General features: G+C 41.4%; 2 protein-coding genes and 1 long non-coding RNA gene across 5 annotated transcripts; 2 read left to right on the plus strand and 1 right to left on the minus strand.

The window, feature by feature from the left end:
- Window positions 1-5,731: 5,731 nt before the first annotated feature.
- On the plus strand, window positions 5,732-14,125 carry AGR2 (anterior gradient 2, protein disulphide isomerase family member). Its single transcript, XM_090046841.1, has 8 exons — window positions 5,732-5,804; window positions 7,440-7,580; window positions 7,923-7,986; window positions 8,205-8,257; window positions 9,335-9,408; window positions 9,819-9,882; window positions 12,537-12,620; window positions 13,613-14,125. The coding sequence occupies exons 2-8, from the start codon at window positions 7,448-7,450 to the stop codon at window positions 13,660-13,662; spliced, it is 522 nt and encodes a 173-aa protein (XP_089902967.1). The 5' UTR covers window positions 5,732-5,804; window positions 7,440-7,447; the 3' UTR covers window positions 13,663-14,125.
- Window positions 14,126-19,953: 5,828 nt separating this feature from the next.
- TSPAN13 (tetraspanin 13) lies at window positions 19,954-44,456 on the minus strand. The gene is made up of 6 exons (XM_090046843.1): window positions 44,230-44,456; window positions 29,503-29,670; window positions 25,435-25,515; window positions 23,482-23,595; window positions 23,006-23,116; window positions 19,954-21,050 (listed from the first exon to the last, which is right to left on the minus strand). Exons 1-6 carry the CDS (start codon window positions 44,290-44,292, stop codon window positions 20,976-20,978), a joined length of 612 nt encoding a protein of 203 aa, XP_089902969.1. The 5' UTR covers window positions 44,293-44,456; the 3' UTR covers window positions 19,954-20,975.
- Window positions 44,406-52,700, plus strand: LOC149864818 (uncharacterized). Of its 3 annotated transcripts, XR_016442291.1 has the most exons (6): window positions 44,406-44,542; window positions 45,767-45,908; window positions 47,106-47,204; window positions 48,402-48,534; window positions 49,785-50,041; window positions 50,539-52,700. It is a non-coding gene; the product is annotated as an uncharacterized LOC149864818 (long non-coding RNA). The 3 variants fall into 3 exon arrangements; XR_016442289.1 differs by having other exon boundaries at window positions 49,785-52,700; XR_016442290.1 differs by lacking the exon at window positions 47,106-47,204 and having other exon boundaries at window positions 49,785-52,700.
- The last annotated feature ends 19,389 nt before the right edge of the window (window positions 52,701-72,089 follow it).

Genomic DNA, 72,089 nt, shown 5'->3' on the forward strand with positions numbered 1-72,089 from the left:
ATTAAATGATATAACAGTTGCACTCAGGGACCCTGGAGGATGTCTGGCAGAGTTGCCCACTGTTCAGTATACCAGAGGATTTGAAGGTAGGTCAGTTCAGCCATATCTTTCAGCACACACCAACACTTCCACCAAGTGAAACAGGGCAATATTAAAAACTGATTCTAGAACTCTGCCTTTATCTAAACATATTCAGAGGATAGTATTTCATGCTCACATTCTCTTCTGTCATTTTATATCAGGTAACATCATATGTAGACAGTGGGAAACAATTTCTTTCAAGCTTATCAAAATCCTTTTTTGTAGTAGTAGTAGTAGTAATGGTAGTAGTAATCAACATGCCTAAATGAACAGAGAATTTTAAATCCTATCTATCCTTTTGCTATACTGTTTGAAAAATGAATGCACTGTATATTTGGCATTCATTTAGGCTGCAGGTAATACAGACTGAGGGAAGGATTCATCAGAGTGAACTGGGTGATGGATCATGATTTAAGACAGGAGGCCAGCTCCTTAGCAAGTATAAATGACACCTGTGGTTAATTAAAGCCAATGAGTGTTCAGGTCACCCTGCACTAAAGCGATGAAAAAAAAATAATTTGTGGGGAGGGAAGGTCTCAGTTTCTCCTACTGAAGCTATTCCACCCTCCATGGAATACTTAAACAAATATTATGACAGAGAAATAACAAGAAAGATATTCATCTAGGAGATGGAACACTAGATTCCTGTCATTGTTACAGATCAATTTTCCATGAATACATCCTAATTAGTGGAAGGTTGTCTTAAATTTGTCTTTCCCACTGCTATGGCAGTGAAAGCAGCAGTGGGGGGAAGGCGCTGGACCCCTGCACTTTGTTCCCCTGCTCCTTGCCCCCCTCCGTCCCCTACCTGCTCCCCCATGCTTGTGCCTGCCCCCCTCCTGCACTCCCTGTCCATCTGCTTGCCCTTACTTTCTGCTTCAGCACCTCCAGGGCAGTCAACAGTAGTATAGCCCCAGCCCCAGGCCCTGCTTCCCACACACCTCACATGGGAGAGGTACTTCCTCCCAAACATCCCCTTCACAGACACAACAGAATGGGTATCTCTTGTTCTTTAGCCATCACTTGGAGCTTCTGCTGCTCACTTTTTTACAGTGACTGCCCTTTCACATGCCAGGGCACATGTTTGGCTTGTAGGGTCATATAGCAAAGTAGAAGTCAGGATGTCATGCTGTAACATGAACATGTACCACCTAATGGGCCCAGTACAATTCAGAGTTGCAAACCACTTACTTTATGGACTACAACTTAGCAACCACACACAGGAGTAGGATGGCCATCGTAGAGGACATTCCCATTTTCTGCTACTCTGTCCTCTATTGATACGAAACCCAGTGCCTTTACATTAAGAGAAAAATAGAGGACATAAAGGCATCAGGTTTTGTATCAACAGAGGACAGAGGACAACCAGACTGTCCTCTGTGTTGGCTACCCTACACAGGAGCTTACCGGACAGAATAAGGGAAACATGTTAGAGACTTGGGAAAACCAAATCAAAGCTCCAACAATGTTAAATAAGACTCCCTGCCCTTACTGCCAACCAGAGTGCCTCAGCATAGTCACAAACCCAACCGCCTTCTCCTCCTCCCCCAGCTGCAAGTGGCTGATGCAGTGTTTATCCCCTAACTTCCTCTTCTTTTTATGCCCCATTCACAGTTCAGTCTCTTGATTGAGAGAGTCTAAATGTGGGGCAGTCTGCCCCCCCTACAGTTCCAGGTGCTGTACCACCCGTCCCACCTGTGAAATGGTCATTGGTCTGGTACCAGCACTCATCAGAGCCCCTCAGTTGTTCTTGGCCATTTCAGCCCAAGCAGTCTTAACTCCTCAAAACTGTTCCAGGCCTAGCCATCTGGTGGCCACTTGTTACCTCAAAACTGCCTCTTTTGTTGCAACTCTACTTACCAGTTCAGCAGCAAGTCTGGTCATCCCCTCAGCGCTCTACTGCAGCATCTCAGCTGCTCCGAGAGGAGTCCAGAGCATGTAGGACCCGCCGCTGTGCCACAAAAGAAAGACTCCTGAGTGGAGGACTCATCTTTCCTTCTCCTTGCTTTACCCATGCTCCTTTACCCCACCATGAAAGGCTGCAGTCATTTTTTGCCTAAGTCATATTTGAAATAGTTCTCTTTTCCTTTTATTTTCAGATATGGATAATAGAATTTTATAAACCCAACTTCAAAATGTAACGTTATGTTAATGAAAACGGCCTAAATTGTCATATAACAAACATGCAAGTGAGGCCTGGGTCCCAGCTCCCCAGAAATGCTGACAGAGGGCTCCTTTGCCCTGTAGGACTGCTGCCTGTCTGGTGGTCTCAGGGAGCTCTGGCCACTCTTCTCTCTGTTCACCAACAGGTGTCAAGAGTTAGGTCCCTAACCTTTCAAGGCTCTAATAGTTTATATACAACTATTTATACAAACTGAGACTGTCACTGGCAACAGGAAAGCAGAAAGTAGCCCCCAACCCCCGCATGTAAGTAATATTCCAGAATATTCCAGAGAGAAGTGGACTCAAGTCTAGACAGACAGCAGAGAGGGTTGTGGCTGCCTGCTGTAACTGCTGGTCATTAGGTAAATGAGACACAAGTATCCTTAGTTTTGTGAATGTAGCCTGAAACTTTATTCCAGCAAAACAATTGGAGACATTTGTCCTTAAATTTGCAAATCATTTGGGAAGGATCAAAGGTGTAATTTTTGGTGACTATAAGTATCCACTAAAAAAAAAAAAAGACTGAATCTACTCGGTATCTCACCTAAATAGACTCTAATGCCAGTTACCAAATCTTATTACTGCTTTGACACTTGAAAAATCATCGACTCTCAAATGTGGCATTCTCTTGTTTTGACCTCAATATATTTATACAGCAGGGTCACCTATATGCTTTGCTACCTTACTTCAAGATGTTAAATAGCAAAATCTGTATCTTTCCAAATGTTGTAGCCTTTCTAAACAATCTCTCTTAAGTACTTCAATATAATCGGGTGTTTTTTCCTACAAAAAAGGCTGTTTAATTTCCCTCCAACTTTTTTTTCCTTAGTTTGGGATTAGTATTCATAACCTAGTAACATATGCAGCCCCTTCCATTTTCTTTTGGAATGTACTCAATATATTCTTTGAAACCTGATGAACTCTTGCTCTGTGGGATACATATATGCAAGATATATCGCAATAAATGGGAGACTCACAACCAGAGTTAAGCAAAGCATATAGGCAGCCCTACTGCATAAATATATTGAGGTCAAAACAAGAGAATGCCACATTTCAGAGTCAATGATTTTCCAACAGTTTATTTTGATATCGGTAAATATTAACTGGAATAGGACATAACTGCTCCTTTAAGAAAATGAGGAAAAGCCTCCTGGCTAGAACTACTCTGTCCCAGATTTTCCTGGAGCAGTTCTTCTAGGACAGGTGACATGGTCACCGAGGTGGAGGAAGTGATCACAAATAAGCAGTCTGGAATGTGTACTAAAGCATATGCTAGTCAGCTGTTTGTACTGTATTGGGATTTCTGGTCATTTTCAGGTTTACATACACATGGAGGACAATTAAAGTAGGATTGTACATGTTAATCATCTAGATGTCTCATGGTACAGGTATACAGAAAAAAAAAGTTGTTCTTATGTTACTGACTGCTGCTGAGTGCAGTTTGGGAAGAGATTCAGTCAACATGCATTAAATCAAGACTTGGAAAGCTCAGAGACTCACTGAAATAAGGTCAAGAGTTCAGAAATGAATGTTTAACTTTAGGTACACTGAAGTATCTGAAGTGATTGGATTTTCAAAAGTGAATACTCAGGAGCTCCCACAGATTTCAAGTGTCTAATTGTGGCTTTAGGAGTCTAATTTTAGGCATTTCCAAAAACATGGCTTTTGAGTGAATGCAGTTTGAACATATGCTGCAAAAACTGTAAGATATAGCTCTGTGTCTTACAACAGCCATACAGGAGCAAAATAAAATGCTTATATGTAATATATTTCTCTCTCATTTTGATTACTTACCAATCTATGCATAAAGGTCTTAATAAACACTTTGATATGGATTTACAAATTGTTGACCTTTTAAATGCTTAGCTTGCTTTCTTATCCTATACCTAATAAGCAGTTAATAAATAAAATGTAATTTCTCATTGTAGTACATTCCTAAAAATGTAGTAATTACACATCAACTGAGATCATGATCTTGTCTCTGCTGATTCTTTTCCCTAAATACATTTTGCCAAATGTTGGGAAAGCTAAAAAATAAATATTGATGTATTGAAGCACAAGGTGATATTTGCTTTTGAATAAACTTAGCATGAAGATATTTGGAAATCCCTTTTCAGTAATGACTATCTGAAAATATAGTCAATTTGAGAGACAGAAAAAGAAGTGATGAATTTTCTTTCCCTAGCTACATAAGTTAACAGATCCCTCTCACAGGTGACAATTTTTATGTTCATTATAAAAAAAAATCTACATAGCAAAATGTAACAAGGATACATCAAATGACATATATTAAAGTTTTAACATGTAATCAGGATGACAATGTTTCCTAAGTCTCAAAACAGGACAACTTGAAAAGTGGTGGTGGGGGTGTTACCCTAGTGCTTCCTTTTCAGCAGTTCGCTGGCATTCTGCAGTACTCTGCCCCACTCCATCCTGTAAGTCTCCACTATGTTTAGCTGTATCTGAGCTATAGTCTTAGGTGAGTGGCTGGAGAGCAGTGTGTTGTGGGATGTTGAAGGATTAGCAGTTGCCCTATCACAGTTCCAGCTAGAGAGCACTGCCACTGCTGCATTCGAGCTAAAAATGGGACAAAAGCATTCATTCCACCAAACCAATTGGATCCCCAGGACACATATTTAAAATGGGACTGTCTGGGGGGAAAACAGGATGTATGGTCACCCTATATATCATGCCCATGCCAGGATCACAATAAATCATCTTCCAAAAGATATCTTCCGTACTCTGGAAATTGTTCAGTATAAATACTGCAGCAAAGGAGATGGTTCTATTATTTTTCTGACTGCTATACTGTACTATACGTATATCAGAAATATAAAACAATGTATTTTTATGCTGTGCCTAAAACAAGTATTTATAGATTTACTTTACTACACAGAACATTAAGAGGACTCAATTTTAGATACTTTTTAAATAGGTTTTTAAAGTTTCTAAATAACCTGATGACCTCAAAGGCCTGTATGATGTTTCATTAAAAATGTTCCTATTTGTTTTAGATTGTTAAAAAAACCATATCATTGCTCTGCATTAGACTACCCTGTGCAGAGTAAATGATTGTTTAATCACTACACTGATGGAAACCTGGAGTTCTGAATCATCATTTTAGTTTCTCAAAGAAATGAAAGAGCTGTGATCCAGGCTATAACTTTCAGCCAATCACATAAAGACAAATCAGCCTTCAGGCAAATCAGGAGTCTTGATTTAAGCTTACCTGGACTTGGCTCTTTGCCCAGTTGTAAAAATCTCTGTTAAAAACACTGCAAAATTCATATTAGCGTGGTTCCATTTTTGCACATTGTCATTGCTATGAAAAGCTAAATATCAAATAGCCTGCTGATTAAAACTAATTGATCCTGAAAATGTTTTTTTTTTTAAAAAACAAAGGGGAAGTTTAGCTCCCTGGGGCTACTATTCAAATACAGAGCGGGTGGGTGGAGTTGAGGTGTGCCAAGGTACATAAGTAGGCATTATGAGCCCTAGAGGTTCACACTGAAACTTGGAACACTTTCACAGTTCTTCAGACAGGTGGGAGAGCAAGCAAGGTAAGGCTGTGAGCACTGGCTGAGAAATGCACCTGTTAGGATCCTGTGAACTTTACGTTCAAGTTACTTATTACTGTGGCAGGTAACAAACAGAAAGAAAGGAATGGAGCGACTTATAGTTGAGCTCGCCATGGGGGAATAGATGGAATCATGCTGTCTCTTCATGTTAAAAGAATTAGAATGATTTTTTTTTAATAGCTTAGAATGACTTTGCACAGATGCTGCTTTAGGTGTAGTGCTTCTTGGCCTTTACTTTCAGTTCTGCATCATCCTGAGATTTGTTTGTTCTTGCTTTTCCTGGTTGGCCGGCACCCCCTTGTTCTTTTTAAAGGAGACCTTCATCCGTACTGATCTGAATAAACTATCTTTACAATCTCCAGTGGGCTTCTAAGCAAGACTCATTCAAACCTCGTCCTTTCAGAGAACAATTTTTTATTATGTAAAGGTCAGTGTATGACCAAAACCTGGTATTGCTTTTTGCATGGCTCTGAAGCTGTGATTGCATAGATAGTCAGGGTCTACTGAGCATTACAACAGCAAAGAATGCTGTACCATTTACTCAAGCTGAGGAAAGCAAGCCCTCCCAGGGCTTCCCACAAAACCAGGCAGAATGGCATCACATTTCCACTCTTCTAACCTGCGTTTTAAAAGATGCTTGCTATTGCTTATGCACCCACGTTGATGTTCCTATGCTTTAGAATGTCTGCTTACCTTAAGCTTTTCTGTGTACCTTTCAGCTCAGTACCCTAGCATCCAGTGACAAGTGAATGAGAAAGTTGGATCATGCTAAGTGAATTCACTGGTAGAATCATTTCATTTAGAAAACTGAGAAACATGTCATCTAACATGACCTGCTTCATTCTCACTTGTACAGTTGGGCAGAGGAAGAGATTTCAGCAGCAAAGCATCCCTGGAAGTGATACATTGGATTTCTAAACCAATCCTCAGTATTCTAAATGAAACCATTATTTCTTGAAAACTGTATTATTGTGTGGCTTTAAGGGAAAGATACAGTTAGAGAACAATATTAGAATTCAAGACATACTTTGAAGGCGTAACTCCCTGTAACTACATTGTTTCATTCGCAAAACTGAGGAAATGACCTCCTCAACCTAACTTCCCTGAACAAAACACTTGGGAAGTGCTTAATTATTGCACTGATGGATTTTATAGAAAGGTCTCAGAAACACTTACTAATATTTGCAAAAGCCTTTATATTCTTACATGATGGGTATTATAGATAATGCTGAATTTTCATTGTTTCTTTGAGCTAAGTCAGTATGTGTAGTACCGTCAAGAAATACAGGAGAGAGATATAGCATCGAAGTGGGTCTCTAGGCTGACTTCATCTAGATGACATAAGCATATTTAAAACTGGCAACAAGTAACTTAAAACAAAATTATACCAATCCCATAGATATTAAAAAATATTTGCTAAACCAGTCTGACTATTCATTACATTTTTAGGAACACAATCTACCTATAGCAGTTCATTCCAGCAGTGACCCAGCCCTGATATATTTTTATGACTTAAATGTAGACTGAGAGGTTATATGTAGCACCACCTTCCTAAACAATTATCCAGTTAGGAGTGTGAAAAATGCCAGCATTATAAATGTCAATTATCTTTTTCAGCACTAGTCATGGAGAAGAATTATATTTCAATATCCCTGCTGCTTGTTGCTGTTGCCTATACCCTCGCTAAAGATCTTGGGGCTAAGGACAAAAAGGACACAAATGAGTATAAACCAAAACTGCCTCAAACTCTCTCCAGAGGTAACTTGTTGTTCATTCTCACTGCCCTACTTCCATAAGAATCTTTCACCCTTTGATCTCCTAATATTTATTCCTCTTGCATTATTAATAGTTCCTTGACACTTTGCTCTTTTCCTTTCAGCTACCTATATTTTAAAAAAAACAAACAGTCTCTTGCCAATTGAAATACACTTTCCTGATATTTTTTCTACAAGTCATTTTCCCTTCCTTGCATTTTAATTCCCTTTTGGCAACACATTCTCAAAGTAGTTCTCAGTAGCTTTTACATTTACAGTTGACTTGAAATAGTCTTCTCATCGCCAACAACTTTGACAGTGACTCCTCTTTGTCATTTGCCTTTAGGTTGGGGTGATCAGCTGATCTGGACTCAGACCTATGAAGAAGCCTTGTTTAGAGCAAAGTCTGGGTAAATCAACTTTACCTAATCTTTTGATAGGTTTCAATGGCGCCATCTAGTGTAATATTTATGTTTACATGAATAATAGCAAGAAAAGAGAAGTTGCCAGAACTTAGAAATGTGTCTATTTGTTAACTGATTTTACAGTCCAAGATGTTTTTCCACATAAGTACTGACTTTAAGATTGGTAATAGTAAAAACCTAAAATAAGACTTTTTCTGTTTCAGTAACAAACCCATAATGATTATCCACCATTTAGAGGACTGCCCACACAGTCAAGGTAAGTTTTGAGTAGAAACATCTTGCTTTACACCTTTATATAACTAAAAATACCACCCATTTTTCTTCTAAAAACACCTCATTGAAATACTAACCTAAGCAAGCAGCCTGTGTTGCTTTCAGAATTGCAGACATTTTAATCCTGTACAGTACAGGTTCAAATCATGATACATTAGTTTTCAATTTTGTGAGAATGATGCAAATTTAATCTAAGGCTGCGAATAAAGGTGTTCAGAAAGTGTTATTTCTAGAGATGGACTGAGCAAGATGCATGCAATTCTCACTCCTGATCAAAGTTACCATTTACAATGGGATGCAGATGGGTCAGTGTAGAAACTTCAAGTTCTTATGAGATTTCTGCCATATTGGGGACATCTATTTTCTCAAGATTTCCAGCCATATTCATACCAGAGCCCTGATGCAATGTCATCTATATGATTAGTTCCTATTGCTCATGAAAAGCCCTACAGATTTCCCTGGGGATCCCTGTGCACCTAACAGACCATCCAAACAACTCAGTTTTGAGAATAGCCCTCAACTTGTAAAGCTGGAAACCAAATCAGAACTAACTTCAGAGTGTTTGGCTTAGAGGAGATTCATATGCATGGTTAGAAGGAGTTTAGACTACAAGAATTCAGTTTTGTGCCACTTGCCTTTGTTATGTAAGGTCTGTTCCAGCTACTGTTCACCTACACGCTAAAAGAAAGGAACCTACAGCCTTTTCAGCTGGTCACTACAATCTTTTTCTAACTTGAACTCAGGGTTTGAATTACAAAGGAGCTCATGGGGGCTGAGCCTTGTCATAAGAGATGAGAGCTCCCTTGTAAGATTTGAAAATCATAACTTGGGGGGGGTCTCTGATTTTATTGGGCTATCATGATGGGCAGCCTAATTTTTTTTGCAGACCCCTGCAAGAGTCAAAGTGTAATTTGAACCCTGCATTGGACTTGTATATTATAGCATGGAGAATCCACCAGTCACTCCAGATCTGATTCTGTATTGTTTCTTGACAAAGATAAATGGTTAATTTCCTTCCTGGCTTTTGTTTTTTTAACAATCATTCACATTTATGTTCTAGCACTGAAGAAAGTATTTGCTGCACACAAAGAAATACAGAAATTAGCTGAAAAGTTTGTTCTTATTAATCTTGTTGTAAGTATTCAGCTACACTTCATTAAAGCTCTCTTTTATAATACTGTCTGGAAGCAATAAACTTCCATCTTTATAGTGTCTTGGATAAGGTTAATGTTTAGCATCACTTGCCAAGGGAAAATTACTATGCTGCAATAGGGCTAGTTTTAGCAATAAATCTTTACCTATTATAATAATATATAATGATTATAAAATATTTATACCAATAAAACAATTAATTATGAGATGCCTTGCAGTTATAGCATCATTCTCTCATTAATGTATTCCTCACATATTAAAACATAATCTTTAAAATGAATTTTAATTTTATAACCTCCAAATTATGAACTGGAAATTAAACGTTCTGTTTATATTACCTATACAGCATAGCTAACAACACTCTTGATTTAAAACCTTATCACTTATTCCAGTATGAAACAACAGACAAGCATCTTTCACCCGATGGCCAGTACGTCCCTCGAATTATGTTTATTGGTGAGTACTTGACACTCTCAAAGAGGCTCAAGAATAATGCTATCTATTGTAAAGCTGCAGAGACTAGGCCCTGTAATGTGACAAAAACATAAAACCCTCAGCATTATTAATGGGAATTAATTCAGCAGGAGAATGGAATTTTTATATTTGATTTGCTGGGATGGATAAGAAAAACCAAAAAGAGTGACATGTTGGGTATTATCTTGGAAAAGGCTCAGATACTAATAAAGAAAAATGTATGACTTATAAAAAACAGAATAATGCATTCCATAACAGAGGTCAGTAAGCAAATGAGGACTGCAGATCAACTTAAGCTTGGAGATGCCTAGGAATTTTTATAAATATAGAAGAGGAACCTAGTCAAGATGCAATAGAATTCCTTTTGGCAAATGCACTACACATTGCTTATGCACTTTATTCAAGTAATGGTCATTTCAAGTTTTGGTTTTTACTAGTGTTCAGGATAAAACAGGACCTATGACATCAGTGTACCATCACCTTTCAGTCTCACCTGTGATAGGTAAAGTCCTAGGCTTGTAATCACCTGAAGTCAGGCCATTGGTCCAGAAGTTCATTCTATAGGTCTCATTAAGTCTGTATGGATATAGTTAGGGTCTGTAAAGATATACTTAGGACCTGTCAACTCCATCAAGATGTATAGATTATTGACTCCATTTTTTTTTTTTTAGTATTTCTGAAGACTTCACAATAAGACAGGTTCTCTTTGAAACAGAATTTTGTGAATATCATAAAAATAGCATGGTCAAATGCACATAAAGGGCCAGATTTTCAAAACCAAGTACCCTGAATTACATACTTACTGAAAGACAGACAAAACTCTTGGGGTAAAGGCAATATCTTTTATTAGACCAATTAGAAGATATCACCTCTACCTCAAGAGTTCTGTCTGTTAATGGTTTTTAGACCAATACGACTACAGTCTATATTCCTACCTACTGAAAGTACACTAAACCCCAACACAACAGGATGTTTAGATGTTTGGCTAGTCATGTGCATGAACCAAAGAGCTGTATGTTGAGTGCATTCAGCACTTGTGCATTTTTATGAAAACCTAGCTCATGATGTATGCATCTAAAAATGTTAAAGTTTCATTATAGCCATATAGTTTGCTTGTTTTTTAATTCACTTCCCCACAAAAAGTAATCCCTGAGATTGAGAAGGAAAGGTATGCTTTTGTAATGCACCATTTTAGGCCATAAATAGTTCCATAATGTGAAGAAGATTGCTTGAAATAGTTCCAATGAGGGACTACATTCTCCCTTCACAGAATGAACACAACACTTGGTCCCAGAATAAAAACAGCAAGGGATGTACTAGAAGCCTCATGCATCCATGCTGGCTTAATGGCTTTCAACCCATGCCTGCTTCATAATAGCATGACTTCAGCAAGTCTATACTGTTAGGGATTTCTCTGTTCCCTTCAGTCTGTAGGAAAGTAGCCTCTTGGGGAAGATTCCCTGATGCAAATGTAGTTCCACTGTGGAGTTAAAGCAGGTTTCAACTACATTAGATGCATTCTTTCTGAGGCTGATATAGGATGCTGGAAGTGGCTTTCCAAGCCAGGCCTACCGCATACCTCTGGTAGAACCCTGACTTCTAAAAGGGCTTTACAAGATTTGGAGGGCAAAGGAAGATAACTTACAGTAGCAGATCTAGGATTTGTTAAGGGGGGTGTGACAGCAGACTGCCCAGCAGGAATAGCAGGCAGGGACTTTTTTTTTAAGTTGCCCAATGAGGTAAGAATCTTCCTTCCTTCGTTTTTGTTCCTCCTTCCTTCTCCTCCAAACTCATCTGCAGGTCCCATCCTCTCCTCTCTCCTTTTCTCCCTTCCCACACCTTTTCATTGCTGCTGTCCCCACTCTGGAGCACTGTTGGGAGGCTCCAGAGCCATTCCTGCCCCTCTCCAGTGGGCTGCATGGGAAGCTGGGCTCAGCCAGGGACAGCAGTGGTGAATTGGTTCCCTTTCCGCAAGCCTACTCTGGGCTGGCAAGAAACACCCAGGGAACCAGGCAGGAAGGTGAAATCTGTTAGCTGCCACCCATACCACTATCTCCAGCTGAGCCTGGCTCTCCCAGCACAGCCACAGATAGCAGCATAGGCAGGCAGGAAAGGTAGAGGATGAGGGTTATGAGGGGTGGAAAGGTGCTGCTGAGCACAGAGGAGAAGTTCTGGGGGAATAGTTATTTTCTTTGGGGACTTTAAAAATAGTCCTGGCTGCTGCTGCTCCTCTGGGGTCAACTGGGGTGGAGGGGAGTGCATCTGTGCCCCTAATAACTAACCTATAGATTGATGGGACTATTCCTACTATTCCTTTCCATTGATACAAATAAGGGGACAAAAGACAACTTGCCTCTTTAAAAACATAAAGATTTGTAACCATACAAGGTAAAATAGTCATCAGGGTAAATCAAGGGTGAACTGTGGTGAGAAGTGGGCAGATGCATCACTCAGGACTGAATTTTGCCCATACAACGTTTATAAAATCCTATAAACTCCTATTGACTGTGAGTGAAAGCAGGACGCTATTCAGGATTGACCGCTCCATGTATGCACAGAGCAAGTCAAGAGAGAGTCTACTTTGTCATCATCAGCTGCTGTTTGAAAATGCATTTCTTTCTCCTTTACTTCTCCAGATCCTTCCCTGACAGTAAGAGCAGACATTACTGGAAGATATTCAAACCGTCTCTATGCATATGAGCCTTCAGATATTGCATTGTGTAAGTATTATTTCCTAATGGAACCTTAACAAATATATTTCCAGTATACACATTTCTTTTCATAGAATAATGACAAGTGCTAGACAAGATATGTTGATAGCTACTGGTTGACATGAGACACTATTTAGCCAAAGATCAGGGGGAAAAAAAGAGGTTCCAACTCACATCACATTGTGCCTTACTGTGGAAATAATCACAGGAATATTAGCAGACCTACTAGTCCCATAAGAATGGCAAATTCACCCCCATAAAAACAGTGTATAAATACACTAAGACAGGGGTAGATCTCTAACAGTATTTAGCACTGGTTCACTCTGCACCAGAATACTAAAGGCTCATTAAAGCTGAATGGAACTTGAAGTTCATAAATGCCTCTGTCACTTTTGAAAAATGAGACTTTGGGCATTTCAATACCTAAATCCTTCTTGGAAGTCTGGACTCTACAAAAAGATTAGAATGGTTGTTATACTAAAATCTTTGCTTACTGAAGAACAGTGCTATCCTGTAGCCTTAAACTTCTCTCTTCTAACAAATGAGAGCATACTTTATAGGAACTTGCATAACCAGCAACATTTCATTTTGCAGGATAAACAAAATGTTGATGCCATAAGGTCCTTATTGTACCATGAGTAATGAGTCCTGCTGAAGTTAGTCAGAGCTGCTTGTGTAGCAAATGCTAATGTTTGTTTTCTCCTTTATCATGCAAAGGGAACTAAGAATTATTCAGTGGACTTATTATATGGAATAGATTATATAGAATTACTCCTGCTATGGTATTTTCCAAAAAAAAAAAACAGTTTCTGCAGAAGCTCAGGTGAAACAGCTGTATACAAAAATTTTGGAAAAATTAGATGGCACAATATGATTAAGTAGATGACACAGTAAGAATCAGCACAATGAAGGACTTGGAAAGGTTATCATTTTGCTATTAAAGATTACTTTTCTTTCAAGCAGAGTAAGTAACATAATAGTTTTGTGTGTTTCATTTGTAGTATATGCAAATATGCAGAAAGCTCTGAAACTGCTGAAGACTGAACTTTAAGAGAAAGAAATTGAAGAGCCAAGATGTCTGATTTCTTTCTCTCCTCTGCTCACTGGCATCGGTGAAGAAATTAGCTAGGTGGATCTTTAGAAGTACACAGCGCTGGTTTATATGCAAAACAGTATGGTTGTATGTTAATACTTTTGTACTGGGCAGCATTTTAAGGCCTGATTACTTTTTTAAAAAAGCATACAGGCATATAGTGTATGTTCCAACTGTAAAAAAATATGATTTTTAAGAAAATAAATCCATTTTCAGGTGTTTACAAAACATTGTCATATTTTGTGGGTTTTCCTCAAAAATTTACCTGTTCAGTCACCCAGTGATATTAAGTGCAAGGTTGTTCTAGCAGGCTTTAAAAATGAGAGATTATAAATGTCACATCTAAGCTCATCCCAGGGAAAAAGAGAGTCATTTTACATTATGGCTTGAAAAGGAGGGCAGCTTTGTCAAACCTGCAATTTTAATAGTCAGTTAACATTTTTATTCCTTAGTCTGCTGAGTATTTTTCCTGCTTTCAACGGTTTTATTTTTCTTTTAAAAAAATGCAGTAAGAAATATAAAGAATTTCAGCAACCTCTAACAATAAAACTTCTCCCAACTTGTGGAGTTTTACATTCGCAATACTTATTGATGTATTGTTGTATAAATTACCATCTTAGCTAATACAGCTCTAGAAATTACTGTCCAAATTTGGATAGTAATTTCATTTAGATAGTACTTTTCATTACTGCTAAAATGAAAAGTAACACAATAGGAATGGCACCCATGTGTTAAATGGGCCCCACTTTCCTTCCTTAGAGACAAGTCTCCAGCATGTACAGCCACAGAGTACAGGTATACCACATAACTTCTGGTTATACTGTAATTCAAAACTGCCATTTCAGCCTCATAGAATGGGAGTATTTACCTGTGAGTTATATGCTTCATTTTCCCATAGAAAATCCAGAACACTATGTGTAAAGGACCTTGTTATAGAATGGGCAAAGACCATCTGTCTCTGATGTAGGTGGGTTAACTTATATAAAGATGATAATGTGGCTGAATCCTTGTTTTAAAAGGAATACTTACACTCACAAATTCTGAAAGCAACCAGAGCAGCGGGGGTTTTCTTGGCATATAACCAAGAATTTAAAAGCAGTCAAAATCTTTGAGACCAGAGAAGAATCTGATTATTTTACACAGAGTTCAGTTTAAATCAGATGCAGTCTAGAACGGATCTATAGTTCATATGTATGATATTGGAACTTAAAACACATATGACAAAACTGCTCGCCTGGCCACATAATAAACATCCTTGAGAAGGAATATGGATAGCACAGGTTCCCAGTTGTAGATAGTCTGGAAGGAAGGGCCCAGAATGACCTTGACAGACAGGAGAAATGGTTCTCAATCAGTGAAGTGGGATTCACCAAGGACAAGTTCAAGTCCTGCACTTTGGACAAAATAACTGCATGCACAAACACGGATTAGGGGATGACTGGCTAAACTGCTGTACTGCAGGGGCTGCACCATGCTCTTCCCAGTGGGGCAGCCATGCTAGGTTTGGGGCAGGCAGTGGCAGCACTGGGAGGGGGCTATGGATGGGGGGGCAGCTGCAGCCACCCCAAGATTTGCCGTAGCTCACTTGACCCCCATCCTAGCATGGCCCCCCCATGCCGGGAAGAGCCTTGCGTTGCCTCAGCCCCAGCCCCAGCCCAGTGGCAAGCCCCCAGATCTGCATGGGGCGTGTGCAACAGCGAGAGCCATCACCCCCTCTGCACACCCTCTAGACAAGCCGCAGCTCCGTCCCACAAACCTGCCTCACCCCAGCTGTGCAGGGCCTAGCAGGGTGAGCACAGGTGTCCCTGGGGCTTCAGCCTGGCAGTGCAGCCAAGCCTGGCCCTGCTCCAGCCCCCCTTGGGCAGTGCAGTGCCAGTGCCAGTGCTGGAAGATAGCTAGGGCCAGTGCAGGGCTGGGGTGGGGGTGGCTTCATTCAAAAAGTGTTCAGTGCAGGGCAGCAAAAATAAACAGGGGCCTGAGAAACAAAATTTATGAGGAAAGGCTGAAAGAACGGATTATTTATATTACAGGAAACTAGTAGGGCATTTAATAAGAGTCTTCAAATACTTGAAGTGTGATATAAATAGGATGGAGATGGACTTCGTTAGTTGGTTGTAAGGGACAGGACTAGAAACAACAGTGTGAAGTTCCAGCAGAAGAAATTTAGGATGGAAATTAGCGGTGCATCCATATAAGCACATATGTGTAGTATGCAGCATTGCAGACCCATCTGCAGCACCACAGACCACATGCGCCACACATGCATGGCATTCACTGTGCTATTAAATTTGCAATACAGAGGGGGTTTTGACACCAGGAGGAGCTGGTGTCAAAAAAAACCTGCACCTGAAAAAAGCGGGGTGGCTCATGTGGCTGCAGCATGCACCACCTGAAACTGGAGCCTGACTAACCAGAGCCACACTCCAGCTTCTGGCCAGGCTCTGCAGGCATGTCAAATGTGGAAGGCAGGGAAGTACATGTATTCCAGCCCTTAACCCATCCTGCTGAAATCCTGGGAATGGGGATAGCAGAAACACCATTGGCAACACAGCCACATGGCAGGCAGGTTAATCTCACCAATAAGTAAAACCTTTGGAATTAAAAAAGGAGCCCAAACTCAAAAAACATGCAGTCAAAATTGCTTCAGCAGCAGAGAGGTAAATAATAATGGGCAAGAAACTTTCCCCTGGGGACTTTCTGATTAAAGATAACCTACCAATTGCAATGTGACAACTTCATGCTGCAGGATTGCTTTCTTTCTTCATGGGGAGGGAGAAACTGCTGAAAAAGGCTCTCCAGGGTAAAAAGAAATATCTACTGTGCTCCTTGAAGACAAATATTTGAGAAAACCATTCAAAAACCAGGATAGCATGTTCATAAGAACAGCTTTTTGGCTTAAGCACAGATGTATTTGCCATAGAAAGCTCCAACACTAAGATTACTTTCTGAATCATTGTGAAAAAGGCTTGTTTAAGATATGCATTAGAATGTCAGTCTGCAGGAGACAGATAGCTGGTACAGTGATACTGCTGGTTAATTTATATGTATTCATTGAATAGTTAATGTGTATTTTAACTGCTGTTACTGGTTTAAGTTACACAACCTAGAAAAGAACATGTAAGCTTACCATCTGCAGCCAGCTACAGTACCCTAGTCAGTGTCTTGGGTATCTTAGGTGCAATTTGCTTATTCATTCCTAATCTATATGTGCTCTTCTCCATGTAAAACTTGAAGGTTTCAAGGGTCTTTCTAAAATGGATCAACACAGGTCTGAAGAAGCCATCAAAAAAAAAAATAAGCCTCACACAACTGCTCCTGCTAGATACATGAAAACTAGATGGCAAGGATGTTCCTGTGATGCCCGCTACTGCCACTCTCAGGTATGCTACAAACAAGCCTCGAGAGCAGCAGTGATGGGAAGCCCTGGTGCATCCTCACTGCCACCCTTTCAGATTTTGAGGAGGGAAGGGTACAGGGCAGGGTGACATTTTGGCAGCGACCCTGATAGCAGTGCAGAGCTAGTGGAGGATGTACCCTAAAACACAAGTTTCCAAGAAAGGGCTCAAAATGTAGATGGTCAATTGCATACCCTTGGTTCCCTAGAGAGATATCTGTTGAGTCCACATGGCTTTGTGTAGGTTCTGTACTTTTTCCCTGAAAAGGAAGTAAACCCAGGCTGAGATGTTTAACTTAGGCACCTAAAATGTCAAATGTCACACAAGTAGCAAGTTGAAAGTTGAAATACTTGCATAGCTTAAAGGGCACAGGAGTTCTAGGAATTCCACTAAGCTGCAAGAGCATGTTGAGATAGCTCCATCTAAAACACTTTACACAACTAAAAAAATGCAACCTAGCAACATTGGTGCATTAACAATACATTGTAAACTGAAAAGTATGTTATTTAGGGGCTTATAAAATTGGTCTATTGGTTTTTTAAAGGATTTATCTAACAATATTTTACATTAACTTTTCCTTCACATGCTAAGTTTTGGATCAGATGTCATACATTCATTTTAATATGTTAGGTTAGACTGGAACAGATTTTATAATTCATGCATAGGAAGTTTAAAAAAAAAAAATTAAAAATTGGTAGGGGAGGAAGTTATATTGTGGGGTCTTGTAACCAGTTAGTTTTAATGAGATAAAGTGTATAGCTGCCTCGTGGAAGAGAAAGGAATCTATTTCAATGATTCTTTATTGTGAGTAGTAAGGAAATAGCTTGACATACATCAGATGCTGCTTGACATCACGAAGTAGATTATCACCTACAAAAACTTACACATTTCTGAATGGTTAACCTCCAAAATACCACCCTGTGCCCTTCTTCCTGACTTCAGAGTAATATAGCTAACTACCTCTCTTTTTTATTGAAGTTAAGCAAACCAAATGCAATGATTTGTTTAGAAATCCATTCTCTTCAGATCTCTAGACCTGAGCATACAAAGATTGTGACCACATTTGCCCAGAAAATAAAAACAAATCTCCAAAAAGTTATTTTCAAGCTTAGGATGGAATGTTGATAAATCTGAAGTAATACTTGCACATATTTCTACAAGTATATAACATTATATACGGTCATAAAAAAAATACATAAAATAGAAAGACTCAAGTGTGTTTTATAGTGCTAAAACATCCTCTGTTTTGCAATACTCACGCTTTCAAAACATTAAAAAAAAAAACACTCCATATACACCAGATACTGTAGTCATACTTCTTTAGGCCCTCAAGTCTCAGCAATAGCAGTTCACATTTCTAAACCATCTAAGGCTGCCAGTTTCTCCTATGAGCAGTACTGCTAACCTGAAGCATTCAGAAAGCATGGATTCAGACAGTGCTCCAAAATCATGAAATTTTATAAAGAGTTTTTGCCTGTTTTAAATTCCCTCCTCGTTTCCTGGCTTTTCAGTGTGCACTCAGGACCAATATCTTATGATTCAAAAAAGGCCATGAATAGTTATAGCATTATCTCAGCAGGGATCTTGGTTTTCTCTGACAAAAAGATAAAAATAAAGTAACCCCAAATCCATATTTTTTCATGATCAAAATGAAACACCACTAATATACAGATATCTTGATCATGAAAAAGTGTGGATTTTTTACATCCAAAAATTGTGGGGGGTTTTAATCAAAGAAAACCAGGATCCCTGTATTTCAGCAATACTCTATCAATTCCCAAAGGCAGTAGTGCTTCCCTTTTAATAAAGAAGTGTTCCACAAGAAGCCTGCCTGGTGACTACAGACATATGGTGTTTATACACATGCTCCGGAGGTGGGGGAAGGGGAGCTTTAATTAGCGTAGCTCCGAGAGCTGTGCTAATTAAAAGCACCTGGAGCATCACATGCATCAGCATCCCTGCAAAAGTGGTGGCAGGTCACTTTAAACTAAAGCTCGAACAAGCTTTAGCTTAAAGCACCCCACTGCCATTTTTCAGCGTGGGGGTGCCAATACACATATCACTGGAGGCTGCTGGAGCACATTAATTTCTACGCTCCAGACAACTACTAACTTAGTCTGCTCCAAGGTACTGGAATTACTGTGCATCGGAGCACGCTCTGCACGTGTATAGGAGCCCATAAATACAAGTTTCCTATTAACTAGTTGATAGATACAAGTCCAGCAGATGGCGCTGAAGAATATGGGCTAGATTTTTAAAGCTTATGCTGTTCTGCTAATAACTTGGCTGAGGCACTGCTAGTGGATTTACCCCCCTCTCACCTAGTATCCAAATGCAAATCTCCACTCAAAAGGTCCTGGAACAAAACTCAGCTTCAGAAAAACTGAGCATATAGGGAAATACATGCAGTTTTCTCTGCCTTGAATGGGAGATGGCTGGACTCGCATACCAATGGAAACTCTTCAAATCTCACCACAAAACTACATCCTTTATTTGCTCCTGCTCCTACTCCCTCATTAGCTGCCTCACTCTTCACAGATGCTTTCACAGATAGTGATCTTCCACATCTCCTCAGTTTTCACCGTCTTCTTGTGCTTCCGTTTGTTGGAGCTCTTCCTGGTCTTATAAGCAACCACTATTTCATTTACGTTCTTCATTATATGTAATCCAGAGGGAAAAAAGTGCACGGTAGAAAGCATGATGCATTCCTGGGAAGTAAGCCTTCTAACCATCTGTGTCTGTGGTATACTATGTTTCTATTCCATCTCTATCTCCATGAGCAGGTTGGATCAGGGACAGAGTCTCTCCCTGTTTTACAGTGCACAGAAAAAATGACAATACACAATCCTTTAAACTTTTTTTTTTATTTATTTTTAAACATACTACTGAAAACACCACAATATTTTTACAGTATATCAATCACATTTCAAATCAATACTTTGTCATATACTGCTGGGTGAAGGTAAATAGGCAAGTCTGAGGATGAATGTTAGTATCACACTTCTAAGTTATTTTTATGCTAATTTTAAAAATAGTTTTATAAGAAAATCTTGGGCACTTGTAACACTGATGAGATGAAATATCATTATTGATTCTGGTGCTTTTTTGGTGCCAGAGCTCATTCATTTACTGAAAAAAAGTAGAAAATTTACACATTTAAAATTAACCTCCATAGGCTAAATTTTCTTGATTTTCCTCATTTATTACACTCGTTTGCTGACATGTAGATGAAAAAAATGTATTTTCCTTCTCTTTAAAAGCAATGCTAAAGCTGTGAAAAAACAGTTAAAAGGAGTCAGTTAACATGTTTGTTTATATCCATTATCTAAGGAAAGGAAATAAGTTGATCAACCTTTTAAATTATTTCAGATGTTCTCTATATTCATTCCAACCCAAAACAGCAATGTGGGAGGCAGTTCTTACACACAAAAATAAGCTTACTATAATTTATCCTACTTTCCAACAGGATCACATAGTTCCAGGCATTGAACACACAAATGCATCACTTTAATGAGAAAGCATATGGATTTTTGTAAATCAATATTAATTTTTTTTAACACTAAGGTAAGGCAATACACCCAAGTGCTATAAAATGCACTGAATGCAGTGAACTTCATCAACTGCTATGATCTAGTAGAGCTAATTAACCAGCTCAGAAGAGAGTTCCACTTCTGCTTGGCTACAAAATAGACAAAACTATTTCAAGAAAGAGAATCCTAGAAAGTGGGGATGGGAAACCAAAAAAAGACACGCACAAATATCTCCATGCAGAAGGTTCTTTTTCAGGGGTTTCGAACACCCTTAATGTGGAAGAAGGCCAATTGATGGAGAATCCATATTTTAAACAGGAAAAAATAATAGTCCTTGGGAAAGTTTTCAAAGAAATGCACTAGGGTTTGCACGAGGATCCTTTTGGTTCCTATATCTGTAGGTCAGCCAGACTCCCAAAATCTGTGGGGGGGAAGGGGAGAAAGAGAGAGACATTTAGCATATTTTCACTATCTGGTTTAAACTAATTAGAATATTTTACTGAGAGTTAAAATAAAAACTTCCAGGACACAAGTTCAGGATACTTTTGCATTAGTACTGTATGTACCTGAATACAAGATGTTATTCCCCACAACTGGCATGGGGAAAAGATCCCTTCAACTCATAACTGTTACAAGGAAACCTCATTAAATACATTACCTATCACTAAACTGGTACCAAAAGCAGCATGTGCTCAGGAGGACATGGTACTGCAAAACCAGGCCAACACTCAGAGACCAGGTCATGTTCTGTGAAAATAGGCAGTTACACCCCCAGAGGGAACTGGGACTAGGCCTAGAGGTACTGTAATTCTAGGCCTACACTAACCCTGACACGCTCCCCTTAGTGCCAAAAATGAGAAATTAGTGCACCTCATCTGAAGAAAACGTATTAGTAATAGCCAGTAAGCATAGTCCCTCTCACTGCCGACTCTTTTTCAAGTCATGGTGAGCCACAACCCTGCATATATTTTTACTTCCTTTTCACTCTCACAGCTGAGCTCTGCCTTTCTTTCCCATTTCCAATGATTCTTATTTCCTCACCAACCTTAAATGCCCAGCAAACATCATGAAATGAGGCCCTAAACAGTTCATCCCGAATCCCTCTGTTGCCTCCTCAGTCTGGAGCATATGATTAACATGGCCCCATCCTCCATGAGGTAAAGTCAGACCAGGTTGCCTTGCACCTCATCTGTGTATAATTTTTTTAGAGCATCCCAGGACTCACGAAAAGAACACCTGGTTCCAGTTATGAGTGGGGCCTAATTAATACATGGATCCTTTGTGGGGGAGGGGGAGGTATATCTGGAATATGCACACATATTGGGCAGTGCTCAGCTATAGGGTCACCGTGGTTTGAAATGCTGTTGAGTCTGGTGGGGCCCAGCCCAATGAACTATGTGGTAAATCATGAGCCTTTGGCTTTGAACTAATATCATGCATAGTTCATACTATATATAAGTAAGTCTCAAAATGCTACTCAAAGGCGTATTGATAGAGTACCTATGATAAAGCTTGGAATAGTTTCAAAAAACGGTCACATACATTAATTCTCAATGAACAAAGTGTATGGGTACTGTATGCAAATTGCTACAGCCATGTTCAATTTCAAAGCTAGCATTTTCAAATTTGCACCGCACTTCCATGTGCTCAGGGAGAGCAGGATCTGACAGTAAGAAGAAAAAGGAAGTTGGGGGGGAAGCAAAGAGCAAAACAGCTACCTGACCCCATATTTATTTTCCCTATTATAGCAGTGGAAAAGGGACTAGATCAAGGCAAACCTCCAATAATTCTATACCTGAAAAATTATTACAAAATGTATACATTTTCCATATATAAAATCTAATTATTGGGTGGTCATCTTGTATTCAAGGTCATCATCTACTCAGGTAAATATGGTATTTTAACTATAAGGGAATCCAAACAAATTTTGTTACTACTAGAGGGAGGAATGCATTGTTTTGAGAGAGAATTATCATCTAGGAAAATGTGCACATACATACACTCTCTCTGCATCTGCTTTTTATTTATATTATTTCAGTCTCCAATGGCAGTTTAGCATCTATATACTTGCAATATACTTGTCTGCATCCTGCTACTTTCTTACTACCATACTAATATCTACAACTATTATTTAACTGTCTGTAGTATTAAGAATTTAATCTGAAAAGCACTGCTGTAAGATGCTACGCTTGCGGAAAAAAATACTTGTGCTGAGTACATACAAACCTGCCTTTTGACACATTTAAGCAGAGCCTAAATGCTAGTCTGAATGTCAAAGGATCTTTAACAGTTGCATGCAATTCCTAGAACCTAGAGAATATGGACTTGATACAGCAGCAAACATACCACGTTGTAAGCTACCCTGTAGTCACTTACCTCAGTGAAACTGAAGAAGAGACCTATACCTCCAACGAATCTCAGTACCATTCCTGAATATTCTTCTATAATTGGTGCACATGGCAAACACTGATGACTTACAGAACAATCCTGTAACAAAAAAATGGAACTTTCAGATTGTGTGTCATTTCCTGATGGGTACAGCTAGCTAGATGCTAAGAGCTCCTAGTTTTTAGATTGCTTAATTTAACTCAAGGCCAAGAGCTTTAAAAAGCTCTTGATGATATTAATTATCATCCAAGTCTTCATGTGGTGCTTTCTAATGTTAAATCTCTAAACACTGAAAGCAGGTAGAGTATTATAAAAGTGAACCAATAAAACTTCAAACATTAAAATATAAAAGACTTTTTTCAAGCTTCAAGTTATTCCTGGAAATATGGTACAGCAAGTGCATGCTTCTCTGAAAAAGAAAGAACAAAGATAAGTTACAATGTTTAACTCAGTAATCAACTTACAGAAAGGCAGGTGTCATTTGGATTGAAGGTCCGGAATCCACAACAATTTAGATTCCTCTCAATATCTTTTCTTGCACCCTCTGTATTGTTCCATCCAACCTCTAGAAGCTGACTCTAGAAGATACAGGTCAACTTTATTTAAATGAATGCAACCCTTTTTTATCATTCATATTTCATGGAAGACCAGAGCCTTAGCCACGGTTCTACACATGTACTCCCTACCTTGACACAGTCAGAAATAAACAACATACAAGTGGTTGAGATAGGCAATACATAAGAATTCATGTAGCAGATTTACAGTAGCAATATATCATCCCCCACTTTTACAGGTTCCCAGTTAGGCAAAAGTTAGGGCAGGGTAGCAGCTTAGAGACTAACTAGCTCAGGAAAGCATCAGTTGCATCACTGATTGACTGACCGTGTGTCCCCATTACCTGGTATTGCACAGATTTAGTTGGAACCTGCATTTCACTAGGTCCAAAAAACATAGGTGGTTAATTATCTAGTTACCTGTATTTCATCATTCCTTTATGCCATAGGGTGGGGACCTGCCACTCCTTTAGTAAAGTAATAATGCCAACATGAAGGGGAACTAGCTGAAAATACCCCAGAATTCACTGTCACTAACGTGATAAATACAGTGGGCAAATTTGTTGGGGTGGGTTAAGCAGAGTTTTGGGAAACACTTTTGGCAGGGTGCAAAATTATAAAGACAACTGGCATTGAGAGGCAGGCTGCAATCCTACTGATCACAACTGGTTGCAGGGTAGATCACAGCAGGCTACTGCAGCAGAAGGCAGGATCATGACTTCTGGCAGCTGAAAGGAGCTGGGACAGTATTTTGTTATCTGCATTCTATTGTATAAAACACTTGGTATCTTTTCTGGCACCGATAGTGTTGCTCCAGCCAACTTCTTGAAGCTGCCTCTAGAATGAACAAGGAGCATCTGCTCAGCTGTTTGCTGAAGGTTTTACCTTGAAGCTCCACTCTGCTGGAGTTCATCAGTGGTCCTGCAAAGCTTATCTGTAAAGCAGCTCCCTTTGAGGTAAACACCACAGTGCACTGCTGGAGTTCCTCAGCAAATGCTCCCAGTTAAGTCTCAAACCCTCCTGGGCAGGGAACAGGGTTATGGTCCTAACTTGCTCGGTATCCAGATTCTGCTGTATCACACTTCATCTTTTGATCTCAAAAGCATTTATAAATGCCATTATCCCCACCAGGGCACTTACAGACAGGGAAACTGAAGGGCACAGAAGGAAGTGTCTTGTCCAAGGTTACTCAATAGGACAGTGGCAGAGCCAGGAGTTGAACCTAGGTCTCTCGAGTCTCAATTCACTGCCCTAACCACTCCAATATGCAACCTCCCTTGGCTACCTTAATTAAAACAAGGTTTTATTCATTAATAGGCTGCCACTTGCCTTATTCATTATACAATATGAAAATGCTTTTGTTTACTTTGACTCCATATTTCTAGGTCACCTTTGTAACCAATGCAGTGGTTGACCTTTTACTCATATAATGTGAGCAATTTGGCGTTATCTCCTTGGCTGTAATCTTAAATTTTAGATTACCATATATTTATTCAGCTTGCCTGGCATTGCAGAACTTCACATGATGCAACTGGTGCATCATAGTTCTATGCATAAATCTGTGCAGAAAGACTAGAAGTGGAAGAGTTAGAAGAGACAGCTCAACGGGAATACTGAACCCACACATTTCTACTGGGAACCAAAAAGTTGCTAATGCCCATGAATAGCTTCTTTAACTTAAAGCTTAACTGGTTAAACTGAGAAGATCAGTATTATCTCTTATTGGCATGAGCAAGCAATACACTACATATATTATATTTTCAGTAAGCCATCAAGGCAAAAATTAATCTACAACACAATCTAACTTACTACTTATCTACAACATAACATTTGTGTTCAGCTGAAAATTCAGAGGTTTCTTACCTGCTGTTCTTCGTTCAATGCCAAACAAGCACAGGAGACGGAGAACTGGACAACAAACACTAGCAAGAGAATAATCATATACTGAAAGAAGAGAGTTAAGGAGACATCTTCAGAAGAACTTGGGGCATACAATAAGGGAGTTTAACAAATATATCCTCAGTATGCAATTAACTAAAGGTGCTTAAGAATATAAAAAAAACCTATGACCCTCTAACTGGATGGGTGAATACCTTTAACAACAATGGAAATAAAAGAGCCCAAACAACCGACTCCAGAAGCACCTGAAAGACATAATTTAGGGAAAAGCAACCTAATTACAATGTGTTGCAGTTCTGTTTCTGCCTCACAAAAGCTTATTTTCTTCATAATAAATTCATAAGGGATTAGAACTGGATCTTGGATTCAAGGCACATCAAATTCAGGATTACATCATTCAAACTTTTATTTTGGGATTTGTAGCAGCTATAGAAGCTGATAAAGATTCACTCTTGTAACAATATAGGAGACCTCTTCATAATGAAATTAGTACTTATTTGCCACACATTACCATTCTCCTCAATCTGCGGACTTCAATACTTCTCAGTGCTAAACTGTATTTTTAACAGGTAAAGAAACTCTGGGTTCCAAACAAGACATTTTTGCTTCTTTTACAAAAGATGTTCTTTGTCACTGTATAGCATTTGGTTTAATATCCGTAGAGATGAAATATATCTTCATATCTACAGAGCTGAAACCCTGAAAACAAAGTAATGGGTGATGGTATTCTACAGAAGGGCAGACCACGGAGCTTGTGGCAGGCTGGATTAAGCCCAGGGCACACAATGGTGGTGACTCTGGTTCCTGCCATGTGCCCCATACTAGTGGTTTTCCACCTTTTTTCACACCTGGACCCATTAGCATAACTATCACCCTGCTCTGACCCACTCCCAGTCCCCAACCCACAGAGTGTCCATCTGTCTCTCTCCCCCTCAGCCGCTGCATCCAGCCCCCTCCCTCCCTCTCCTGCCACTTTATGCTGCCCTGCTGCCCCCGCTCCCCCCACCGCTGTGTGCCAGCTCCATGCAGCCTTGCAGCATATTCCTCAGACCTCCCCAAGACACTTTAAAGTCTTCTTGCAACCCGCTTTTTGATCGTGACCCACAGCTTAAGAAACTGCCCCATACTACAGCAGCAGTTCTAGCACTGGCATGGGACACACGGTAGCATATCCAGCATGGTTTATTGGCAGGGCTGGCAGTTGAGGAAGTAGGGCATAACAGTGACAGCAGGTGCTGCAATCAACTTTTGCTCACCCTCCTATCACCAAATGCCATGTCTGCTGGGGCCCAAGTGCCCAAATTCTATAGCACGCCACTCCAACTTGGTCATATTCCTACCTTCCAGTGACCTAGGATGGCTACAGCAGCTCCACCGGTAAGCTGTGGCCCATGGCACATCTGACACCCATCCTGTACCATTAACAGGGTCAAATTTACCATCAAAACAAGAAAGATCTCTTATGTTTGCCTGGTTTGCTTCTGCACAAGGCTATACACACCTGAAAAAGGAGCTACTCTGCAAAACATGGCTAAATAAGCATGGCATGGTATATCCATTTAAAGCTTCTATACAGTTTCATGCTCTTACAATACTTTAAAGGGGCCAAATATAAGAAAATTCAATAAAAAGAAAACATTTTAAATTTTCATGGTTTCTATTATAAGCATATGCAACATAGTAGTGTCAACATCTTACTGACACTGCAGCAGTGTCCAGAAGCTCAAGGACCTGTCAGACAGGGGCAACCCAAAGAGAAACAGAAAGTGCACTGTCTGGCCATTCAGAAATAGATATGCAGCTGCCATATAACAGCGGTAGGCAACCCCTGGCAAGGGTGCCTGAGTGTGGCACAGATAAGCATTTTGCTTGGCATGCATGCCTCGGAGCGGATGGCAGGGAAGGGGCTGGGGCTGCACTGCCACAATAAGGATTGGGCCCTTCATGGTTCTCCTGCCATGCCAACATCTTACAATTTGAGGTTGCAGGTGTTTTTGGCACTCTACCAAAAAACATTGCCAGACCCTGCTTTAGGCATTACAAGCCTCAGCTGCATTTAAAATTGGAGACCCAGGAGTGAAGAATTCTGTACTCCCTTTACCAATACCCTAGTCATCTAGGGTTTGAATTATTTTCCTGTTCACAAAGCAGATAATTGACCAAGCAGTCCTAATGTGCAGATAGCACCCTTTGTTCAAACATTCTTTTTTCCCCTTCTTTGACTCAGTCTTATTACAGGATACGACTTTAACATGCATAAATGCAAGTAAGGGAGGAACTATTAAAATAAGCAGCCTTATACATAATAGGTTTGCTTTTATATGCATCTTCCTGAAAGTAAAAAGAAAACCTATTATTACATTTGAAGATGCAAGCTTTCAACCTCATACACATGCTGTCTAGAGTAGATTACTGCAGTGTAATGAAAGTTGTTGGCTACAGCCATGTTGACTGAAGGACAGGGGGAAGACAAGGTTCTTTGGGTAAATGTGAGATCTTTTATTAAACTAATTGATCAATTTTTCCAGCTATTTATTACAAGCTTTCAGGCACAAATTCCCTTCTTTGGGAACTGGTGTTGTGTGTGCAGTGTAATGACATTTGTCTACTTCTGGAAATTAAGCTACTAGCAAAAAGTTGAAAATCATAGTGTCATCTTCATGAGAAATGGTTTTTTCCCCTCCAAGCATGAAAACAGAACACAGTGATAATAATTTAACCATATGTTAGAAATATTATTAAAAATGTATAATGAATAGAGTGTTGTTAGAACTGCACAGTTTGTATCTCGTACCTGATAAAAAGAAACACCACCAAGGACATCTCTCCCCTCTTGGCTAATTTACTGTCTTTTTCCTATAATAAATCACACATACCTTCAAACTCCCTCTTCTTTCTCATGTAGATTACAGAAGCTGTGATTTAATTGGCTGTGTCCTTGAGAAAGAGAGGGGTTTGAACTTTTGGTAACCTGGAGAGCTTTCTAAGCATGCGTAATTAGCTAATGCACATATGCCTATCCGCCCCACATACTTAAGTAGTTAATTATAATGCACATGCGACGGATGACGTGACGTCATTTCATGTATGTTTGTATGAACCGGAAATGAGTTGTAAGAGTTCCTGTTTCTGCACAAGTGCCCAAGAGAAGGAGATAAAAGCTAGCTAAGAGTTTTCCTCGGGGGCAGAGTGGTCTTTTGTCTCCACTCTGACCCTATTTGCAAATATACCTTTTGTGTTGCTAAATAATGTGTGCCTGAGGAATTATTATTCGTGAGCCTCCAAAGAAACGAACCGTAATTTTTACATCACATAGAGGGCATCACAAGAAACTACTTGCATAGTATTAACAGGAATTTAATGGGGCACTCTTTCAGCAGAGCACTGGGTCCAAGCTCATTTCTAATTTGGGTTGACAATTAATGACTGGATGCAAAAGAAAGCAGAGAAAGAGAGAAATGTAACAACACTAAAAAGGTAACTGAAGTAAGTGGAGCCAACATCATGTGGGTGCAAAAATCCTACTGGCACCTGAGAAATGTATACTTACTCAGACATGTCATCTAACAATTCTGGTAAGCTACATACCCCAGAGTCATTATTTCTTTCAATGATAACAGATTAAATGTTCACCCTATTTTTATCTGTGATTTAACTGGGTAAGGGAACACACACAGAAAAAGGCACCAATGACTTCTTAAACACTGTAATGTGGCTCTTACAGAAGCCACATCTTTCCTCATACAAATAAAAGGGGAACAGCTCATTTAAAAAACAAAACAGGAAAAAAAAACCAACACCTCTGCACAGGATAAATGAGAGCAAAGTGCTTTAAGAAGAGATAAAATGGTGGCTCACAGATTAGGAATGAGATTTTATGTAGATTATAATTTTTGTCAGAAGGGCAGTCTTTCTGTCCAGTTTGGGCAGCGCCTACCACAACTGAGTGCTTGTCCATGAGTAGGTTATGTCAGTGTGCTGGTAAGACAAATGCAGCTTGCCGGCTTATAAGTACCACATCAAAAAGGATACAAAGAAGAGTAACACCTGATGGTGTTTCACCGCACCGATCAATCCAACCAAAGCAATCAGGAAGAGAAAGATCCCCACTGCGATTGCCACTCCAACAACTCGGAAACTAGAAATGAGTCCAAAGCCTATCCCCCATGCTGCAATTCCAATCAGCAACAGGCTAACCAGCTAGTGGGGGAAGGAGAGGGGGGGGAAAAAAAAAGAGAGAAAAAAATAGTACATTAAAAAAGTAGGATTGATTGCTGTGTAGGAAAATGCTGTTAGCACCACTGTTTCCTGCCATTAAGGTAAGACAGTCCTACCCAAAGGTTTATAGAGTGGCAATGATTTCTTAGGGCGACATCCTTTATTGGATTATGCATTTGGGATAGAGTTAGGCAAGCTTTTGAATGCAAGATGTTTTTTGTCAGCTCTCTTGAGACAAGAACATGTTGCATTCAAAAGTGTGTCTAAGTCTATCCCAACTACATACAGTAAGATCCCTATTATCTGGGGTTTAACTAACTGGCACACTCTACTAACCAGAATTTCCAGGCGGCCAGCCAGACGTGGGGGACAGGGAGGGGAAAGCTTGCACGCAGCAGCCACTGCCACCACCCACTACCCTGTGCTGCTGCTGCTCTGCGTGAGGCTGCCACCAGCCCCTGGCCCCTGCTTGGTGTGCGGCCACTGCCACCACACACTACCCTGCGCTGCTGGTGCTCAGCATACAGCCTCCACCACACCACCCCTGCCCTACCCCCCCTGCCAGGTTTCATAGTTTCTAGGGCCGGAAGGGACCTGAGTAGATCTAGGTTATTTCTGATAATCAGAATTTTTACATAACCAGCAATCCCCTTATCCCAGGGATGCCATATAACAGAGATTTTACTGTAATTGGTCAAAAATCCTTGCCTCTCGTGTAATTTCTTGCTACCACCATAGCTACTATATCACTCCTATGCTATCATAACTGAGATATAAAGAGAGATAGCGTCCATCAGCTGCGCTCCTCTGACTCAATTCAGCCTCCAGAGAGGAGAGTCCCGTGTTCTGTTCTTTTCTCCCCCACCCCCCAAGTCTCCGGCAGATCCTTCTCATATAACTTGCTCTCTCCTTCAATATTCAAAGAAGTTTCTCAAACTTTCTAGCTTGGAGGCAAGCGAAGACTCTTTTTCAGCATGTTCCAAGAACTTCCACCAAATGTTTAGGTAAGTATCCTTTTCTTTCTCCCTTGGAGGATGCTGACTTAATAGAACAAGTTTTCCATTACTAGAACTGCAAACTTTTATGAACCAGTCAGTGATTATAGGAATGTCACTTCTCTTCCAGGCATTTGCAACTGTAATTCTTTCAGCCACTAAAGGATGACTGCTCAATTCCCCGACTCTAATGTACCTTTTATTTTTTAACATAGTTCATCCTAAGTTCAAGAGAACTGAAACATCAGTATAACAAGGTGGTGCATTTATATTTGAAAACAGACTAGTATAAAGGATTAGTTTCGTATTCCACAGAATGAAAGAAAACAAGGAAGTTCTTGTGAGAAATGCAAGGGGTCTTTAACAGAGTCAGGATATTATTTAGTTCCTTTGCTATGTGAATGGGTGTTAAAAAAAAAAAAAGACCATGCAAGAAAATACTCCACTCAACACTACATGTGTTAATCTTCTGCAGCATTCTCTAAATGGTTTATGTTAGGACAATAGTTACACAAAAATATGCCTATTATTAGATTAATGTGTCAAATACTGCAGCCAGCAAAACAGAAAGGGGCCCTGCCCTCACTAAACTTTTCTTTTAAAAAATAGTGCTGACTTCATAATATATTTCAATAATCAAAACAAATTAAAAAGCACATGAATAGTTTCCTTCATCTTTACAAAAAAAAGGTATTCAGAGAAGGAGATTATAAACCCAGTTAGTTTATGGGAAGTATTGTTTTATGTTTTATGAGCAGGAAGCACCAGCCTTTCCTGTTTTCATGCTTTAAAAAAAATAAAAATCCACACACATACACGCAAAGAAAAATGTTTGAGCCATGCAAAAATCCACAACAGGAAAATATCTGTGATGGGGTATAGGAGGAAGGAAGTAGTAGGCAAAATAATTATTAATTGCACATACCTTTCAAAGGATACAAGAAAGTGCCCAAGAATGTCTTATTTGCTTTAAATAAAAGTGTGATAATCCCACAAATACAGTGTCTGAATTTACTGGCCTTGCCCAAAATAACCGAAAGGCTTGTAATCATACATAGACACGTGCATTTAAACTAGTACAAACATTTGATATTACCAATTATAAATACAATTGGAGTACTGCTTTTGTCTTCCATCCAGAAAAAGAAAAGGTACATAATGACACCTTAGCACTCTTTCTTACTTACACCCACAAATCCTTGTTTGCAACATAATTACTCAGAGAACAGCTCTTTTAAAAATGTGCCTAAATATGTAGCTGAGATTTTCAAAAGCACCTATTAGGTGCCTAAATACCTTTAAAGTCCAGTACTCAAAATCTGACTTTTGAGATGCAGAAAATAACAATGTCAATAAGAACGATTGACAGGGGGGGAAAAAAAATGGCATTCACTGCTTTTAGGATGATATAACACACTGGGTATTTTCCTTCCTCTGCAAAAACAATTGTTATTCCCGCATAGGAAATACCAAACATAGGACAAGGGTGAGTGGCTTTCCTCCAAGTCCAAAGAAGCACCCTACTGCTAGCATGTGTACGCAGAGGGGCATGAGGGTAGATAAAGACAAAATATATTAGAAGGGATCTTCCTGTATCTGGACAGTTTCAAAGATGAGAACAAAGCTTGTAATTTGATCTAAAAAAAAAAATGAAAAAAGTTTCAGCAAATAGCAGAATTCATGATGAAGCTAATATGAACCTAAATGATATATGCAAAATGCATACTGCCATGTGAGCCTGGTATTTTGGGATAGAAGGTGTAATGTCTGAATGTTACATTATTAGGTTACAAATTAGCCTCACAAGTCAGCCAATTTAAGTGCAATGTCTACTTGTTCTTATCTATGCCCATTCTTCACACTTCACTGTCTTAAACCACTGCAGAAATCTATTTTACTGTTAAAAGCGCAGGGAACTCTAATATGCACTAGGAACATTTTTCCTTTTCTCATCCCTAATTAACTAGGTATAAGCAGAATAGTCACACAGGTTATAAAAAAGTAATAAATGTAGGTGCCTTGTACTTTTCCTTTTACACATTAAGAATGCTTCCAACATGGATTTATTCTAAGGACTTAGTCAAACAGTTGTGCACCTCAATGCCTTTTTAGAGTACTAAAAGAAATTATGCTTACTTAGCCATACTGCCTGCTCACAAGGGAGGGGAGAAAAAAAAAAAATCAGCCCCAATGCAGTTGATGAGTCTTACGATTTACATCAAGGGGACCAAGATTTCATTAAAGATATCTTACCTCCACAGTAAGATGTGGCTACTGGTTCACAAACTACACTTCAATCATGGAGAAAAGAAGAAGGCCACTGGATTTACAACTTTGAAATGAACTGGACAAAAAAAAATAAAAAATCATGAAGTATAAATAATATCTATTTAGGTCATCACGAGAGGCATAGACAGAAATGCAGCTGCCCCCTCTTCCCGTAACTCAGAATGCTTTGCAGGAAGTGTTCTGAGTTACAAGAATCTCCTGAACCAAACAGAAGTTCACTGTTGGTTGAGGGGGGTGGGAAATCTGCCTGCAGCCAGTTTCACCCAGCAATGGCACCTCCTCCCTGTGAGGCTGCAGTTTTCAGAATTGTGGGGGGGGGGGGGGAGGAGCAGAGGGAACTTGTTCTAGGGGTTCTCCAGCCAGCACTGGAGGGTGGGGTGGGTGAACTGGAGCCCTTTCACTTGGGGGGCTTCAATATATGTCCCACACTCCAGCAACGGCTGAAAAATACCTCAGACTAAATTCCCTCTGCTCCTTTTCCCCACTCCCATTCTGAGAACAGCAACAGGCTGGGAGGCAGCGCAGACAGAAGTTACAGAAGATGCTGTGGTTTGAAATGTCTTCATCTGAACCCTCATTCAGATTTTTCCCTGATTGGCCATTTTTGAACCAGTCTGCAGCTGTGCACTTGTGTTTGGTCATGACTATAGACTGCTTCCTGTGGTCAGATCAGGTGAAAATTGTTGCTTCTGTCTATGCCCAAGGAGCTTCTGTTCTCTTCAACTAGAATGTGTAATTATATGTATATAGTTTAGGTACCAAAAGATGAAATGGGACATAATGCTCCTTGTAACAGTCTACCAAGAACCAAAACAAAACCCCAAGACAACTTCTCATGGCAATCTCAAAAATACCTTGATAAATGGAGAACACTGTACAGAACAAGTGGGTCTAATTCAAGTTTGTTTCCACTTGAGGTAAATGCTAGAACTGTTGACTACTAATGGTAGGACTGTAATAAGTATAATTGGTCTGCTGAAAAAAAAAAAACTTGTTTGGTCAACCCAGAGAGCAGTACTCACACTCAAGCACAACTACACAGAATAAAAGAGCACTAGACCCAATCTGAAAGATACAGAAGTATATCTTCAGAACAGTGCAAAAAACACTACTAACTATATACGGTATAACCAGCATGACAAGCAACATGTTGGGTTAATTTCTCTAGCTCAACCCTGGATTCTCTGCTCCCATTGGATGGCATAAGTGAATGATAATCCAGAAGTAAACAAGGAGGAAAGATTTATCCCCATATAGGGAAACTCCCTGCTGACACATACTGCTACATGATCTGACACCTCTTCCTTCCTGTTACTGCAGAACATATGCTGGGAAGGGGGCATCAGGGGTTGTCTAAAATACTAGGTTTTCCATTCAAAATATAATATGAAAAAGATCTGTGCATGATCAGGGGTCAGGAAAACAGAACTTATGATGACAGGCTGAGAAAGTGCAGAGGGGTGATGTGATGGCCACCTATAAGTTTATCGGGGTGACCACCAGGATCTGGGGAAACGTTTGTTCACCAGAGCACCCCAAGGGATGACGAGGTCAAATGGTTATAAACTATTGCAAGACCGTTTCAGACTGGACATAAGGAAGAATTTCTTTATTGTCCAAGCCCCCAAGGTCTGGAATATCCTGCCATCAGCAAATTGGATGCTTGTCTTGCTGGGATCCTATGACCCCAGCTGACTTCCTGCCCTTCAGGCGGGGGCTGGACTTGATGATTTTCTGAGGTCCCTTCCAGCCCTAATGTCTATGAAATCTATACAAGTCCTTACTACATCTTACACTTTAGTTAGGCTCTTAGCAACAACATATAGCTTAATATCTAAACAAATGACAGAAAAACACTTGGTCTAACCTTCATAGAGCCTTCACCAAACACCTTTATCACACAGACATAATTTTCACACCTCTCTTCCTTCTTTGTTTAAGAAGAGCTTGAACTAATGAGAGAGGCTGTTTGTTTTCTGATGGGGTGATAAATGCTGATAACAGAGCTGATAAATGCTCTATTATCTAGGAGGGGGAGAACCCTTCCTTAATCCTGCTGTGGCCTGGCAACACCACCATCACCTCAGCCTTGTACAAGGGAAGGGAAGACTGCTTTAGTGCCCCCTGGCTTCTAGCCTGAGCCACTTCAGGTATGTGCCTGTATATCTGTGCAGTTACAAAGTGATTTAGCCTAGCCAGGTTAGACTAACCTGCAAAGATTAAATCAATTCATGCTCAGACTTTGTTAATGTGTGCCCCTAGCCTCAGTGAGCAGATGGGGATGGGGCACACACAAGGTGTGTGATTGTGCGAGTGAGAAAGCAATATCAGGTATAAATACACACACAATATTCAGTGCCTTAGCCAATGTAAAGCCCATGCTCTAGTTTGGAAGTCCTTCTGTGTCAACCCTGCCACAGCATTGATTGTTTGCAAATTAAACCCCAGAACAGCGGTTCTCAAACTTTTTAGACTTGAGACACTCCTCGTAAAGTGCCAGCTCCTCTGGTTCACTTGTTTTTTTTACTATGTTGAACTTAGAAAGGTCCCAATAAATTAGAATGGATTCCTATTTGAAATCTCTGGGTTTATCTTGCGAATCATGTTTGCATACCTAACTGTACCAACACTGAATGGGACTCCACAGCAACCTTGAGAGGATCTCAAGGCATCCTAGGGTGTCATGGCACTATGGCAGAGAATCGCTTATAGGACTTCAAAGACTTGCTGCAACCTGAAGATGCAACTACAACTCAGGTACACCCGAGTTGGTTTTAAAAAAGTAGCTGGGTACAGGGAACAGGTTAACTACAGCTGGCACCACTCCTGATTGTAGAGTAATGAACTAACAGAATGCCTTCTGGTACATTCTTTAAACTTTACAAGTGTGTCCAAAGTCAATAATTATTCACACGCAGAGCAGCAATACATTTTCTTACAGGGAAACAGTGAAAAGCTCAACAAGCGTTAACCATATGCAACTAGGTTACCTCATCCTTAGCACAATCAAAGGATGATTCATTGGCTCTTTTGTGATACTTTGCTCTTTAGATCTTCATTTTCTGCCTTGACTTTAAACCAAGTAAAAAAAAAAAAAGATTATTTTAAAGTCTTTTTCCTTAACTTGTCAAGATTTCAGGCTCCAATATCCCCTACCAAAGCATCTGTACGGCTCTAACACTATAGTACCAGAACACCCTCAAAGTCTTTGTTGAATTAATTCTCAGGACACCTCATATGGTCAGTTAGTTTCATCCTTATTCTACTGAAGACAGAGCTACAGATAAAGAAAGCTTCACTGAACTTACACAGGAAGTCTGTAGCACCTCCAAGAACTGAATTCTGAACTCCAAGTCAAGTGCTTTAACTACAAAGCCAACCTTCACCTTTTCTGCAGTGAGAGCGCACAAGTACTTCAGCTATTTTGATTAATTTATTTTGTTTCCGTCAGGATGCCTTAGAGAGGGGGAAAAAAAGGTTAGCCTTTTGTTTTCAACAATACTTCTCACTTGGTTCAGTTCAAAGAGGAGTTAGTTCAGCACTGAACCACACAAAACTACAGAATTGCATTTTAATGTTTAAACCTCATGAAGCATGGCATCATCATTTCTACTTAAAAATTCTGCAGAATGTATCTGTCTGTCATCAGATAGAAATATTTATAGTGCTGCTTCCTAGACAGATACGCAACACAAGATATAAAGCAAAAGAGAATGCACTGAAGATGAAGTACACCAGGGTGCATTTCTGCATAAATACACATAGGACTGATAGTTTAAGAGGGTCTTGAATTCCTAACTCAATTACGCAAACTCTTCTTTGGCTAACTAAAAGCTTACTATATTCCACAGAAATACAGTTGTCTACAAATGCAGAGTGCCCTAGAATACTGTATTTTCTATTCAGCTATGTTTGATTGGAGATAACTCATAAATCCATAGCCCAAAACACTGTTTTGTGTCTTTAGGAAAATAAGTAACACAATGTTTTATAAAGGCAGTGCTCTCTATGGTAGCCAAAACGTAACTGAGCCATCAACCAGATTTGAGTGAATACCTCTGTACTCCGCTTCAGTGCCAGAACACTGAAGCAACTATACTGAAGACAGGCCAAACGCCTTACTGATTTTTAATGGAAAGTAGGGCATTGGTTTAAACAAGGAGTTATCAGAAGGCTGGTTACTGCGCACCCTTGGAATCCTGTGCAACAAGCACCACGTGTGAAAGGAGCCAGGACTGCTGTAGGTCAAAGGGAATGCTACAGAGTCTGCCTCAACTCTGTGCACTGTTTGCCAGTTCAGATCATTTAAATTGCCTTTTCAGTCAAAGACAGCATACAACTCAATTTACTTTTAGACTGTTAAAAATGCCTTATATGTTTAATCCCTATTGTGGATATACAGGTATTAGAAGAGGGTTTGCTTTAGGTCATCAGCAGAAAACCTATGGGGCTGCATTTTCAGAAAGGATTAGTATTTTTGTGTGTCCAGTTTAAGCAACCTTGTGCCAGATTTTTGGAACTGCTGGCCCCCATTCTTAAAAAGGAGAGGGGAGGTAGGAGGCAAGGAAAGGCAGGTTTGAACTACCTTTGTGCCCTGTGTGTTTGGAGCTCCAGAGAAGGCCAGCCTCAGGGCTACTCTATCTAAATTATACTGGTTTTTAGTACTGCTTAGGGACCATCATGATGGCTGAGACTAGCCAGACCACAGTGTGCTCCATGCCCCCTCCTTCTCCTTACAAACCCCACTGCACCTTCTCTAGATGCACTGGCAGCTATACACCAACCAGAAAATTCCTTTATGGTTGGGCATTTCTCAGGGCCTTTTTCCTCACCTGTTATACTGTTAGAGCAACATAAAGAATCTGGTCTGGTGCATCTTAAGTTAGGCACGCAGAGACTGAAACGCATAAAAATAACAGACACTTCTCAAAACATTGGCCTGTACTTCTATGAATTTAACACCAGACTGCTTATAATGGAAGTCAGTGGAAAAGGGGTCATCAGCACCCAGATCAGAGCAAGGAAGAGTTTGTGCCTAAAACGTTACGTTTGTAGCAACCCATTTCTTGCAACAATGAAGATAAGCATTGTATTTGCTGGAAGAGCATTCCTTCAGCCAATTAAGCTATTCTCATGTTCTGGCTTCTGTGCGCAGACATGATAGGATTTGCATGGACTACTGCCAGTTCACACTAAACCTTGAACATTGCCAATTACCTAGATCAATATCTGCTATCTGGGTAAGCCTAAAAAAAAGCAGAGCTATCACAACTGTGGTAACAGACTGAGGGACTGTACAGTTGAGGGCATTTCCAGACATTGCACATAAATCTTAAAATCCTTGAGTTTTCTGAAGTCACTGTCATCCATTGTCAATGTGCTTAAAGACACCAGTAACAAGAGGCATGCAATGGACTGGCATGATTTATGCCAGAAGGCTTATATATTAAATATTTAGTTTAAAGCACCATCATCTATCTATCTATAAAATGAAGTGTATGTCTGTACGTTCACTTAAAACTTGAGAGCAGCTGGTCCTATCTATTCTATATCTTCCAAATCACTGAATACCACCCAAGGAAAATTATAAGCAAGTTACTTTTCACTTGACCCTTTTTGGGGGCTTCCAGTGACTATTTAAGGGAACAATGCTTTTCACACAGACAGTTATATGTGGCTTGCTCCAGAGTTGGTAGTCAAAGAGGGTTGTATATACTGGCATCAATTGGAAAACACCACAAACATTGTTTACAAAGAAGTTCTTCAATTAAGATTATTCATTTGGATGTCATTTGAAATGTCACTCCACATTACATATTTAACATTTTAAAATTTTCAACTAAATTCTTTGAAAATAAACAAATACTGCAATTACAAAAATAATGACCAGGGCAAAGAATGGCTCCTTCCACTAGTTTTCTATAAACTTCAAAAATGGTTTCAATCCATCTTGTAAAGCTACCTTCTAAATTACCAGTCTGGGCTGTGAGACAGTATGTCACATCTATGAGCAAAAAGCTGATCTGTCAAGGCAGCACAACCCAATACACACGTAATGTGCACATTTTCTAATTACACTCCCAAATTCTGAACTCCAGTGGAGACTACCAGCCAACCACAGTAAGCAGTTAGGTTACTTATTAACTGTTTAGGCACATTAAAAGTTGAAAAGTGGTTTCACATGACCCCCCTCCATTCCCCCACCTCTTTACCACCAAATGTAGAGAACAGAGTTCAGTTTCATCTGACAAGCTATATGTTAACCTCATCTTTCCATCAGAACTTATTTAGTCCCCAGCACACAGAGCAAGAAAACTGCTCTAATGACTTCTTGGAGCTATGCACCATCAGGTATCAGAGAGGTCAGGTATGATTGGAAAACAATGATACCCAAGCCATGCCCCTTTCCCAGAAAAAAAAAAAAATCACTGTGTCAAGGAAAGGAGGCAATATAAAAGGGTTTATATAATGCAATTTAAGGATTTTTCTATGCAGTACAACAAAATGTTATTTCATGAACCTGAGAATGCCTATCTCCCTCCAAGAGACTTTATGTAATCTGGAGTATGTTTTACCTTCTGGTTATAGTGAGGTGGGGAAAAGTCCTTTACACAGATGTCAGGTACTTTTAATACAACAATTACACCCGCTACAATTACTATGCCCAATCAGCACAACGGCAGTGTTGTAAAACTATGAAAGCATATGAACTCACTTCATTCTTTGAAAGCAAATACCAATGAATAAAAAGGCATGTTGCAGACCAATGTAAATGCAGAGAGCAAAGCACTAAGGGAAAAAACCAGGGGGGGCGTTATTTTTAATAATATGCTCATATTTGTTATTTTCCATTGTTGACAATAACAAGGTGCAGATACACAATTAAGTCTCTGTTACATAAAATTAACTGAAAAAAATGCTGCTTCATGATTATGATTATTGTAGGTTAAGAAAACTGAATATCTGATAGAAGTGTTTATTTTAGTTTATTGAATGCTGAAATGGTATGAAATTGACGTTTCAAAATGAATCATAGAAAATTAGGGCTGGAAGGGACCTCAGGAGGTCACATCTAGTCCAACCCCATGTTCAAAGCAGGGCCATCCCCGACTAGACCATCCCAGCCAAGGCTTTGTCTAGCCAGGTCTTAAAAACCTGCAAGGATGAAGATTCCACAACCTCTGTACCAACTTGTTCCAGTGTTTTACTCCCCTCCTAGTGAGAAAGTTCTATATCCAACCTAAATCTCCCTTGCTGCAACTTGAAACCATTGCTCCTTGGTCTGTCATCTGTCACCACTGAGAACAGCCTCACTCCAGAGAACATTTAGCCTTGCAGCTCTGGCAGGAACATTTAAGCTGCTGCTCAAGTTATTCAAAATAAGTGGCTGCTGATGGCATGCTGTCATGCTACCATTTAATCCTCAGAGCCTAGCAACCTTTTCAATCTAACTGGGAAATAAACTCTCCCCTTCCCTTTCTGACAACCTGATTAAATACTTCTACTTAATACTCAAGAGCAAGGGTTACTTAAAGGGACTGTGTCCCCTTAAGAAAATCAGGTGAACGATTGATGTTGGCAAACGTTGGTGGAGTTATCATCTAAAACAGGGGTGGACAAAATGCGGCCCGGGGGCCGGATGCGGCCTGCCAAACCATTCTATCCGGCCTGAGGGGCCCCTAAAATATTTAGAAAATGAATATTTATCTGCCCCTGGCTGCCTGTCACGCGGCCCTTGATGGCTTGCCAAAACTCAGTAAGTGGCTCTCCGCCCAAAATAATTGCCCACCCCGATCTAAAAGTTCCTATAGGTGAAATATTAGAGATTTTGACACACGCACACATGCTTTAACTTGATAATACTGTATGGACAGTTATTTTACTCAGTTGTGAGTGTCGTGGCAAAAGCAGAAAGAAAGAATACTTTTAAAACCCAATGATATAACCTTAAGAAAAATTAACAGTCATCTAAAACCAGCCTTTTTTAAGTATAGAAAAACAAACTACTTTACTTCTCTATGAAGATCTTAATCCAGCCGGTAAATACACAGGGGGTGCATCTAAACAAGAAGCTTACTGCATAGTAGCCTAATAACACAGTGCAGTAATGTGCCAGTCAAAAACCAGGCTAATAACCTACTGTGCAGTGTTATTAGGCTACTGTGCAGTAAGCATCACAAAAAATGTTCACTGGTGCTACTGTGCAGTAAATACAGTTACTGCACGTTAATGAATGTGTAAACACACCCAGGCAGTCCTGACGACTTCAAGGTAGCTACTTGTATTCAGTAGATTGTATATGGGTGGACCCGTATCTCCACAGTGAACTATGCCAAGGTTAATGAGATTTTCCATGGTTACAAAAGCCACCCACAGTTGCAGGATTGGGATTTAACTGCTATTAAAGTAGACTTCTAATGCTAAATAGAAAACCATCAAACAAACAAAAAACAAAACCCCAAGAAAGCAGTCGGGTTTTAGAAGAGGGCAAAAAAGTTTTGACTCACCGATTTTCCCTTTTCAGATGGTTTAGGTCAACTGGCTTGTCATGATCAACACACACAATATTGTTTTATTTTTTACCACAATACACCAATCAAGTGAGTATAAATTGCATTACCCTTCCTTGCTGTTTTGAAAGTTAGGATATTTTTAAAACAAGACATTAATTAAAATCTGTTAAGGCTACAGCAAGAACACACAATTCTCTACATTAATTCAAAAGCCATTATATGTCATATAAACAGAAAGAGCATCTCAATTCCAACAATAATGTACCATTAAAAAAGACACTGTCAATTTAACCATGTTAGAAACCAATTTCTTTATCCCTATTACTAATTATACACTAATTAATGGATTATTGGAAATAAAGTGCTTATCTATTTTTAAAATGCAAGTATGCCATTTTTAGAAAAAAAAAATGAAGTAACCAATTTATATCTGAAAACTTTCACCAGTTTAAGTCTTGTGCACTGACTTGCCTTGAGTGCTTTGGTTTTTTGCATTGTCAGAGCGATACCAAAACACATCACCTCTTTCAGGATCAGGCCCAGACATCCTGACATTAAGTATAAAGCTAGCTTTACTGTTTGCCACCTCTCAAAATCTGCAAGCACTATTTACAGTTTAGTTTCTTGTTATTAGAGTTAAATGTATATTGTCTCTACTGTTCTTATTATGAGAAGTTCCTTTTTCCATAAAAATGATTACATTTCCAACAGGAGCCAGATGAGAACAGGGAAGAGCACCAACACTTCACAAGTGCCACCCACAAAACAAACTACTCATGAAAGCTGTCAGAATGAGACCCATGCTCTTGGTACATTGTACAGATGCTTTAAATATCACACAGCTCTCAGAAGTCAGCTTCCCCTGCTTGGGGCTCAGTATGCCCACAGGCTCTATTCACCCTTGGATTTGGCTACTACCTGATTTATTGGGGAAAGCAGTGATAACTTCATAAAAATCACTCACATGCAGTACCAAAAATAAGATGTCACTCAGCGTTGTGCTGGTCCTCTTTTTCCTCTTATGTAAAGAATTATACAGCTAATAACATTGAATCCATGGTGACATCTCTGCATTGCTTACACATCATTCTCTCTCTCTCTCTATCTTCCCTTTAGAAATTCTCTTCACATCCATATCAGATAAAGACTTTTGCCTTTTAAATGAAACTGAGATTCTAGAGACCAAAATGATATTCTACAGACCAAAACGATAGTAGAAGGTGCCAGCATGCCACACCACTCACTGTGTGTACCAGGTGTTTCTGATCCTGGATTTCTAAGCTTACTTATCATTCATTGAAAAACAAATGCCTGTTCACATAAGAAGGATGAATGTTTATCACTAAGGCATGAACTTAATGTAATTGTTCAGAAAGCCTGTAAAAGGGAACAGCTGCCTCTAGTTATACTTCTCCCCACTTCTGTACCAAGGATTGTTTTAGAAGGCTTTAGCATGAAAATACAATTATTTTAACAGTTTACAGTAAGAAAACTTCTAAACAGCTCCAAGCTCAGTATGAGGGAAAGGGAGGGAGTGGGGGAACTGGGTACCACTGGAAGTCTATTTTTTTTAAAATTGAATGCTCTTGTAAGTCAGACATTCAAAGATGTAACTTTTGAATGAAAGAGATGCCAAGTAAAGTCTTGTAGGTCATCTCTACCCTCAACACAGCCAGAAGAACTCTTCGCACCAACTCTGAGCTATCATGCATTTAAAAAAAAAAGTCTTACGAAACTGTCACATGCATTTCTGAAACTCTACAGGAGCTCACTGCTTCCTCATTCTGCTCCCATACACACACACGGCTATAGAGCCTACATACAGATTTCACGCAGAGCCCGTTTTGCCCAGAACCAAGCTCTCAGGCAGACACCACGGGCACAGGAAACCTTTTTAGATTAAGAGGGAGCAGGAAGATTCAGCCTCAACTTTAAGAAAAGGGCACTGAGGATTCTTGCTCTGGGTAGGCTTGACTTCTAGGGTGTGACAAGAGATTGGGGAGGGGGATACAAAAGGAAGGAGGTGGAAGACACTGGGGTGCAGTGATTCACAGCCAGGGTGCCGCAGCACCTGGGGGGGGGGGGGCGCGCCTTGAAATCCTCTCAAGGGTGCCGCGACTTAGCGCTGTGAGGGGCACAACCCTGACTCCCAGGACAAACCCAGAGGTTTCCAACAGGAATGCAGAGAGGTTTCCTAGTTCTTTGTGCTGGAACAAAACTGCCCCGGGATGTTTTCAAGAGGTGAAAAGCAAAGGGAAAGCTGCCTTTCTGCGAGGGCTGCCTCCAGCTTCGGGAAAAAAAAAAAAAAAAGGTTGAGAACCATTGATTTAGGGAGCAGAAACCAATGGGAGGAAATCCAGCGTGTCAGGAGCCCTGGCCCCCGAGGAGCACAATGAGCAACAGCCCGGCAGAGCCCGAGGCGCAGTTTGATCTGGAAGGAGACGGACACGTCTCGGCGCTCGGCAGCCAGAGGAGACAGCAGGGGCCCTTTTCTCATCTACTCCACCAGCAGCCTGGTGCCGTGGGACAGCGCCCGGATCCAGCGCACAGGCGGGCGGGCTGCCCGGCCCGGCCCCACGCCCTGCGCGGCTGGAGCGCGGCCGCCTGCCCCCGCCCGGCCCCGCCACCTGCCGCACAGCGCCATGCCCGCCAGCTGCGGGCTCCCAGCGCTGCGTGCTGGATGCCGCCGGGCGCGGGAACGGGGGAAGGGGAGGACAAAGCCGCCCCCCGCGCCCACGACTCACCGTGTAGAGCAGGTTGAGGGCGCACAGGCAATTCTTGGAGCAGGTGAAGCCCCCGCAGACCATGGCGCCGGCAGCGCGCGGGTCCGGGCAGCCGAGGTGGGGCGGGCCCGCGCGGAGCCGGAGCCGGAGCTGGAGCAGATGGAAGGGCGGTGGACCTGGACCTGGACCTGGACCTGGACCCCGATCCCGATCCCGATCCCGATCCCGCAGCGCGCCGGGGACACACGAGCCTCCCGGATGGAACGATGGAACCACGGAGGGGCCGGGCCAGCAGCAGGCGCGCGCGCTGATTGGCCGCCCTCGGACACCAAAGGTAGGAATATGCAAACGAATGGAACGCTGACATCCTCCGCCTCAGCTGGGATCCGGGAGGGGGAGGGGCGGCGGCGCCCGGCCCGCGCAGGTGAGCAGCGGCGGGAGCCGGAGCCGAGGCCCTGGGGTTGCTCGGGCGCCCTCTGCCCTCCGTCGGCATCCAGGCCGGGACACGGCCTGTGAATCCGGGCGACAAACGCCGAGCTCGCACCAAGCCGGCTACGCGGGCGCGGCTCGACGCCTGAGGCCCCTCGAGAAGTGGGGCTGGAAGGGAGCTCCTCCGCCCCCCCAGGCTGAGGCAGGGGCATCCTTGCTCTAACCCAATGTTCCCCAACCTTTTCCAGCCCGAGGCCTGCCTACATTAATAAAAACTTTCTGCAGTGCACCTGCTAAGGCATTCCCCACCCTCATACCATACTGTAGGTCATTGGCCTGGGACAATTCCACCACACACCTGTTCATTTCTGAGGGCCTGCCTTTGTGCCACAGCACCCTGGTTGGGAAACACTGCCCCAACCTCTTCCTAGAGCGACTGCCGCCCCTGATGCAGCACAAGCCCCAGATGCCCCAACCTGCCCCCAGGGCAGCAGGGACCCCCGGAGATCACCTAGTCCACCCCCTGCCTGAGGCAGGGTCAGCCCTATCCAAACCATCCCATACAAGTATGATCTAACTTGGCATCAGACTGCCAGCAACCCTGATGCAGCACACGCCAGAGACCCTAACCTGCTGCCGGCGAAGCAGGGGACCCAGGCAGCCAAAGTCCTGTTTCTTTGTCCATGTAAGCATAGCCTATGCTTACCTGGCAAGGGAAACACTGTGGCCACGGAGGCGGTCTTTGTAGCCGCACCAGGGAAGACCGCTCACCTGGCACAGGGATAGTACCTGCCAAGGTAATGTGTAGTGAACCTCCCACTTAGCTATGGAGTTGGGAAGGTCTTGGCTTTAAGCCCACTCATGGAAATGAAAGGCTTCTCCCTGGCTTACCCCTGGGGCCTTACGGCTGAGGGCAAGCAAAACTAGGGGGCATCCAAACCCCAAGCCTCCAGGCTTGGGCCTGCAAGTAGGATGCCCACCAAAGGTTTTGGGACCATCTGAAGCCCCAGATGGGGGTGGAGAACGTTTCCTGGTAGTAGGCCCACTTCTGGTTCTGGACCGACTCTTGGATTTGGAATTTGTTTTGGCTAATTTGGCTTGGAATACAGAACATCATTTTTTTTTAAAGTTTGCTCAAAAGGTCTGGGTCGAGGGCTGCAATCCCCGCTACAGAGGAAGACCAAACCCCAACAGGCCGTACCAGTCTGAACCACGGGGTAAAATTCCCTCCTGACCCCAAATATGGCCATCGGTCTGACCCTGAGGGAGAGGTAAGACTTTCTATCCTATAACTAACAAACGCTTGGGTAGGGGGGTCATACCTCCTGCTACAGAGGAAGGCAAAACCCCACAGTCCATACCAATCTGAACCATGTGGTAAAATTCATTCCTGACCCCAAATATGGGGATCAGTCTGATCCTGAGCAGGAGGGCAAGACCCTGTAACCAGGAACCTCCACCTTGAAGTCCCAGCAGGAACACTGACACACCTAGTCAAAATCTCCAGCACCTCTGAGGAAGGCTTAAAATACACACACCCCTGACACATGCAGCAGGAACTCCAAAGGCATTTTATTCTGTGTAGTTTGGCTGGGATTTGTCTGCCTGAGGAAAGCTAAAGCAGGCTAATATGTGCACATGAACAAAAAGCAAACATTTAACAATTCATAGTCTTGTTTTCCAGAAGTCTGAAGCAGGAGTTACTAAATATTTCCACCTGATTCTAGGACATCAAAACCCAAGTGAAGAATCTGTGCCCCATTAGGTTGCTGGCAGTTGTATCCTCTGCTCAGATTATCTTTTCCCATCTCTTTCACATCACCATTACTTTGCACAAGATGCTTAGGGCAGTGGTATCCAACTTTTTCCATCCAGGTCTGTTTGCCAGTCACAGCTGGTATGTGGGGCCAATCTGGCATTCTGTGTTGGCCCAACTGTGCACAGGAACAGCCTGGCCAGGGGCCGATCCAGCCACGCAGGAACAGCCTAGCTAGGCCCCAAACCCTCACTACTTCACTGGGTCCTTCCTGGACATTGCCATGTGGCTGCATCAGGCCCTGACTCAATCCAAATGCACAGGAACAGGGCCCAATCCCTCCAGCTGGAACCAGTCCAGCAATGTGGGGCTTGGAAATTTGGCAGCTGGGGAGCAACAGCAGTGTTAATTGTCACTGCCCCACCACCTCCAAATTTCCATATCAGGCCCACAGACTAAAGGTTAAGCATCCCCTGGGTTAGAGAACATGGTGGCTTCATACAATATATATATTTTTAATGTCCTGCTCCTGCAGCGTGATGTCTTAGTGTACAGCTTTGTCCTCAGATATCTCTGAAGATTAGTGAGGGTTCTCACGAGAGTATAGGGTACAGAAAGGTACTTTTATTATGGAATTGGGATGTAACTAATTCTCACAGCGCTTTCTGGTGTGTAAGCTTGTTGCTTTATGTACTTACTTATTCTCTTTCAGTAAGAAGAGATAATGAAATTAAACCACTCTTAGGAAGCTTCTCTGCAGATGCACCAGATGTACTGATAGCTATATAATGGGCAACATATTCATCCTTTTGTGAGTGGTGGATAATGGTTAACTTTTATTTATTCTCAACATCTGGGGATTTTTTTCTAGGACACAAATAGTCTTCTTTACAATTAAAACTGTTGAAATGATAGTAACTGCACAGGTTGGTCCTTCCTTCCACATTAAAATGGCCTGGGTTTTTTGTGGTTGTTTACACGTACTTCGTGTAGATACACCTCTATAACTGGAAGGAAAACTTAATTATCTAGAAACAGGCAAGTTATTTTTTAAGGGAATTGTACAGCTCCAGCATTAACTAACAGTCCAGGCAAGTTTTTCTTCTGCCTGAGAGTTAAATAGAATGAAACACCTGCTGCTGAGTGTAGCGGTTTAATATTCCGAGGTCCTGTTCTTACAATCATTTACACACAACTTCCTAACACTTGAAATCAATGGAACTGCTAACAGAAATACATTTAAACATGTACATGAATGTTGCAGGATGGGGGCCCAAGAAACTCTCTTATTTTCCTTCTGGACTTCGAAAGAGATAGTAAGGAATCATATACTCTGTAGTCTACCATGCTAACTATTCCGTCATCCCCAAGTATTGGGGAAAACTTGTGAAGATCAGTTCCACATAAACTGAGAAAATTACATCTAGCATCTAATAAATTCATAACAATTACTAGCAACTTGTCAACAAAGCAGTCAGAAAAGGATCTCCAAAAGCATTTTGTTGTATATAGTTTGGCTGGGCTCTGTCTGGCTGAGGAAAGCTACAGCAGGCTAATAATCCCAGCCAGCAGTGAGACAAAGAGTCTGAACAGCAGCCGGTTTTGTCTTTCCTGATCTGTCGCTGTGGTCTATTCTCTTTGCATTTTTTTCCATGCTCTTTGATATTTTGCCACACTTGTGCAATTAAATACAGAGCACGTTTTTCTCCTGCCAAAATGACAATCCCCCATTTTCAAACTGCTGGATAGTTATCCATGGAGCTGCCAATCAGGCATCGCATTAACTTCTAACAAGATTTGTGATACAAATTAAATCTAAAGATTTAACAGCTGCAAAAGTTGTTTTATTATTATAATTGTTGCTAGTATGTTTTTAAACTTAGGGGAAGTGAGACAATTCATAGTGTATAATACTTGTAAGGAGACAAGATAAATGACTAACAAACCTGACTTGATTTTGAATTCATTTAGTCTTCGGTGAACTTATACTTGTGTACTATATTTACAGGTCTACTTCTACTATTTTGGCTCAAAGCAAGACCCAAAGGAAACCAGTCCTGTGTAAAACCACTGATCTAAAACAAATGATGCCAGCTTCACATTAGGTCTGAACTGGGCTACTAAATCTCAGATCCTCAGAGGTAATTAGTTGCCTGACTCCCACTGGGTGGTAGCCACCTATAAACTAATTGATAGCTTTTTCTATGCTTGTCACAGATCAGTCCCACAACAATCTCTCACATGGATTATATAACATTGTATGTAAAAATGTCACTCAAGTATTGCCAGTGTTCAGAAATGATGCTATATTTCATTCTGTATAATTGCTTTCCAAGCATTAGTGTGTAACCTGCCATTCCAAATATAAAATCGGTTTATCCACTGTAGAAAGATAACTAGCAATTGTTAGAATGTTAGCTCATGTTTTGAAATTATTTTCAGCATAGCTTTAGACTGTAGTCGTACAAAAGATTAGGCTTATTATGTAGATTTTGTTGGATAAAAAGCAGAAACTTTAAAGTGTTTTTGTTGGACACATGCAAATGCAGATATATAAAGTTACTGTAGCATTGTTCCCTTTGTCATTATCACTGAATTATTCAAAAACATTGTCCACTGCTCTTAGAAGATCTCTTTCACTGTTAATAATTAAGAAGGTGCCTCAACTTTCATTAATTAATCGCATGAAGGCTTGATTCAGTAATGAGTACCACTCAGAAGTTTTTGAAACATTTTTGGATTGAGCCCTTAAACATATAACAATCATTGAAGCTGCTTTTTCAATATAAATACTTCCCAAGATGGCTGTTCTAATGTCACTTGTACTCACGCCTTCTATGGGTATGCATAGCTCCATTTAAGTAAACAGAGCTGTGGCAGTTCAACCTTGCTAAAGGCTGGATATTCATCCCTTCCAGCTCTATTCATAAGCTACACTACCAAGCTCCTACTGGGACAATCTTGTAACCTGATTTAGACTAGCACAGTTAAATATTTGTCTCCTGGGGTACAAACTATGCAAGAGCTATGCTAGCTACAGCAATATGAATGGGCAAAAAAAATTGTCTCTATATTGTCAGTCAAAATTATGCTAATGACCCATATTCACACATGAATCTAGCTAATACATTGAGACACTTAACGTGAACTAAGTTGTCTTTTGTGAATTAATAGTTGTAAAATGATAAAAAAAAAAACCCCAGTCTTTCCTTAGATTTAGTGGCAGGGGTTCTTCTTTTCAGTTTTTTTAAGTGGTTGGGGGTTTTTTTGTTGTTGTTTTGTTTTGGGGGGAGGGGGGTTGTTGTTGGGGGGGGGGGGTTAGGCTTAGTGTCTATAAATACCTGCGCTAGTTGATGAGCCTGTACCTGACTCTTCTCCTTTGTCTTTCCAGAGGACAAGTTCTGCATTCAGTTACAGTCAGTCCGGTTCTGTTGCCTTAATTTTCAGTGCTGCAATCAAGAGCAGAATCTGGCCTTTTCTTCTTGCACTCTGATATATCCTTTGTTCCCAGGTTGCCTTTGGAGCCTTTCAACAGCATCCCTGGCAGTTGAAGAAGCCATGAACAGAATGAACCAGCTGTACTTCCATAGGAAAGTGCAGCAACATGAACACACAGGCTGGTGCCTTGTAATTCTGCTTTGCCTGTGGGTATCCTTGAGAGCACTGTATTTACTAGGAAGTAGTGTGAAAACTCTGTGGAAAGAGTATAACTGCCAAATTAGCATGACTGGTGGCCAGTACACATTTTATAATTCAAACAGGCTATGAATAAAAAGTTCTTATCATTTATCATTAATTTTTATATATAGACTATCTTAAGGGTTGTAAATTAAGAAGTTTTTTTTTTTTTTTAAATGGACCATATTCGGAGACCCTCAGAACAGGAAAAGGCTGTAAACTCGGATTTAAAATGAGGAAAATGCCCATTGCTTTAAAGCAGCCTATGCTTCCATACTACGTTGTAAAGCTCATGGTACAAGTTTTAAATCTATGTAGCACCAATATTTTACAAATGGTATAAATATAAACTTAAACACACAGTTTATATTTGCATGACTGTTGTGCCTTACATGAAATACATGAAAGCACTTTTAATGTCAAATTTTATATAGAAACTCGCCCTTTTTCCTTTACGCATTTCACAGCATGTTGCATTTCTAGCTCGAGTCTTTACTTAGCATAATACTCGTTTGTATAGGAATCCTACCCGACAACAAGGGAAAAAAATAATAGAGATCAGAAGAAGTTAGCAGATGCTCTCAAGTGGCACCAAAATTATTTTTAAAATTATTTGTTTAAAGATTTGCTGGTTTTCAAGTTGACTTTAAAGCCTAAGGTGTTTTTGTTTTGTTTTGTTGCTGAGGCTGACAAGAAACAAATATAATAAACAAGTCTTAATAAGGTCAATTGTGTTGGAAACAAGTTAAGTCTGGACTGCTTGTTGTCCTGACAACCTTCTGATAAGTATCCTGATGTGCTAATAAATACTGAAGCTAACATTCAAGTTAACTCCATAAAGATTTTCAATTCAGCCAAAAGGTACCTCATATTCTTTCAGTTATTTTTTTTATGTCTCTCTCATTTTGGCTCGTTCTAAGCATGAACAACATGGGTTCTCTATACTCAGAAGCAAAAGTACAAATGAGAGTGGTAAAATCAATGATTTTATAGTCCCACTTCATCCCTGTGGCTATGATGATGCAGCTGCCGGAAGATTTCTCATTTCCATCAGCATTTGTAAAAATGCCCATAAGATTGTTTACTGCAAGTATGACCTAAAAAAAACAAGCTGAATATCTGCCGTCTGTCCGAATTGAGCTGTATGTTCTCCATGTGGTTGGGATTTTTCTCAGTTTTAATTTTGGGTGCCAGTATACGCTGTATATAAGGGGTAGATTCTCAGCTCTTATGCATTAGAATAAATGCACACATTTACCACACCTGTACATGGATGTCACTGATGTTTCTGCCATTTGATGCTATTTAATTATAATTAAAATGTATTACTAAACATAGATAGTCACTTGAACTTGTCAACAATGGTATATTATTCTAACCATTTGCATATAATGAATTTGCCTTCTGGAGCAAAAGAACTGATCTGTGGAGGAAAGTAGTAGCATTCCAAGCCTATTCCCACTCTTGTGGCCACTGATAGCACAAGAAGAAAGAGAAGGAGGGGCAGCTGGACACTGCCCATGGATGGCATTGTTCATTTTGCATTCCAGGGTTTTGGACATTTGTGTACATTATGCTCAGATACCAAAGGAATAAGTGTGTTAGAGGAGCCCAAATAAGGACTGTGTTGTACAGGACACTTAGCACATGTTTTATTTAGATGATAGTATGCATTACTGTGCTGTATTCAAAGTTAGAATGTGTTTGAGCAGTTGCATGCTAATGCTTACTACAATCTCTAAGTGTAACATGAGTCATGGTGCAGGACTGCACCAGAGCCAGTTCAAAACTCCAGTGCAGTGCAGAGCCTGGAACTGACAATTAGCTGACTGTCCAGCACCACACTGGAGTCTATCATCAGTGGCAATTGGCAGTTCTGGCACTGCTCCAGAGCCAATTGTCAGTCCCAACCCTAGTGCTACACTAAAGCCAGTTCAAGACTCCAGTACAGTGTGGAGGTTGGGACCAACAATCACCTGATTTTTCAGTCTTGGCTGTAATGCCACACCAGAGCCAATTATTGATCCCAACCCCAGGACCGCACAGAGCGGTTCAAGACTCCAGTGCAGTACCCAAGTTGGGACTGACAACCAGCAAGCTGTGCTGGCATTATATCCATGGAGCTGTTAGATGATAATTGAACATATGTTACTGAATACAGTCTGGAGATACTCTTCCCCTGATAAGTCCTAACTTTGTTACAGTGTGATCACATTTAGCACAATACAATCATACTCCGCATATATGTTATTGCTTGAACATGCAGATGCTTGCATTTTATTGTAGTTAACATGTATAAGTAAAATGAGTGACAAAAGGCCATAAGAGTGACTGGTGATTCTACGCTAGAAAAGAAAATGTGTTTCTGTTATTAAAGTTAAAACTTTGTTGAAGAGATGGAAAAGAACACACAGAAAACAAGCTCTATTTGTTTGTGATAGAGTGGGGAAAATATGTATAGATTCATATTTCACAGAGTAACTTACTTTTAGATTGGATAGATCAGAAACTTGCTTACCAGAAGGCAAAGTGACATGCTAGCTATATGACCTGAACATTTATCAGATTTGTATAAGGACTCTGGCAAATGATTAAAGATGACTACTAATAAAATAACAGGTGGCTCATCCTTTACTTACAGGAATGTAACATGCTGAAAACATATTAGTGTCCTTTTACAAAACTTTCTTGCTGAAATTGAGGCAGCCAACTGCTCTCGAGTTAAATATGGACGGATAAATTGGTGACGAAAATCTCTCTAGAATTGAGGCTTTCTTCGCATTTGAATGGCTAAAAACAGGAGAGTAAAGGAGTTGTTCGGAACTGAGCCACTGAATTTTGAAAGTTAAATTGGCTTCTTAATCTGACAGAAGTCCTCTCCAGCTGTGCAGGGGAAAGAGTAAAAGTAACAGTTTTCTGCAAAGACAACAGAAGAATTTCTAGTGCCTAATTATGCACACACATGTCCACACACATATATCTCCCCACTTTTCTTGAATTTTCCAGTACTTACTGCTTTTCAGACAAAAGGCAGAGTAGGCAACATTGTCCCAGTTATCTAGAAAGTCTGTTATTTTTGTAGGTAGGTAGAAAGTGAGAAAAACTCTGCCATCACCTGTTGGCTTAATAACACTGTCTTGCATTTCACAAGTATGGCTTGAGGGAAATGAAAAAAAGAAGCCAATATTATTTTTGTAGTATGCAGGGAAGAGTTCTTAGGATTTTGTTAAACTCTTATCTGAATATCAAAATTGCCTTTAGACAGGTTCAAAATCCACCTTGAATAGAGCAGACAGAGGATTAAGATAAGGACAGTCCATTTCACCCAGAATACTACAATGCAGACAAAGGACACTTAAAGGAACAGTGTTAAATACTGTATTTTTAAAAATCTTTTTAAACAAATTTCTTGTCCAAGTCACTGACAGGAGAACAAAATCACAGGATTCTATTTCGTTTAGGCCAGGATTTAGCGTTATGTTGTAATAAACAATTGGGTTTTATGTCTCGCCCTTTATATATAATAGGTGAATCAGGATTCTTCTGTTCCAAGGCAGATAGCTCTCCCAGGTCTCTCTGGAGGGGCCAGCACCTGATTTGAAATCAATATAGTGCAATCCTTTGGATCCTGAGGTTTGGCATTTGACTCCTGGTTCTTACTTTGATTCCTGTCTAATGATTTTTGACCTAACTCCTTGCAGACCCTTAGCGATGGGTTGTTTCTATCTATTGAGCGCAGACTGCTGAAGTCCACATGGAAAGGGAATGAGAAGACCAGTTACGGTCAGTACTGTATACCAATACCTCTCTCTCACATTGCTGTTTTTTTCCAGTGTTGGCTTTCATTCTTTTTAAAAAGTAAATCTCCAGATACTATTCTATGCAAAAAGGGCGTGTGTGTGTGGGGGGGAGGGGGGGGAACCCTTGGAAAATATGTCCAGAGTATAGCCAATGTAGCAATGTCTCTTTTAGGTTCTCTGAAAACCGAGACAATGGTTCTGACAAGTATAACACCCACTCCCCACCCCTTTCATTTTGATTAGCTGTTATGCACATACAAACAAGATCATATCCAGAGAGGATGTATTGGCACAACTGCAAGGTAGGGAAGCCCTGCACTTGTGGCTGTTCTACACTCGGAATGGGATCTACCTAGAGCCCCTAATTTCTTGTACCTCAAGGGCTGAGAGGGTAATCACTGCCCCCTCCACTTGTCCCTTCCTTTCCCTTGTAGCTAAATTCAGAGGTGAGTAGGCGGGAGGGGAGCTCACTGCACATGCTGGGCCCAGCCGAAGTAAAGGGAACCACACCCCCCACAATCCATTCCTAGGTCCACTATTTCATAAATGATATTTTTTATATCATTGCTAATGTTAATTTCATCATTCACTGATGCACATGAGATAGAGGAAGGATAATATTAAGAAAGCTTGCTCAACTTGAACAACAGGACATTTTAGTAACATGAAGAGGTGCATTTGGGAGAAGCCACCACTCTCTCCCACTATGAAAAATGAACAAGGCCTCTGTAAATGGCATTAAACACATTTTGAACATGTACATGGTAGTAGCTTTATTTTGTGCTACTACTTGGTCTTTTTTTCCTCCAGTTCAAACCCATGTTCAGGGAGACAGCTTTTGGAATATTTCCAGCATCAAATAAAAGAAGTTTTGCATTGAAGTTTATTATTTAGCAATGAAGTTTATTTATTATAAACAAGAAAGATTTTTTCATCTCCTTGGCTGCCTCGGACATCGGACACCTCAAGGGACGAAGGCAACTTAATCTGTACATCACAGAGCAACACTCTCACAAAAGGACTTTCAGATTCCCAAGGGAATACACTTCCAGCTTGTACCTCCCCTGTGTAATATGCAGTTTATTTTTTGCCTAGGAGGAGTTTTACAGTCTTTGACTTCTCCTCAGCCTGATGAAGGGTGTGTGTGCCCAAAAGCTTGCAAAGAAATAAAAGATTTTGCTACTATTTAGTTGGTCTATCACCTCTGAACCAAGAGCTTTGAGTATCTGTCTTTTCTCAGACTGACTGTGACGGCGTGGGGCCTAGGAGCGGCCGTGAACTCCCTAGCGCCCCCTACCGTCACGTTAGGGTGGACTAGGCACCCTCGAATCCTTGCCTGCCACAACTTTGCTGTTTAATAGGTGAAATGGGAGGCTGCCTTTGTTCCCTGAGTGAACGGTATGTGTGTTCTTGCCCCTACTCCAAACGGGGTGCCTCTGTGTGCCCCACCCTCAAGGGGTATGCGTGCCTCCAAACCTCCCCTTTAGCACGCCCCAAGCCTCGCAGCTGTTCCGTGGGACGTTGTACAGTCCCCTGCCCCTCAGGTGCTCTCTCCCTGGCACCCTGGGCTCGTCGCCCGCCTGGTGCCCCCTGGGCCTGGCGCGTCCCCACCACTCTAGCTCCTACTATTCACTCCAATGTCCTGCTACTGGTAAATATCGAGTTGGGCTCAGGCGGCCGGAGCCTTACCTGGCCTCCTTGACCCTACTGGGTCTTTATCAATCAAAGCCCGCCCTACTCTGGGGCCTGTGCCGCGCCTCTCGCGCCGGCCGCCCCACTCTGGGGCCTGGGCCGCGTCTCTCGCGGCTGGGGCTACAACCCCCGCTCAGCGAGCACCCTCCTGGCACTCCTTATGCTGTGCCCGCCGTGGCACTGTGCCCCTGCTGGGCACCGGGAACCCCCAAGCTGCTGGGGAGCTCCCGTGAGGCCTCCTCACTCCCCTACAGCCTCACCCAGTCCTCCGGAATAACTGTAACACAACGCAAGCCACCTGGCTTCAACACAAAACACAGAGCCTCCTGCTCACAACACAAACACTGAGCCCCCACCAGGGCCTCCAACCCTACCTTTCGTCAAGGGGCTCTCCTCCCCAGCATCATCGCAGCCAGTCAGCACCACAAGGCTGCCACTACCAATTCAGGCTGCTCAGCTCAGCCACAGAGCTCAAGCTCCTGCTCCTGGGCCCAGGCCTCAGTTGTTATAAAGGGCCCAGCCCTGCCCCCTTCCGGTCACATGACCGGCTGGTTGGCCTGGCAACCCACAGCTGCCCTGCCCTGATGATTGGCAGCTCTGACAACCCTCACCTGAGCTGCCCTGGTGACTGGCAGCTCACCTCCTTGATGCAAAAAATTGCGATCCGTTTCTTGGAGGCCACTAAAATCACAGACACACACTCATTAGATGGCACAAAAGGTGTATTTGCAAATAGGGTCAGAACAGAGTCAAAAACTCAGATTACTCTGAATCCACCAAGGAATTTTTGCAGGCTGTATTTATCTTTTTCCTCCTGGGCACGTGTGCAGAAACAGGAACTCTTACAGCTCATTTCCATTTCATGCAAACATATATGTGATTACATCACTACATCCATCGCATGTATATTATAATTAACTACTTAAGTATGCAGGGCGGAGAGGTAAATATGCATCAGCTAATTAAGCATGCTCAGAAAGTTCTATAGGTCACCAAGAGTTTAAACCCCCCCCCTTTCAAGGACACAGTCAGTTGAATTCCAGCTTCTGTAATCTGCATGAGAAAGGCTGGGAGAGGCTGGGGGAGAGGCTGCGATTTAAGAAAAACTGTGGCAAGGCTGGCCAAGGAAAAAAGTCCTTGGCAGTGTTTCTTTCTTATCAGGTGCGAGATGCAAGCTGTGCATTTCTAACAATACTCCATTTCTAACATCTTCTTCATCTCAGGCACAGAGCACCCCAGTGCCTCCGTGACACTGACACAGCTACAAAATAGATCCCTGAAAGGAAGTGAGAAACTTGGAAAGGATGAATGATGATAGCAAAGGAGACAACAGGTGTCTCCACCCTAGATTATTTCTAGGTGTGTCAGGCAGCAAGGAACATGTTGCTTCACTGCTCCTTCTTGTACTTGTAGTAGTGATTCACAAAAATAAGCTAATATTGACTAGCTGTTCTTTATTATTAAAACTAATAACACTAACTAAACAAAAACACTCTCAACTACATCTCAGGGAGGGAACATGTTCTTCCTCATTGCTCGGTTATATTAACTGATGTGTAATATAACCACATAGAGCTTTGTCCTGGACAGCTAAAGGTCTGTGAAATTTATTTTCATTTACACAAGTAAAGGTAATTAAACATATAGTATGTAACAAATACAAATACATACACAACTGTTCCTGTTTTTTCCTTCTCTGTTGAATAGCCTTGCCTGCATCATTTTTATTTATTTTTACTGCTTTAGAAACATTCAACAGGAAAAAGCTAGACTTTAAACTGAGTTGTTATTCAGATGCTACTTCACATGCCAGGATAAACCACAACATGGCAAACCAGCAGTACTCTTTTACCCTGCTCTCTACTAGGCTTCTTCTCTGTTGCCATGTGCAGGATCTGTTTTACTTTGTTTTATAAGATACCCCAGAGCTCCTATTTAACAGTCCCAGGTGAAGGTCAATTTATGATGGTCTTGCTTTTCACAGAAGATGCCAGCTGCAATACTCCTTGCTAGCTGCTTAACAGGGGATGACATAAACTTGTCTTGAAGTGGCGGAGGATTATTCCTGGCAGGAGACAAACATCTGAAATGCCTGCCACCTGATAGGAGACTGGTAGAGCAGCAGAGGATGAGCTGAGCCAGGCCCCATGCTGTGATAGAAGGAAAAATGGGGAGAGGAACCCTCTATCACAAAACAAAAGCAGGAATTGGCAAGAGCCAAGTCTTTAGTTTCTGCTGCTTAGTTAACTGCTCCTCATTAACACTACTTATTGGCAATGTGTCACAATTTCTGTACTGAGAGCTATAAGCTTTCTGATAAATGCATTGGGCCATTTAACCTCACTCTGCCATCTGTAATTTACACCATCACCTCAGCTCAGTGCATCAAACTACCTGGAAGGGCTTATTTTTCTTCATAATGCAATATTTTTCTTTTAATTTTATACTAAACCATAACAGACAACTCTGCTAAATCAGAACACTGACCTCCTCTAGGCTTGCACCTAAACTAAAAATGAATTTCTAGAAATGGAACAACTTAAGAAAAGTCTACATTTAGTGTAAAAGCCCAGCAACTTCCCTTTAAATCTCTTCTTTGGTGGGTAAAAGAAATGCTCCTATGTCTGTTGTGCAGTTCACAGAACTACTATTACAAATGCAAAATTAATTTTAATATTTGAGACTACTGCACACTGGTTGTCTTTGACCCTGTACCTGACAGATGTATACAGTTTGTGTTCCCTAATGTTGCTCAGTAGTAAGTCTTTAGATACTGGCTTGACCTAAGTAGTCGTGGCAAGGCCCATGTGGATACATGAAAAAATCTTCCCTTCATTGTACCCATGTAATATCACTGATCTCAAACGCAGTTGTACAGGTGAAACCCTGAGCAGAAATTGTTCCATAGCAATGTAGGAGAAGCATTGTCTCTTGCACTATGCTTTTGAATAAGTGGGTGAGCCTCTTACAAAAAGGCAGTCAAGTCACCTCACAATAAGAAGCTCTGAAATTTTAGGGAAAAGGCCAAAGGTAATTAGAAACCCAAATTAAGATCTCCCTTTCTCCAAGCCTTATTACATTATTCACACAAGGACCAATGCAGCCCTCTTTTCCTCCTCAGCCATATGTTGATAATACCTCTGATTTCCCATTTGGGGATGTAGACCAGCTGTGAGAGAATAAAGTAGTCCAGCTAGTAAGTCATATGGCGAATGAAACATTAGGGAGAAAGAAGAGAATAAAAAGATGTAATGCTGAGTTTTAGTTTAAGATGCGGTGGCTCTTTTACCCTTGTATATTACTAGTCTATAGAAAAAACACAGAACTAAAGGAGACAGTAGAAGACAACTCCAGTTTCTATTATTTTTTCTATCATGCAAGTGAGTTGTAAATCATTTTATGACTCTGTAATATGTGAAATAACATTCTGAAGATTTATCTGGCCTTCACATGTGCACAAACACTTTAGAAATTTGGGGCCATCAAGTCTAGCACGTTAAGGAAGACAAAGCTGAGCTGCGAACAAAATAATTCAGTAGAAAATGGGACACCTTTGAACACCAGACAGCCCTCTGTTTTGTGCACCTAAAAACATAATGTGTTGGTTACATTATCTGCTACAATAAGGCTCTGGGGGATATAATATGACTACTACTGAATTAATTAAGAGGGTAGTGTGCTGTAAAATCGCATAATTATTAGGCACAATCCCCCCCCCCCCCGCAAAACAAATGCAGACCGAAATGCTTTCTTCCTCAGGGAACAGTGTTTATAACAAGAAATTAAGACCATTCAAAAGTGAAATGAAAATCTCAGGAGCATCATAAAATGACTGCACTTAAAGCTAATGAGGAAAGAGCTTCAAAAGACTCCAAAGTGGCATGCTGAAGCAAGCTGAATTTTGCCAATTTTAAAACTATATTTAGTGTTTTCTTTTTCTCTAAAAGGGCCATCTCCTAGAATTAGGTGATAATCACAAACACTGGGAAAGAGAGCTTGAAAATTTGAGTACTAGTAGCTCAGAATCACGAATGCAAAAAAACCCAACCAAATAAAGAAAACCTAGAAGTTGCTTTTTTAATATTGTGAGTTTTAAAACAACCTCTTGACTGATTTGGGTACCTGATGTAGGGATCACCAGGTTCAATAAGCAGGCATATATGAATGGGAAGAACTAAACAATGTGCTTTAATTGAGGAGCACTTTGCAACTTTTGCATCCCCTTGATCTCTTGCTACCGAACAGCAACTGCTTAACTGAGGCACCACATCCCAAATCTCAACTCTTGTAAATCAAGGGGTGTCTCTAAACTATTACTTTTATCACTAGACACCCAATAAAAATTTTTTTGAGGCCTTGGATTTGGCAGTACCTGTTGTACTCCACAGCACTTGACTGCTATAATACGCTTTTTCGTGATAACCCTCTAGAGCCACCTCTGTATCACACTGACTTGGTCTTCTCATCTTGCATTGTAGGACGAGGGGACTCCTATCCTGGTCCCTTGGGTGAATGGAATTTTTCTTCTTGGGTGTATATGAGGAAGACTGCCCCTTCCTCTGGTCATAACTGGATTTCTCTCTATCCCATCAGGAAGCACAGAGCTTCCTGCTTATTGCCTGTCACTGTTAGCAATACTAGTTGTCTGGCTTAGATGCAGTAAACAACACAAAGTGCTCTTTCTAAGACCAATCAACCAAAATGGTTTCTGCTGCAAAGGAGTGGAATATGATGGCCTTGCTGGTGCTCTGGAGTGCCCCATTCTACACATTATTTTTCTCTTTACAAGAGAAATCACAATTTCCTTTGGAGCCCACTGCTGCTAAATTGCTAGCTCCCATATCTGCAAAGATAATGTGTGTAAGTGCCTGGGACACCTTTAGAGGGAAATGCAAAACCAGTTTAATGTAACCTCTGAGTGCAGATTCATTTAAATTAGTCAGGCACCACTTCATGCAGGAGTAGCCTGAGGAAGAGTTTTGTCTTTTGATGCTTTTCTTTGAAGAACTGCAGGGGCATCTGAGGCCCACATAAAGGAACATGAGGTTCTCGCAAGTTAGGTTCAGCTCTTAATAACAGCTCTAATCTTCTGGCATTTGTTTCTCTGTGCAGTTATTTTCACTTGCTTATTGGTTCAAACTACACAGGTTAGTTAGACTAACCTGCAAAGATTAAATCAATTCAGGCTTGGGTTTTTGGAATGTCTGTACTTAATCCTTGAAACCAGCTACATGTGCATAATAGCTATCACGCCATAAAAAGCTTCAACCAGCTATGAGGTTAGATCTCAACAATGCGTACTAACTTTATAGATAGTTATTATCAAGCTTCAATTTGCACGTATAGCAGGGCCTCCCCTGAAGCCGGGAGCCGCACCAGCTGATGGGATTCCCAGACACAGGAGTGCATCATGCTCAGCAGGGGTTAGGAGTCCTGCAACTGAGGGGACTCTCAGCCTAAACAGCTGCCAAATCTGGGTCCCCACTGCATGCCTCCCAATGCCAGGACCCAGCTGGGACACGGCTGCAATCACCCAGCCGTGGGGATGCGTGAAGCATAGCAGGAGGTGCAATTATGGGGATCTTGCATTAGATCCCATCGCTTCTTTACCTCCATGTGTAGAGGGGAGCCAGAGAGAGAAAGAACTACTAAGAAGGGGGAAAAAGCGCTGCAAAAAGTAAACTAAGCCCAAAATAGGGCTCACTTTAATGGTTTTGAAAGTGTTTAATTAACAAGTAGATTTTAGGTTAAAAATAATCGGAAAATATCCATGCAAGCACTGCAAAGTGTTTTTGCCTTTGTTCTACTTTTTATTTTCATGCTGGGCTACACAACTGAGAAATGTCAGCTCTGGGAGCTGTCAGTATGTCACCTCCTGAATGGCTGTTCAGCTAGAAGCATATTGAAGCCTGCCTTAACAAGGAATACATCCCTTAGAACAGTTCAAGCAAAAGCAGACTGCAGTGAACTGATTAGTGCTCTACGCTACTGGTGGTGACAAACTGATATCACTAAGAGACGCAGCAAGAGCCGACAGCTTTGTGCTACCACTTCTTAAATAAAACATCATAGATTGAAAGAGAGATTTCTGATCAAGCAGAGTTGAAGGCTAGTTCTGAAAAAATGCTTCATAATCTGGAAATCCCTCTTCCTCCTCACCAAACATTTTAAATTTAACTTTCTGCAAATGAATAGTAGAACAACAAATGTAAGTGAAGAAGGAAAGGGACAAAAACAGTGAACTAAGAGATGGGGGGCAGGGGTGTCTCTAGTGTGGTTCATTTCTAATATTCTGTTGTGTGTGTTTTGAATAGCATGATTTAGAGCAGATTTTTTTTAACGGTTGTTACTTGCTTTAATATAGGTCATAACCAGGGATCCTGGTTTTCTCTGATAAAAAAAATCTCAAATTCTCTGACAAACCCCCCAGAATCTGTTATTAAAATTAAAAGCCCCCTGCAGCCCCCGCCCAGCCCTGCTGGTGCCCCTCACTCACTCCCAATGCCTTCTGCAGCCCTGCTGGTGCCCCTCACTCAACCCCAAAGCTATCCCAACCCTGCTGGTGCCCCTCACTGCCCCCACAACAGCTCCCCGCCCTACTTGCCCCCATCCACAGCCCCTGCCCCCTGGCCCTGCCAGAGTGGGCCCCCAGCTTCCAGAGCTATGGGGCCAGGGACCCAAGTCTGCAGCTCCCTGTCCCCAACAGCAGGCAGCTGCAGCAGAAGCAGCATGGAACCAGCTCCCCCACTGCTCTGCCTGTTTGGGTGGGGGCGGTGCTGGCTCCTGGCTCCTCCAGCCCTGCTGGTGCCCCCCAGCCTTGACCCACAACCCCCCAGCCCTGCCAGAGGGGCCCTCAGCCACCTGCAAGCCCCACTTACCTCAGGCTCCAGGAACAAACAATGAAGTTTAGCCGAGCGGAGCCATGGCTTACTGAGAGCCTCAGGCCCTGCCCTTCCCCCTCTCCCTTCCCCTTTGGGCAGGACTGGGGGTTTCCCCACCCTGTTTGCAAGCAGCTCTTGCAGGCTGGAGCTCAACCAGCCTGCAGAGCTATTTGCAAAAGCAGGGAATCCATGGGTTTCTCTGCTAAAAGGAGAGATCCACGGTTTTTCTGATAAAAAGGGGAAATCTGTGGTTTTCTCTGTTTTTTCCGTGAGAAATGGGAAACCAGGATCCCTGGTCATAACAAAGCAGAACATTTTTAAGATTCTTCTCTCAGAATCTGTATACCACACAAGGCTCCATTTGACAGAACATTTGATCTGATGTTGCTCACATTAAATTAGACAGGTAATAGCAAAGCCCTTAATGAAGTTGAAGTGAGTCTCTGGTTTTTCCTTGCTTAGCTTTAAAACGTTCTGTTTAGGGGAGGGTATTAACTCCAAATACTAAGAGATGGTGAGGCCTTCTTTTCATGAATACTTACATCTCCCTTTTCTAGATTAGGACATTAAAGGTCCAGTCGAAGATGCCAAACAATTAAAATGTTACCCATTTTTCAGGAGGCTTTGATATTTCAAAAGGTATGGAGAGAAGGAACAACTGAAATGTTTCAAATGCCTCTGAAACATTTCAAAAGGCCAGTAGTACGTGTCCTTTGAAACGTTCCAAAAGCAGCTAGGGTGCTCCTAAACAGTACCTGTTTGAATGAGATGATATTTTGAAGTGTTTCAGTTCATGTTTCATGTGTATGGGGACAGGGAGACACACAGGCCCTTCAGAATCCTGCAGCCATCTGCTCTTGGCCCTCGCTTTTTGGAAATGAAGAGTCTATTCCCACTTCCTGGCTGTTTCATTTCAGGAGGCCTGCTACCAGGCTCTTCAGGTCCAAGTCCTCTCTACTTCACCACTCAGAGGGGAAGAGGAGAAGTATAGGGGGGACTTGGGCTGGAGAGGCAGAATCCCAGCAGAGGGAAACCCCTGTCATCACCCCTCCTCAATCCCCTGTAGCACCCCTGAATGAAAAGCTGCAGCCGTCCTGAGATGTTCCACCCAGGAGGTGCCACAAGGGCACATTTCACTTAGAGTCCTTTTGAAAGTTACTTCTGCCTATATCCAAAAAATCTGATACTAAATTAATGTCTTTAAAGAAAACTCAGTTGAAGATTCTTGGCCTCAGTAATAATGTAGGAGAGTCATCTCTGTGAAAGGTTTATGACAGATAGTGATTAAATGCATCATGTGCAGCTTTTGTAGAATATAATATATACATTTTAAGGTAGTGGAAACATCACATTTACTATGGAGCAAAGACCAAAGTAGAGCAGACATACGGGACAACTTTACTTGAAACAGCTTTACTTGATAACTTTACCTCTCTTTTCTGAGGTAAAGTTATCCCACGTGGAAAAATGTAAACACTGTATCCTAGGCTGCCTTATTACAGAAGTGTCATGTGTCCAATCCACCAATCAGTTTCTATCCTGGGTAGACATTTACTGAATGCACACTGGTTTCTCCACAACCATTTGGGGCAACCACAATAGAGCCAACTGCAGACAAACCTCGAGAAAGCTAATCAGGTGTCCCTTCCTTATTACGAAGTGGATTTACTATGGAATACAATCTGGGGTAAATTACTTCATAGTAATCATGCTGTGTCCCCCAGCCTAAGCTTTTGTCACCATTATAGATCTGTAGATGCTATGGGCTAGAAGGGGCCTCTCAAGATCATCAAGTCCAACCCCTCTGCACTTGGGCAGGAAAGACAGCTGGGATCAGATGACCCCAGCAAGGTGCGCAGCCAGATGTTTTCTGAAGCTATCCAGAGTAGGTGATTGACTGTACCACTTCTGGGGGGAGTCTGTTCCAGATCCTGGACACTCGAATTGTAAAGAAGTTTTTCCCTATGTCTAATCTAAAGTGAATTCTAGTAATTTATGGCTGTTAGTCCTAGTCTTCCTCTGGGGAGCCCTGGTAAACAGACATTCTCCCAGTCCCTGATATGCACCCTTTATATATAGATAGGCGGCCACCAAGTTCCCTCTGAGTCTTCTCTCCTCCAGGCTGGACACAACCATATCTCTCAGCCTTTCATTGTATGGCCTTCTCTCCATACCTCTGGCATTACACATAGCCCTCCTTTGGACTCTTTCAAGCTTCTCCACATCCTTCCTGAACTGTGATGCCCAGAACTGGACACAGTACTCCAGCTGCAGCCTCACCAAGGCTCAGTAAAGTGGGAGGATGACATCTTTAGCTTTGTTTTAGATGCATCAGTAGATGCTTGCCAGTGTTTTGTCTGCTTTGCTGGCTACGGCATCACATTGGTGGCTCATGTTCATTGTATGGTCTATCAAGACCCCCAGGTCTCTTTTGGTTGTGGTGCTAGTAAGTATAGCACTGCGGAGCCTGTAAGTATGTTGTGGGTTGTTTCTCCCCACGTGGAGCACCTTACACTTCTGAGTTATCATTTGTTATATTCTTGTACTCATAATTTAATTTTGTTTTGTTGAGCTGGCTGAGGCTACAATACTGCTTTGTTAGTATATCTCTGGATGGGACCTGTTTTAGTTTGTTCTAAAATTGGCATGTCTGATGTTCAATGATTGATTGTCCAGAAGCAGGTCTGGACTGAAACAATTTCCTTTTATCTTGAATTTTGGAGGCTGACGACACACACAAATGCTTTGAGCTGAATCCATTCTAGAGATTCTCATTCCTAGTCAGAAACAAAACCGCTAAGTGTTTAAATACCAAATGCACTAATTTTGTAGTGATTTTTTTTCAAGATTCTCATTATATAAGATGGCTGAAATCCTGGGAGTGCTATTATTTCCCAGGATTCTGCCATGTTAGGTCAGAATCTTGCTAATTATTCTCACAAGATGTTAGGGTGAAAATTGAACTAGTCATGAAATGGCCTTGAAACTGAATCCCAGTTTAAGCAGAATCTGGATGTGGTCTCCTCAATCCAACTCTAATGTGTCTTGAGTCCTTCAGCTATCTCAGGTCTTCTCCTGGAAATCTATTCTCTTTCAAATAGTTGTTCACATATACATTCGCACATGTGAGTGAGTTAAACCCCTGAGCCTTTTGACAGGCAACCTTTTTTTTTAACTCAGTGGTAACTTTATACTGGGTGCTACCACCACTTGATTCAGTTTCTCCATAGCAAGAGGCAAGAGGAGCCCTACATCCCTACGCTTCCATTCCTCTCTAATGGAGAGAGAGTTCAGAATCACAACCAACTTCTCATCAGCTAGCTACTCCTACCATGTTTCTACCCATTCTTACTAATGATTTATTTTGTCCTTTTCCTTTCCTTGTACCTAATTACCTTCTCCCTCTCCTCCCCACAAATAACTTGATACTCTTTTCTTGTTCCTTAACTACTGGGGGTGGAGGGGCATTGAGTGTGTCCCTTCCATCCCCATTTTCTTTTACATCTGCTACAGCCATCTACTGTCCCAGGAGAAACCACAAGTTTACAGCTGTTCAGGATTTTTCTCCCAGAGCAAAAATGGCAACTCCAGGAAAAAAATAACCTAGGAACAACCAGGGTTAAATCACTCCCATAGGAACTTATCTTGGGAGAGCAAACGTCTGTACAACTTACCCTTTTGGTACCAATGGTGGGGGCTGTAACCTCCTAGTCAAGAAAGAATTTAAAGGAGGTTCATAGTGCCTGCCTATTTTTCAGCAGTCTCTTAGAAAGCTGCTGATGTCAGCACCTTGTACATAGGTGCTACTCAGTTACAATAGATATAGTATGCTATTCTTAACCATCCATTTACTCTGACAACCTGCTTCCTTCCCTTCCCCACCCTCTTACCTCTATCCCTCGCCTGTTGTTACAATTTGGGAGTAGAAACAGGATGCTGACACATGGAAGAACCTGCCCATTATCAGTCCTTCCTGACATGGACTATTTAACCTGTGATTATACTGTCCCACTTTAGACTAGCAGGGACATTGCAATACACAGCTATCAATTCTGTGATTGCTTCCAGATTTCCTTAAGCACATAAAATATATGTTTACAGACATGGTCTCTCTAACCTGCTTTGTTGTGGAACCATGTCAATTCTCAGTGGACACTGGTTCATTTAATTAAGTTACAGGACCATGGAAGCAGGAAAGTGAGAGATAGGAAATGGAAGTGCAAAAATCTAGCGCTCTTGTTCCAGAAATTATGTTTTATTTATTAACCAAAGTTCTAGATTTTTGTATTTCTTTTTGTCTCAAACGAACATGGCTACCAAGTACATCCCTGAAAGATAAGAAACAGGCACTTGGATACAATGGTAATTAAGGCACATAGGTTTATAGACACTGAGATGACCTAAAAAGATTTGCATTATCAAGCAGCAAAGCGATTTTGAAAGCCAAGACCATTTCCTTGATTTTTAGTGACAAAAAACTTCTTTTGGGAAGGCAGAGGAATAAGATGACAGCGATATTTTTGCCCCCAGTTCAGAAGCATGTGAAACAAACAGTACAGAATTAGAAGCTGTTTACATGCAATAGCTTCCAGTACCCACTAGAGAGCACTGAGATCCTAGCCTCAGTAAGACTGCTGTAGCTTTTGAACAAATGGGTTAACAACCTAAGAAATAATGGGTCAGTTTTCATGTACAGCAAAAGCTGTGTTAACCGGCACTTTATTAGCCAGAAAACTCTATTAAACGGTATCCCAGAGATGCGGCAAAAGTGAAACCAGACTTTGAATCAATTTTCATAAACTATAACACAGACTGAAAATGGTCCCACTGTATTTTAGGAAAGTTGATACATCAATCTGACTTTCTCTGCATCCCTCTCTCAGAAACCAGGTTATCAGACACTAAGCACCTCATTTTTTAATCGATTTGAAGTCACAATTCATCACTATAGTGATAATCACCTTAAGAAATTCCTGCCTCTCGCTTAATTGCTGGACCATCATATGTACAACATCTCTTACACTACCATAAGATGGAATATATTGAAACCAGCTGCTTACAATGGCAAATCCACAACCTAAAGAATAAAGAAGCCAGATACACAGCAATATCATCTTCTTAAGCCTGTGTAAGAAACATAACATCATCACTCTAAGAAAGTCTTGCCTCTTGCATCAAAAGCATCAACAGAGGTCTGAATGTTAGACACTAGACAACTCCTCTCAGTAAAAATTAAATTCTGGACTAGATAAGAACAGCACCATAAATGAAGAGCCACAGTTGTGTGAGGGAAGTGTTGTTTCTCTCTCACGCACACTTAACAGATTAACATCCATTGTGAAAGTAAATCTCCATGAAACTTTTTGGAAGTTCCCCTGGTTTGAGTCACCCCAAAATGCCACCCTTTTTTCTTGGGATACACAAGCCTTTAGGAAAGCATGTTTTACTGCACCCTTTATGAAAGCATGAATTTGCCATGGGACAGTACAAAACACAGATGTATCCCAATATGTTTATCAGCCACTTGTAGCACGGGCGGTATCAGTAGCCCAAAGAATTATATTTGAGGCCTTAGTCATATCTCATTACACACCTACAGTGATGATAGTAGATGCATAGTACAGTAAGTCAGATAGTTGACATAGAAAAGGCTCCTAAACTCAGTCATGAGTAATCCAGTCTGCAGACCTCCACCCAACCACAGTTCCAGATTAGGAGCTCCTCTTTCCCAGTGGACATGAACCCCAGTAATGCACTTACCTGACAGGCAAATGCTTTGGGTGCCTGTTGAGCCCTATCCATGAACCATGCTATGCAGTAACATCCCCAGCATCCAACTGGAGACATGCAGGCATCAGAAAATCATGGTGAGATTTTCAACCAGCTTGTTAGCTAGCTAAGGCCTCAGTCAGAACCAGTCTCTTCCAGGCCCTGCTTCTAATTAATGGAAGCGGGGACATGTTGTACCCCAAGAGACTGCATCAGAAAGCAGCTTATCCCTTTTCCTGGTTAAAAATAAACCAATCAATCAAAACAGTGCACATACCCAAACTTGGCAAGTCTGTCTTTACCAACACCTACCTCCCCCAAATCCTTATTTGTTTAATGTTTATATTATGAAGTAGGTCCCAACAACAAAAAGATATATAGATCAAGGGTTTATCATCCTAGCATAAACTAATTCAGCATGGATCATACCCTCCAGAGAAGCTGGATGGCAATTTATTGCTGGAACTTCATTCCAAGTAATGTAGCAGTTTCTCTATCATTTGAAACCTTTATCACTTGAGGCCTGGGCAGCCTGATACAAATATATGTGCTAGTTTATCCATAAATTCCTGGGCTTGGTGCAGGAATTACAGGCTTAAATTCTATGGTTTGAACTATGCAGATGATCAGATCCGTCTGGAAAAAATGCAGGCGGTGACCACGTAGTTAAAGACTGCATCCTAAGTTATATATCCAAGGGAACTGAATGAGGGTAGCACAGGAAAATATAAATCTGATAATTCATAACTTCTGAGTGCTTAACTTTGCACCCTAACGTTCTCTCAAAATAGAAGCCATTTAACACACAAGAAACTAACTGTATCATATTTAATCCTCCGACAAGCTTTTCCTCAGTTGAAATTTAAATGTAGAGGCTCCTTTCTAAGAGGGGAAAAACATTCATCCTTTAGATTGTGGGGTGGCCAACCTGTAGCACACGTGCCAAAGATGGTACAGGCAGCCTGTGTGTGTGACCCATGGCAGACCAGAGGACAGGCAGCACCGTGGTAGATATAATAGGGCAGAGGTTCCCAGCCCCTGGGCTGCAGCCTGGTACTGGGCTGCAAAGGGTTGGCTGCCAGCCTGCAGGAGGGTTGGCTGCTGGACCGGAAGTGACCGGCATACTGTGGACTGGCAGCCAACCCTTTTTTATACTCAGTACAAAAAAAGGGTTGGCTGCCGATCCGCAGTATGCCAGTCACTTCTGGACTGCAGTTTGCCAGTTCTCAGTCACTTCCAGTCTATGATCTAAAAAGGTTGGAAACCCCTAGAATAGGGAACAAAAAACAGAGCATGAGACTGGGCAGAAGGGGCTCAGAGTGATGCTTAAGGAGTGTATGAGGCTAATATATTGCATGCCTGCTGAAAAGGCTGGCTCCCACTGCTTTAAAACAGAGGAAACAAAGGCATGATGAAAAAGCAGTAGAAGCTAACAGGATTTTCTTGCAACTCTTATTAAGTCCTTGGGGATAGGCTAGAGAACCAAAATCAATCATTACTTGCACAAGAGATCCAATTTTGAAATTGTCCTCATTTTGATTAGCTTGATTTATGCTCTTTAATTAAAAAAGAACAGAGCATATACATCAGCAGGCTTTAAATGATTAACTAGAATTTCCTTGTAAAATATTATTTGCTGCTCTTCTTGGGGGAGAGAAACGGTATTGTTTTAGCCAAGTCATTCATCTAAATTAAAATTGCATCAAAATACAACCTTTTTATATTAACAGAGGTATTGTAAGGCTTCATAACCTTACTACATAAAATTAAGTGGCATTATTTTTTGTTAGTGAAAGCAACTTACCTTAACATCCTTTGAGTTGTCACACAGAAGTGACGACATAAGTTACCATGTAATTTACTAGCTTCTAAATTAAAGCATTTTCCAGTGATTTGTGTTCTTTTATTTATTTGGCATGCTGCTCAAACACAAGCAAGCAGGAAGAAATCATGGCATTCTGTAAAGCAAATAAATGGTACACAGGAAGACAGTTCAGATCTTTCTAATTCAGCATTTAAGCTTTAGGAAATTCAGATTTTAATCTCGTATTTTTGCAATATGGTTCCTTTTCTAACAAGGAAAGAATTAAATTCTGTCCTCAGTTATATTAATTCAGCCATCCTCCTGCCATGACCTCCAGGTAGGACCTTTTCATGATTAACTACCAAGAGGGTAGATATTTGAACCCCAATGCTGAAAGTTAGGTTAGTTCACAAGTACCTGGAGCATCCAGGTCTTAAGGATACTAAACTATAACTATCATCAGATGCAGAAGAGCCATCCTCAAGCACTCGGGGTGAGTCAAACCCCTAAATATCAAAGTGTTTGCTTGAAAAAGGTGAGATTTTAAAAATCCAAACTTTTTAAAAATTTACCTACTGGCTTTTGAGTCAAAGCACACAAGTCAGATTTTCAAACTTCTCTGCAATAAGGACTTTTTCATGTGTGAAAGTCTTGTGTGTGATACCAGCAGCTGAGCCTTTAACAAAAATACCACATTTAATGAAACTTGTGATGAAATTGTGAGTATTGACAACACAGAAGGAGACTGACTCTGCAGGTAGGGAAAAAGGGAAGTACCAAACTATTAGGACATTTTTTGACATGCTATTTCCCACAATTGCTAAAGAAGCATGTGGATTTTCAAGGTGACTCAATTTAGAAAATGAATTGCTGCTGCTCAGCAAAAGCACTGGGAACTTTGAGGGGGAAATTATGCCTTTTAGAAAGTCTTATATATGCTCTTTTTCTTGTTTCACTATGTGTATATGCAGAAGCAGACCCACAATTTTGCAAAACAGGAGTGCAGGAGCAGCACAGGTGCTCCACTGGTGGTTGCACCCCTGCTCCCTGCCTGTTCCCTCCTTCCCTCTCACCTACCAGAGCAGGCAGATTGCACCACAGGAGCAGCAATTGTAGACTCTAAATCCTGAAGAAGGTAAAAATTCCCTCCTTCACTCCCTTCGCTTCAGTGGTCAGAGGCATGTCCCCCTCTTTCACCTGCTGTGGCAAGTGTCCCTGCTGTCTGTGCTATCCCAGGTGTGAGGAGAGGTCCTAACCTACTCCAGCTGTGTAGGGGCTAGGCTCAGCCTGGAACAGTAGCAGAAGCAATGGACAGGTAACTTCTCCCTGGATGTTCCCCAAGCCCTAGAAAAGGTGCGGGGTGTGGAGAACCTGCCCACTAGCATTGTTCTGGGCCAAGTCCAACCCCCACACAGCTCTGCTTGAGTGGGAAAGGTGCTCCCCTTGCCCCTGAAACAGTGAGGACACTGGCAGTGGTGAGACCAGCAAAGGCAAGGGGAACAGAAGGGTCAGGGAAGAGAGGAGCTATGTCTCTGAGCACAAGGGGACAGGAGAAGAATTATTACAGTCTTTGAGACTTCAAGCCTGACTGCTGTACCTGCTGCATGGTCAGAAAGAGGGGGTGAAACCATGCCACTGCACGCCCTATGCATCCCCCCCCATATGTGTTTAAGCTTCATCTTCCCTCCTCTTCTCTGAAATGAGACAGAGTAGTCTATTGCGCAGGGTGGTGATCAACATTTCTAGCTAAACGTGTGTGTTCACATTTGTTTCAAGTTAATACTTATTTATAGAGGAGTCTCTTTAGTTTTGGCCTGGATGCCATATTTTTAATTTTCCATGTCAGTGTGTGCTTGTGCATCTCACTTTGCTTTCAGTGGAGTTCAGGGATACTCAGCTTTTCTGAAAAATCAGACCAAAAAAGTGGCAAAACTCATCCCTACAGTAACTCTGTCAACTGAACACCAAGGAAGAATTTGGTTGTTAGCGTAAGCCAGGGGCAAAGTAGTCTGGCCCCATGGGTCAGATGAGGGGTTTGGGGCCAGTCTGTAGACCAGATTAGACCCACAGAC

Source organism: Crocodylus siamensis, chromosome 5 (assembly GCF_052110815.1).
Source record: "Crocodylus siamensis isolate JL-2025a chromosome 5, ASM5211081v1, whole genome shotgun sequence".
In the NCBI taxonomy this organism is placed as follows: Eukaryota; Metazoa; Chordata; order Crocodylia; family Crocodylidae; genus Crocodylus; species Crocodylus siamensis.

What these genes read in the sequence shown, in the direction of transcription:
- AGR2 (XM_090046841.1), top strand. Translation starts at nt 7,448, where the DNA reads ATGGAGAAGAATTATATTTCAATATCCCTGCTGCTTGTTGCTGTTGCC. An exon ending in GCCTCAAACTCTCTCCAGAG is followed by an intron (nt 7,581 to 7,922) that starts GTAACTTGTTGT and finishes ATTTGCCTTTAG; the next exon opens with GTTGGGGTGATCAGCTGATC. An exon ending in TTGTTCTTATTAATCTTGTT is followed by an intron (nt 9,409 to 9,818) that starts GTAAGTATTCAG and finishes CACTTATTCCAG; the next exon opens with TATGAAACAACAGACAAGCA.
- TSPAN13 (XM_090046843.1), bottom strand. Translation starts at nt 44,292, where the DNA reads ATGGTCTGCGGGGGCTTCACCTGCTCCAAGAATTGCCTGTGCGCCCTC. An exon ending in CATTGAACGAAGAACAGCAG is followed by an intron (nt 23,596 to 25,434) that starts GTAAGAAACCTC and finishes TGTATCTTCTAG; the next exon opens with AGTCAGCTTCTAGAGGTTGG. An exon ending in TCTTCTTCAGTTTCACTGAG is followed by an intron (nt 21,051 to 23,005) that starts GTAAGTGACTAC and finishes TCCCCCCCACAG; the next exon opens with ATTTTGGGAGTCTGGCTGAC.